The sequence below is a fragment of the Salvelinus namaycush genome, chromosome 36 (assembly GCF_016432855.1).
Source record: "Salvelinus namaycush isolate Seneca chromosome 36, SaNama_1.0, whole genome shotgun sequence".
In the NCBI taxonomy this organism is placed as follows: Eukaryota; Metazoa; Chordata; class Actinopteri; order Salmoniformes; family Salmonidae; genus Salvelinus; species Salvelinus namaycush.
In genome coordinates this window covers 26,781,856-26,852,887 of record NC_052342.1, presented here as the reverse complement: position 1 = coordinate 26,852,887, position 71,032 = coordinate 26,781,856, and the positions used below count along the sequence as shown (strand labels likewise).

At 46.1% G+C, this 71,032-nt stretch overlaps 3 protein-coding genes across 5 annotated transcripts in view; 1 reads left to right on the top strand and 2 right to left on the bottom strand.

Moving 5' to 3' along the window:
• Positions 1–9,272, bottom strand: part of anapc10 (anaphase promoting complex subunit 10) — a 10,099-nt gene extending 827 nt beyond the window's left edge. Inside the window, exons 1-5 of one of the 2 annotated variants that reach the window (XM_038975778.1) lie at positions 9,135–9,272; positions 2,804–2,919; positions 2,471–2,561; positions 918–1,038; positions 7–77 (exon numbers count right to left, since the gene is read on the bottom strand). In XM_038975778.1, coding sequence (XP_038831706.1) covers positions 7–77; positions 918–1,038; positions 2,471–2,561; positions 2,804–2,918 — 398 coding nt within the window. In that variant the 5' untranslated portion in view covers position 2,919; positions 9,135–9,272. Of the gene's footprint in view, positions 1–6; positions 78–917; positions 1,039–2,470; positions 2,562–2,803; positions 2,920–8,782; positions 8,954–9,134 lie in introns of those variants that run through there. The other variant, XM_038975779.1, reaches the window with a different exon arrangement.
• An 8,656-nt stretch (positions 9,273–17,928) lies between these two features.
• On the bottom strand, positions 17,929–49,524 carry otud4 (OTU deubiquitinase 4). The gene is made up of 21 exons (XM_038975937.1): positions 48,955–49,524; positions 48,406–48,489; positions 48,213–48,263; positions 48,055–48,101; positions 47,886–47,958; positions 47,705–47,786; positions 46,681–46,855; positions 43,220–43,271; positions 41,428–41,527; positions 39,212–39,276; positions 39,025–39,125; positions 38,824–38,933; positions 36,991–37,177; positions 30,140–30,290; positions 29,534–29,581; positions 27,961–28,903; positions 27,470–27,754; positions 24,382–24,422; positions 23,417–24,251; positions 22,506–22,606; positions 17,929–18,861 (listed from the first exon to the last, which is right to left on the bottom strand). Exons 1-21 carry the CDS (start codon positions 49,099–49,101, stop codon positions 18,244–18,246), a joined length of 4,296 nt encoding a protein of 1,431 aa, XP_038831865.1. The 5' UTR covers positions 49,102–49,524; the 3' UTR covers positions 17,929–18,243.
• Positions 49,525–51,911: 2,387 nt separating this feature from the next.
• Positions 51,912–69,031, top strand: LOC120030576 (mothers against decapentaplegic homolog 1-like). 2 transcript variants are annotated; one of them, XM_038975994.1, is made up of 8 exons: positions 51,912–52,230; positions 52,420–52,635; positions 58,085–58,366; positions 59,452–59,571; positions 60,181–60,402; positions 64,039–64,199; positions 65,693–65,788; positions 67,394–69,031. In XM_038975994.1, the coding sequence occupies exons 1-8, from the start codon at positions 52,047–52,049 to the stop codon at positions 67,535–67,537; spliced, it is 1,425 nt and encodes a 474-aa protein (XP_038831922.1). In that variant the 5' UTR covers positions 51,912–52,046; the 3' UTR covers positions 67,538–69,031. The 2 variants fall into 2 exon arrangements, with proteins under 2 accessions (XP_038831922.1, XP_038831923.1); XM_038975995.1 differs by lacking the exons at positions 64,039–64,199; positions 65,693–65,788; positions 67,394–69,031 and adding an exon at positions 63,845–63,999.
• Positions 69,032–71,032: the final 2,001 nt, after the last annotated feature.

The window sequence follows — 71,032 nt, the reverse complement described above, 5'->3', positions numbered from 1 at the left end:
ATCTACCTGATGGGGTTGTTGACTGTGTCCAGAAGGGGGATGTGGATCCAACCACTAGGCTCTACCATCTCTAACTGCTGCAGTGAGGGAAGGAGGAGGAGGAGGAGGAAGAGTGAGGAGGAGGAAGAGTGAGGAGGAGGAGGAGGAAGAGGAGGAGGAAGAGGAGGAAGAGGAAGAGGAGAAAGAGGAGTGAGGAGGAAGAGGAGAAAAAAAGAGTGAGGAGGAAGAGGAGAAAAAAGAGTGAGGAGGAAGAGGAGAAAGAGGAGTGAGGAGGAAGAGGAGAAAGAGGATGAAGAGGATGAAGAGAAGTGAGGAGGAAGAGGAGTGAGGAGGAAGAGGAGAAAGATCATCACAGAACAGTTATAACATCACAGAACAGTTATAACATCACAGAACAGTTATAACATCACATAACAGTTATAACATCACATAACAGTTATAACATGTACACAGTGATACATATAACATCATATAACAGTTATAACATCATATAACAGTTATAACATCACAGAAGTTATAACATGTACACAGTGATACATATAACAGTTCTAACATCATATAACAGTTCTAACATCACATAACAGTTATAACATGTACACAGTGATACATATAACAGTTATAACATCATATAACAGTTCTAACATCACAGAACAGTTATAACATGTACACAGTGATACATATAACAGTTATAACATTTACACAGTGATACATATAACAGTTATAACATCATATAACAGTTATAACATCATATAACAGTTATAACATCATATAACAGTTATAACATCATATAACAGTTATAACATCATATAAGGAGGTGATAACATCATATAACAGTTATAACATCATATAACAGTTATAACATCACAGAACAGTTATAACATCACAGAACAGTTATAACATCATATAACAGTTCTTACTCTGATCTCCTGCAGGTTGTGGAAGTTGTTTCCGACTCTGACAGAGATCTTACTGGGGGTGTAGCTCTCGTCTGACTTGTAGTCTGCATACATACACAACATCTTCACTGTAGTCTTTCTCCTGGGGAGAGAAGGAGGGAAGGAAGAGATGCATGATGGTCTTTCTCCTGGGGAGAGAAGGAGGAGGGGAGGAAGAGATGAATGATGGTCTTTCTCCTGAGGAGAGGAGGAGGAGGGGAGGAAGAGATGAATGATGGTCTTTCTCCTGAGGAGAGGAGGAGGAGGGGAGGAAGAGATTAATGATGGTCTTTCTCCTGAGGAGAGGAGGAGGAGGGAGGAAGAGATGAATGATGGTCTTTCTCCTGAGGAGAGGAGGGAAGGAAGAGATGAATGGTGGTCTTTCTCCTGAGGAGAGGAGGGAAGGAAGAGATGCATGATGGTCTTTCTCCTGAGGAGAGGAGGAGGGAAGACAGAGATGCATGATGGTCTTTCTCCTGAGGAGAGGAGGGAAGGAAGAGATGCATGATGGTCTTTCTCCTGAGGAGAGTAGGAGGGAAGGAAGAGATGAATGATGGTCTTTCTCCTGAGGAGAGGAGGGAAGGAAGAGATGAATGGTGGTCTTTCTCCTGAGGAGAGAAGGAAGAGATGCATGATGGTCTTTCTCCTGAGGAGAGGAGGAGGGAAGGAAGAGATGCATGATGGTCTTTCTCCTGAGGAGAGGAGGAGGGAAGACAGAGATGCATGATGGTCTTTCTCCTGAGGAGAGGAGGGAAGGAAGAGATGCATGATGGTCTTTCTCCTGAGGAGAGTAGGAGGGAAGGAAGAGATGAATGATGGTCTTTCTCCTGAGGAGAGGAGGGAAGGAAGAGATGAATGGTGGTCTTTCTCCTGAGGAGAGAAGGAAGAGATGCATGATGGTCTTTCTCCTGAGGAGAGGAGGAGGGAAGGAAGAGATGCATGATGGTCTTTCTCCTGAGGAGAGGAGGGAAGGAAGAGATGAATGATGGTCTTTCTCCTGAGGAGAGGAGGGAAGGAAGAGATGAATGGTGGTCTTTCTCCTGAGGAGAGAAGGAAGAGATGCATGATGGTCTTTCTCCTGAGGAGAGGAGGAGGGAAGGAAGAGATGAATGGTGGTCTTTCTCCTGAGGAGAGGAGGGAAGGAAGAGATGCATGATGGTCTTTCTCCTGAAGAGAGGAGGAGGGAAGACAGAGATGCATGATGGTCTTTCTCCTGAGGAGAGGAGGGAAGGAAGAGATGCATGATGGTCTTTCTCCTGAGGAGAGTAGGAGGGAAGGAAGAGATGAATGATGGTCTTTCTCCTGGGGAGAGGAGGAGGGGAGACAGAGATGAATGATGTAGTATGTTGGAGATGCCTTCATTGAGATCCTGATTGACTAATTCAGTCACAGGCAGACAGGCAGGGAGACAGGCAGGGAGACAGGCAGGGAGACAGGCAGGGAGACAGGCAGGGAGACAGGCAGGGAGACAGGCAGGGAGACAGGCAGGCAGGCAGACAGGCAGGCAGGCAGGCAGGCAGGGAGACAGACTGTACCTAAACTGGATGTTGACTAGGTGTGGCTGGGATCCATCAGACTGCCAGTATGTCTCCAAGTTATCATCTCTCAGCTGGTCCACACCAAAACCTAGAGAGGGAGGAGGAGAGAGGGAGGAGAGAGGGAGGGGGAGAGAGTCAGTGTATGAGTTCACCAGTCAGCTGACTAGAGCAGAGAAAGAACGCCAGGGTTGTGTTCATCAGACAACAAACAGACTGAAACCCGGGAGGGACAGTCCTGAATTGTCCAATAACTCGTTTTCATTACATGTGCAAAAACATTTATTTTTTTGCTACAGTGTGCACTAACGAATAGAACCCAACCGAACTCACCTGGTTTACAGGAAGACAGAGACCACACCGCCTGAGAGCCGATCTCCCGGACCGTCCCGGTCCTCTCCAGCTGCTTGGGGTCAGAACCCGGCGGGGTCTTACTGGGGGTTGCCATGCTACACAACACAGGAAGGAACAAAACCATTGAAAATAGAATGAATTACATCAGAGGTCACAGCCCCAAATCGCTGTTGTCTGATAGGGTGGATGGTGGTGGCGCTGACAGCTCCTGCTAGGACTGCTTTACGGTGGTAAATATTACCTTGTTTGATCCCAGTGTTGCTCCGATCACTTCCTAAAACTTATTAAAAATACTTATTATGTAGGTATTCTTATCTTGTATTAGTTATTATTAGCTGTATGGATCTAGAACTGTAAGTGTAGTTTAGTAGGATGGAGGCAGCCATAGATCTATGGATCTAGAACAGTAAGTGTAGTTTAGTAGGATAGAGGCATCCATAGCTGTGTGGATCTAGAACAGTAAGTGTAGTTTAGTAGGATGGAGGCATCCATAGCTGTATGGATCTAGAACAGTAAGTGTAGTTTAGTAGGATAGAGGCATCCATAGCTGTATGGATCTAGAACAGTAAGTGTAGTTTAGTAGGATGGAGGCAGCCATAGCTGTATGGATCTAGAACTGTAAGTGTAGTTTAGTAGGATGGAGGCAGCCATAGCTGTATGGATCTAGAACTGTAAGTGTAGTTTAGTAGGATGGAGGCAGCCATAGCTGTATGGATCTAGAACTGTAAGTGTAGTTTAGTAGGATGGAGGCATCCATAGCTGTGTGGATCTAGAACAGTAAGTGTAGTTTAGTAGGATGGAGGCATCCATAGCTGTGTGGATCTAGAACAGTAAGTGTAGTTTAGTAGGATGGAGGCATCCATAGCTGTATGGATCTAGAACAGTAAGTGTAGTTTAGTAGGATGGAGGCAGCCATAGCTGTGTGGATCTAGAACAGTAAGTGTAGTTTAGTAGGATGGAGGCAGCCATAGCTGCAGTAAGTATGTTTTTTTTATTGAAGTATTCTTTCTCGCTGATGAAAAGGGACCATATGTTTTGAAAGCTGTGTCGCAAGCGATGATTGACGTTCCTAAATGTTAAAATACAGCGTTTCGATTGTAGTTCACGAGGCAGTAGTGGGCGAACCGACGGGAGACGGCAGAATGTCCGACAACCGACGGGAGACGGCAGAATGTCCGACAACCGCCGGGAGACGGCAGAATGTCCGACAACCGCCGGGAGACGGCAGAATGTCCGACAACCGCCGGGAGACGGCAGAATGTCCGACAACCGACGGGAGACGGCAGAATGTCCGACAACCGACGGGAGACGGCAGAATGTCCGACAACCGACGGGAGACGGCAGAATGTCCGACAACCGACGGGAGACGGCAGAATGTCCGACAACCGACGGGAGACGGCAGAATGTCCGACAACCGACGGGAGACGGCAGAATGTCCGACAACCGACGGGAGACGGCAGAATGTCCGACAACCGCAGGGAGACGGCAGAATGTCCGACAACCGCAGGGAGACGGCAGAATGTCCGACAACCGCAGGGAGACGGCAGAATGTCCGACAACCGCAGGGAGACGACAGAATAGGCGCCTAGAGTTTAAGAGCTAGACAAAAACACAGGTCATCTACAGCAGAGGTGCATAAATTCAAAATGTACCACACTGCTCAACACAGGATCACCACACGGATCTAGATGATGTTGTAGCCTTTGATCACATTGGTCTCAGTCATGAGGTACGGGAGGTAAAATCATTGACGTAATGATTTGAGTTTGTAGAATATATTTCTAGTTGTAAACACAATTTGCAAAATGTGTAACTGATGAGTTGTGAACATGAAAGAATAATCTGTAGTTGTAAACACATACTCAAACTTGTAAACTTAAAAATGTGCGAGCAATCATAAACATTTGTACACCTGCAGCATGTCAATTTCGCACAATCAGACTTTTGGCAATGCTTTAGCATCCTACTGTGACAAAAAGGTTTTGTAAACTATTTTTAAGCTAGATTCTGTATGGAGCCATAGCTACCTAGCTAGATTCTGTATGGAGCCATTGGCTGCATTCTGTGAATCTGTAGCTACTACCCTTTGATTCACGTAAAACCTTATCTAAACCATTTACAATTGTCCGTCCCCCCTCTCCAGGCTGCAATCCTCTCCCAGTTAGACAGGGTCTGTTCAGGCCTGCCGCCAGCTCCACGATGCCCTGGGGGACGTGAAGGCCTGATCAGTTCAGACTGATGTGGTATACTCATTTATGCCATCGGAATAATCCCGGAACATATTCCAGTCTGTGCGAAACAATCCTGTAGTATAGTATCCACTTCATTGGACCACTTCCTTGTTGAATGAGTCACTTGCACTTCCTGTTTGAGTTTTTGCTTGTAAGTAGGAATCAGGAGGATAGAGTTATGGTCAGATTTGCTAAATGGAGGGCGAGGGAGAGCTTTGCATGAGTCTGTGTAAAGGTGGTCTAGAGTTGTCCCCCCCCCCCTGGTTGCACGTGGCATGCTGGTAGAAATGAGGTAAAATGGATTTCAGTTTTCCTGCTTCCAGAGCACCGCCATTAGGAGCACCGACACTAAGAGCGCCGACACTAAGAGCACCGCCATTAGGAGCACCGCCACTAGGAGCACCGCCACTAGAAGCGCCGACACTAAGAGCACCGACACTAAGAGCACCGACACTAAGAGCACCGACACTAAGAGCACCGACACTAAGAGCACCGACACTAAGAGCACCGACACTAAGAGCACCGACACTAAGAGCACCGCTACTAGGGGCACCGCTACTAGAAGCGCCGCTACTAGAAGCACCGACACTAAGAGCACCGACACTAAGAGCACCGCCACTAGGAGCACCGCCACTAGGAGCACCGCCACTAGGAGCTCCGCTACTAGAAGCGCCGCTACTAGAAGCACCGACACTAAGAGCACCGCCACTAGGAGCACCGACACTAAGAGCACCGCTACTAAGAGCACCGACACTAAGAGCACCGACACTAAGAGCACCGCCTCCAGGAGCACCGACACTAAGAGCACCGCCTCTAGGAGCACCGTTACTAGAAGCGCCGACACTAAGAGCACCGACACTAAGAGCACCACCTCCAGGAGCACCGACACTAAGAGCACCGCCTCCAGGAGCACCGACACTAAGAGCACTGCCTCTAGGAGCACCGTTACTAGAAGCGCCGACACTAAGAGCACCGCCACTAGAAGCGCCGCCACTAGGAGCGCCGACACTAAGAGCACCGACACTAAGAGCGCCGCCACTAGGAGCACCGACACTAAGAGCTCCGCTACTAAGAGCACCACCTCCAGGAGCACCGCCACTAGAAGCACCGACACTAAGAGCACCGACACTAAGAGCACCGCCTCTAGGAGCACCGCCTCTTATAACTATAATAATAACTAATAATAATTATAACCATAATAATAATTATAATAACTATAATTTAAATAATAATAATAATAGCTATGATACTACTAATAATAATAACTATGACAATAATAATAACTATGGTTATAGTTACAATAATATTAACTATGATAATAATATTAACTATGATAATAATAATAATAATAATATGATAATAACTATGATAATAATGATAATAATTATAATAACTATGATAACTATGATAATAACTATGATAATAATAACATTAATAACTATGATAATAATAATAACTATGATAATAATAACATTAATAACTATGATAATAATAATTATGATAATTATTATAATAATTATAATAACTATGATAATAATAATAATAATAATAATAACTATGATAATAATAGCTCTGGAACATAATCACAGTTGGACGTGTACATGAGAACCATGTATGTGCTGTGGACATATACAGTGATGCACAACTGCCTGAATCTACCTTTTCCACACTAATACACCCAAACGGTCACGAGCACAGACCCATGCGTTCAATCAGTGACGTCACCTGCTCTGAAAAGGCCACCAGTTTGTTCGAGTGAAAGGTAACACCGTTTCGTGGGTGACCGTTGTCACTGTGTTCAGAGGGTCCCTGGTTCGAGCCCAAGTTGGCGCGAGGAGAGGGACGGAAGCTGTTTACAGTACATACAGAAACCCATTCATAGAAAATCAGAGAGAATATTGATCATTTATCAAAGGTTCCCATGTAATGCAAAGCAGACTAAACAAACAAGGTATTTCTGAGCTGGCATTTACAACCGCAGCAGTGACCATATCTAGTTTACAACCTAAAGATGATGTAAAAGTTGAGATTTAGACTGGTGCCCAGATATCACAGATGCTACATAGAGAGGACATACACAGAGGACATACTTACAAAAACAAAAGTCAATATTAAATTGAGCACCCTGGAGAGGAGGGACACAATCCTGTCGGTCGTCTGGTCCACTGCAACCCAGCTCCCTGCACCCTCATGGACAAAGTGTCGTGGTAGAGCTTGAAGAACCTGTCAAGGTGTTGTATTGTGTTGGGAAGCAACTGCTCACTGTGGCCTCCAGCCGTGCCCATGGTGTGCTGCAGCGTCAGTCGTTCGACTGGCCCTGCACCTACCGTGCCAAAGTAGTTTCGAATGAGGTTTGTGTGTGTGTGTGTGTGTGACCCGCTCCGGGGACAGTGGCAGGTGGGGAGTTTGACTGGGGCGGTACACCTGTCAAACGGTAACGCAGGTGTCCTAAGGCGAGCTCAGGGAGGACAGAAATCTCCCGTGGAGCAGAAGGGCTAAGTGTGTTTAAGTGTGTAAAGTGTGTAAAGTGTAACAATGGTCATTCTGTGTTAGTGGCTGAAAATGTAGTTTCGCCGGGTCTTCCTCTTCTGACGCTTGTTCTTGCCGGGGTGCACCCTAGTCATTAATTTAGACAAAAATCATGCCGTTTTCTTACAAGTGTATATGGTTAAGCATGATTTTAATCTGCGAGAGAAGGGCGACCCCTGGTAGAAAGAGGCTGTACGGCACAACATGAGTTGCAAATGTGCGCTGTACCTTACGTTGTGGCACGTCACGATGTAACGTACAGCGATGTAACGTACAGCGATGTAACGTACAGCGATGTAACGTACAGCGTCGGGGGAGGGGTCAGTTTTTTTCATATTTTCTCCAATACTGTTAGTCCATTACCATGTCAACCAACACTGAATCAAAACGTAGTTCACACCCCGGATTTTGATGCCAACACAGTCACATTCGTTTTCATTGCAGCCTCGTTTGAATGTCGCGGTTACGCACATTTGTACTGAATGTGGTGAGTTGACTTATCTAGCTTAAAAAATAGTTTGCCAAATAACTTTACCAAATTGATTTCGGTAGCTAGCATCAAAACTACAAACTTAATAACAATGATTTTGACAAAAGCTTCCAAAAACATATTACAAAGAAGAAAAAAGCTTGTTGCCATTAAAGAAAGACATTTAAACGTACCCGCCGTGACAGCTGAGCTTCTTTGGTGGACATTGCGCAAATGGTAACCTGGTAACCCACGTCGTGATTGACAGGTGGTTGTGCCAGACTCCACGGCCCATGTGAGCTGTCACCAACCAACCAGTGTAGAGTATACTGGTATATGAAAATCTCATCTGATTGATTAGAAGAAGCTGGTCCCGTCCCACCTCCAAGGGCTCCTGCTCTCTTTCTCAGTGCTTGAACGTCTACAAATCTTTTTGTTACGGTAGGCCGCTAAAGCACTGCCAAAAGTCTGAGCATGCGAAATTGACATGAGCAGGTGAACAGATGCAATTATTGCTCACAAATATTAAAAGTTACAAGTTTGCGAATGCGATTACAACTACAAATTAGTATTTTTCATATTCACAACTCATCAGTTACATGTTTGGGAATGTGTTTACAAGTAGAAATATATTCAACAAACTCAAATCATTATGCGCTGCCTTGTTAACTCGTCATTGTCACGCCAAACAACATGTGACAATTACAGTTCCGAGATATCATTACCTACCTTATTCATTCAAACAAAATAGCCCTCATGGCTTGACATTGTAATGCAGTGACCCGGATTCGAACCGATGTACGTGCGGTCACAACGCGAAATACTAACCACTACATGATCACGGCGAGCTACCAAGGCTTGTGGCTACATGGGGAAAGCAGATGGCTTTTCATTCAAACCTGAAGTGACGTGCGCTAGTAGTACGCAAAATACAGTATCAATTACCATGGGAGTTGGCAACATGACAATAACAAGTATCACGTCAATAACCCTTTTCGCATCTCTGTCGAGTTAGCTAGCTAGCTATGTTAACAGTCATGCAAAACCATTTGTGCCAGAAACAAGAACTTTCTTATATTACCTTACTCCTAATGTCGTGGTTTTACTTTTCGTTTTTAACTAATCGTAGATGGCATTTGTTTAATGAAATATTAAATTACTGTTGCTTGTTTTGCTACTTCGAATCTCCCACTTCTCGCTCTAGGTTTGGTCGCATGTTGATGACGACACAGGAAGTGGAGACACTTCTGTCGCACAACAATGCCTTTCTCGCGCGATCTTTTCCTTCCGACTTCTCTCCTAGATAGAACGAAAGAGCATTTATGTACTCTCTTTTTCTGTCTCTCCCTAGCAATGAAGCTGTAAAGTTAGACCTAGACACTGATCTTGGGACAGTTATTCTCCCCTATGGTGAGGGTTAGGGCGTGGGGTTACACTTATCCTAGACTTAGGTTGCTGTAGAGAGGTTGCTGGGGCCAGTAACCGACAACCGAATGAAGTCAACAGCAGCAGTATTAGTTGTATAAATATCATACACCCCCCCCCCCCCCCAAGAATGCTAACCTCCCCTGTTATTGTAATGGTGAGAAGTTAGCATGTCTTGGGGGTATGATATAAAATGCTAACCTCCCCTGTTATTGTAATGGTGAGTGGTTAGCATGTCTTGGGGGTATGATATAAAATGCTAACCTCCCCTGTTATTGTAATGGTGAGAAGTTAGCATGTCTTGGGGGTATGATATAAAATGCTAACCTCCCCTGTTATTGTAATGGTGAGAAGTTAGCATGTCTTGGGGGTATGATATAAAATGCTAACCTCCCCTGTTATTGTAATGGTGAGAGGTTAGCATGTCTTGGGGGTATGATATAAAATGCTAACCTCCCCTGTTATTGTAATGGTGAGAAGTTAGCATGTCTTGGGGGTATGATATAAAATGCTAACCTCCCCTGTTATTGTAATGGTGAGAAGTTAGCATGTCTTGGGGGTATGATATAAAATGCTAACCTCCCCTGTTATTGTAATGGTGAGAGGTTAGCATGACATTTGTGCATCTAACTCATTATTTACAATTCATTCAGGATTATCCGTAATCATGGTAGCATTCACATTAATGTAGAAGTGTTTAGAAACATTATATTCTTATTTATAATAAAAGTGACTCCAAAATGACAATAGATTGTACAATTCATTTATATTGGGCACAAAATAATCTGACACACAACTGGAAAAAACAGCAAATGCCTCGAACAAGTTTGTAGAGTCACAAGCTTGACGTAGTCATTGCGTGCTGTGAATATGGGACCAAATACTAAACTTTTTACTACTTTAACACCCAAGTGAATTAGTCCCATCCACTATTTTTTATTTAACTAGGCAAGTCAGTTAAGAACAAATTCTTATTTACAATGATGGCCTACCGGGGAACAGTGGGTTGTTCAGAACGACAGATTTGTACCTTGTCAGCTCGGGGATTCGATCTAGCAACCTTTCGGTTACTAGTCCAACGCTCTAACCACTAGGCTACCTGCCACACTATGTACAAAAAACACTTTAATTTCTTATGGTTCACCCAATATGGTTGACAATACCCTCAAATTAAAGCTGACAGTCTGCACTTTAACCTCGTAGTCCTGGTATCATTTCAAATACAAAGTGCTGGAGTACAGAGCCAAAACAACCACAGCAAATGTCACTGTCACAATAATGTTGGAGCTCAAGTTCCTCGGCGTACACATCACTGACAAACTGAAATGGTCAACTCACACAGACAGGGTGGTGAAGAAGGTGCAACAGTGCCTCTTCAACCTCAGGAGGCTGAGGAAATTCGGCTTGTCACCTAAAAACCTACAACTTTTACAGATGCACAATCGAGAGCATCCTGTCAAGCTGTATCACCGCCTGGTACGGCAACTGCACTGCCCTCAACCGCAGGGCTCTCCAGAAGGTGGTGCGGTCTGCACAACGCATTACCGGGGGCAAACTACCTGCCCTCCATGACACCTACAGCACCCGATGTCACAGGAAGGCCAAAAAGATCATCAAGGACAACAACCACCTGAGCCACTGCCTGTTCACCCCGCTATCATCCAGAAGGCGAGGTCAGTGCAGGTGCCAAGGCCATCAGACTGTTAAACAGCCATCACTAGCACAGAGAGGCTGCTGCCTACATACAGACTTGAAATCATTGGCCACTAATAAATAGATCACTAGTTACTTTAATAATGTCACTTTAATAATGTTTACATATTTTGCATTAGTCATCTCATATGTATATACTGTATTCTATACTATTCTACTATATCTTAGTCTATGCATTACTCATCTCATATTTATATACTGTATTCTATACTATTCTACTGTATCTTAGTCTATGCATTACTCATCTCATATGTATATACTGTATTCTGTACTATTCTACTGTATCTTAGTCTATGTCGCTCTGATATTGCTCATCCATATATTTATATATTCTTAATTCCATTCCTTTACTTTAGATGTGTGTGTATTGGGTATATGTTGTGTAATTATAGATATTACTTGTTAGATATTACAGCACTGTCGGAGCTAGAAGCACAAGCATTTCGCTACACCCACATTACCATCTGCTAAACACATGTACAGTGCCTTGCAAAGTATTCACCCCCTTGGCGTTTTTCTTATTTTGATGCATTACAACCTGTAATTTAAATGGATTTTTATTGGGATTACATGTAATGGACAAGGACATAATAGTCCAAATTGGTGAAGTGAAATGAAAAAAATATATATGAAAAAAAAATACAAACGGAAAAGTGGTGCGTGCATATGTATTCACCCCCTTTGCTATGAAGCACCTAAATAAGATCTGGTGCAACCAATTACCTTCAGATAATTCATTAAATAAAGTCCACCTGTGTGCAATCTAAGTGTCACATGATCTGTCACATGATCTCCTTATATATACACCTGTTCTGAAAAGCCCCAGAGTCTGTAACACCATTAAGCAAGGGGCACAATGAAGACCAAGGTCTCCAAACAGGTCAGGGACAAAGTTGTGGAGAAGTACAGATCAGAATTGGGTTATAAAAAAATATCCGAAACTTTGAACATCTCACGGAGCACCATTAAATCCATTATTACAAAATGGAAAGAATATGGCACCACAACAAACCTGCCAAGAGAGGGCCGCCTACCAAAACTCACAGACCAGGCAAGGAGGGCATTAATCAGAGAGGCAACAAAGAGACCAAAGATAACCCTGAAGGAGCTGCAAAGTTCCACAGCGGAGATGGGAGTATCTGTCCATAGGACCACTTTAAGCCGTACACTCCACAGAGCTGGGCTTTACGGAAGAGTGTCCAGAAAAAAATAAGCAAACACGTTTGGTGTTCGCCAAAAGGCATGTAGTAGACTCCCCAAACATATGGAAGAAGGTACTCTAGTCAGATGAGACTAAAATTTTGCTTTTTGGCTATCAAGGAAAATGCTATGTCTGGTGCAAACCCAACACCTCTCATCACCCCGAGAACACCATCCCCACAGTGAAGCATGGTGGTGGCAGCATCATGCTGTGGGGATGTTTTCCATTGGCAGGGACTGGGAAAATGGTCAGAATTTAAGGAATGATGGATGGCGCTAAATACAAGGAAATTGTTTAGGGAAACCTGTTTCAGTCTTCCAGAGATTTGAGACTGGGACGGAGGTTCACCTTCCAGCAGGACAATGACCCTAAGCATACTGCTAAAGCAACACTTGAGTGGTTTAAGGGGAAACATTTAAATGTCTTGGAATGGCCTAGTCAAAGCCCAGACCTCAATCCAATTGAGAATCTGTGGTATGACTTAAAGATTGCTGTACACCAGCGGAACCCATCCAACTTCAAGGAGCTGGAGCAGTTTTGCCTTGAAGAATGGGTAAAAATCCCAGTGGCTAGATGTGCCAAGCTTAGAGACATACCCCAAGACACTTGCAGCTCTAATTGCTCTACAAAGTATTGACTCTTTGGGGGGGGGTGAATAGTTATGCACACTCAAGTTTTGCATCTTCAAAGTGGTAGGCATGTTGTGTAAATCAAATGATACAAACCCCCCAAAAATCTATTTTAATTCCAGGTTGTAAGGCAACAAAATAGGAAAAATGCCAAGGGGGATGAATACTTTCACAAGCCACCGTATGTGACCATTAATATTTTATTTGAATATAGTGTATGTATGTATAGTGCATATGTGTATACAGTGCATTGAGACTCTATAACAATAGACAACAATAGACAACAATAACAAAGTGAAAACAGGTTTGTCATTTTTTTTTGCTAATTTATAAAAAATATAACTTATTTACATAAGTATTCAGACCCTTTGCGATGAGACTCGAAATTGAGCTCAGGTACATCCTGTTTCCATTGATCATCCTTGAGATGTTTCTTCAACTTAATTGGAGTCCACCTGTGGTAAATTCAATTGATTGGACATGATTTGGAAAGGCACACACCTGTCTATATAAGGTTCCACAGTTGACAGAGCATGTCAGAGCAAAAACCAAGCCGAGGTCGAAGGAATTGTCCGTAAAGCTCTGAGACCGGATTGTGTCGAGTCACAGATCTGGGGAAGGGTACCAAAACATTTCTGCAGCATTGAAGGTCCCCAATAACACAGTCGTCTCCATTATTCTTAAATGGAAGAAGTACAAATCCACCAAGACACTTCCTGGATCTGGCCGCCGGGCCAAACTGAGCAATCGGGGGAGAAGGGCCTTGTTCAGGTTAGGGGATCAAGAACCTGATGGTCACTCTGAAAGAGCTCCATAGTTCCTCTGTGGTCTGAATACTTTCCAAATAAACACACAGTGTATAAAAATACACTACCGTTCAAAAGTTTGGGGTCACAGAAATGTCCTTATTTTTGAAAGAAAAGCACATTTCTTGTACTTTAAAATAACAATCAAATTGATCAGAAATACATTGGACATTGTTAATGTTGTAAATTACTATTGTAGCTGGGAATATCTACAGTTGAAGTCGGGAGTTTACATACACCTTGGCCAAATACATTTAAACTCAGTTCTTCACTATTCCTGACATTTAATCCTAGTAGTCTAGAAGAAAAATATACGCACACCTATTTAGGCGAGGTGCTGGCCAGCGGAGTAGAAAACTTGAAAACAAAGGAGAGCCGCACACTCTAAGAGCTCAGATGCAAAAATGTAATGTCCAACGTTTCGACAGACAAGCTGTCTTCATCTGGGTGTAATCACAAACACTGCAGGATGACTCGTTTATATAGTGTCAAAAGACACACAGGTGTCTGTAATCATGGCCAAGAGTGGCCTAATATCATTGGTTAATTCTCAAATATTAAAATGGCATACAAAGAACGTCATACAAAAAACAAATGGATAGCATACGATTATAGATTCATTTTATACTACACAAGCTTACAAACAATTACAATGGCAAAGTCACAATAATTACAAGAATGGCTTCAGATCAAAGTCTACGTTGAGACCGAAGGGAGCAAGGGTCTTTAAGTTAAAGATCCAGGCAGCCTCTCGTTTTAACAATAAATTATCAAGGTCACCCCCTCTCCTAGGGAGGGTGACATGTTCAATGCCAATATAACGCAGAGACGAAATCGAGTGGCCTGCCTCCAAAAAGTGGGCCGCAACTGGGTAAGTCAAGTTTTGGCACCTAATGGTGCTACGATGCTCTGAGATACGTACTTTTAATTCACGCTTTGTTTTACCCACATCATTTTTACCACAAGGACAAGTTATAAGATAAATAACTGCCTTAGTGGAGCACGTAATAACACCTTTGATTGGGATCGATTTCCCTGTTTGTGGGTGTTTGAAGGATCTGCATTTATAAGTGCCATTGCATTGAGCACAGCCATTACACTTGTAATTTCCATCCAGTAGGGGCGCAAATAGACGTTGTTCAGGAATATCTTGGGGTGGTAAATCAGAGTGTACCAATTGGTCTCTGAGATTTCTGCCCTGCGAGAATACGACCAAGGGAAGGTCCGAAAACACATTACCGAGACTATCATCGGATTTTAGAATGTGCCAATGTTTGTGAACGATTCTAACGGTAGTTAGAATGCAAGAATGCGTCTTTTTGCGAGACTGCCCTTGAAAATGGCAATGGCAATATTAATCTGATCATTTTTGTACCCCCTCTCCTTTAATCCTAGTAAACATTCCCTGTCTTAGGTCAGTTAGGATCATCAACTTTATTTTCAGAATGTGAAATGTCAGGATAATAGTACAGAATTATTTATTTCAGCTTTTATTTATTTCATCACATTCCCAGTGGGTCAGAAGTTTAAATACACTCAATTAGTATTTGGTAGCATTGCCTTTAAATTGTTTAACTTGGGTCAAACGTTTCAGATAGCCTTCCACAATCTTCCCACAAATTGGGTGAATTCTGGTCCATTCCTCCTGACAGAGCTGGTGTAATTGAGTCAGGTTTGTAGACCTCCATGCTCGCACACGCTTTTTCAGTTCTGCCCACAAATGTTCTATAGGATTGAGGTCAGGGCTTTGTGATGGCCACTCCAATATCTTGACTTTGTTGTCCTTAAGCCATTTTGCCACAACTTTGGAAGTATGCTTGGGGTCATTGTCCATTTGGAAGACCCATTTGCGACCAAGCTTTAACTTCCTGACTGATGTCTTGAGATGTTGCTTCAATAGATCCACATAATTTTCCGGCCTCATGATGCCATCTATTTTGTGAAGTGCACCAGTCCCTCCTGCAGCAAAGAACCCCCACAACATGATGCTGCCACCCCCGTGCTTCACGGTTGGGATGGTGTTCTTCGGCTTGCAAGCCTCCCCCTTTTTCCTCCAAACATAACGATGGTCATTATGGCCAAACAGTTATATTTTTGTTTCATCAGACCAGAGGACATTTCTCCAAAAAGTACAATCTTTGTCCACATGTGCAGTTGCAAACCATAGTCTGGCTTTTTTATGGCAGTTTTGGAGCAGTGGCTTCTTCCTTGCTGAGCGGCCTTTCAGGTTATGTCGATATAGGACTCTTTTTACTGTGGATATAGATACTTTTGTACCTGTTTCCTCCAGCATCTTCACAAGGTCCTTTGCTGTTGTTCTGGGATTGATTTGTAATTTTCGCACCAAAGTACGTTCATCTCTAGGAGACAGAATGCGTCTCCTTCCTGAGCGGTATGACGGCTGCTTGGTCCCATGGTGTTTATACTTGCGTACTATTGTCTGTACAGATGAACGTGGTACCTTCAGGCGTTTGGAAATTGCTCCCAAGGATGAACCAGACTTGTGGTCTACAATTTTTTTTCTGAGGTCTTGGCTGATTTCTTTAGATTTTCCCATGATGTCAAGCAAAGAGGCACTGAGTTTGAAGGTAGGCCTTGAAATACATCCACAAGTACACCTCCAATTGACTCAAATTATGTCAATTAGCCTATCAGAATCGTCTAAAGCCATGACAATTTTCTTGAATTTTCCAAGCTGTTTAAAGGCACAGTCAACTTAGTGTATGTAAAAGTCACCCACGAAGCGTCGTTACCCATCGCTCCACAGAAGGCCGCGGCCCTTGCAGAGCAAGGTGCAACACTACTTCTAGGTTTCAGAGCAAGTGACGTAACTGATTGAAATGCTACTAGCGCGTACCCGCTAACTAGCTAGCCATTTCACATCCGTTACATAAACTTCTGACCCACTGGAATTGTGATACAGTGAATTTTAAGTGAAATAATCTGTCTGTAAACAAAAATTCCTTGTGTCATGCACAAAGTAGATAACAGACTTGCCAAAACTATAGTTTGTTCCTATACACCATTATAAAAATATTTGAATGAAAACTACAGTTTGTTAACAAGAAATTTGTGGAGTGGTTGAAAAACAAGTTAATGACTCCAACCTAAGTGTATGTAAACTTTCAACTTCAACTGTATATAGGCTTAGAGAGGCCCAGTATCAGCAACCATCACTCCTGTGTTCCAATGGCACGTTGTGTTAGCTAATCCAAGTTTATCATTTTAAAAGGCTAATTGATCATTAGAAAACCCTTTTGCAATCATGTTAGAACAGCTGAAAACTGTGCTGCTTAAAGAAGCAATTACAACTGGCCTTCTTTAGACTAGTTGAGTATCTGGAGCATCAGCATTTGTGGGTTCGATTACAGGCTCAAAATGGACAGAAACAAAGAACTTTCTTCTGAAACTCGTCAGTCTTTTCCTTCTGAGAGATGAAGGCTATTCCATGCGAGAAATTTCCAAGAAACTGAAGATCTCGTACAACGTTGTGTACTACTCCCTTTACAGAACAGCGCAAACTGGCTCTAACCAGAATAGAAAGAGTGGGAGGCCCCGGTGCACAACTGAGCAAGAGGACAAGTACATTAGTGTCTAGTTTGAGAAACAGACGCCGCACAAGTCCTCAACTGCTAGCTTCATTAAATAGTACCCGCAAAACACCAGTCTCAACGTCAACAGTGAAGAGGCAACTTCCGGGATGCTGGCCTTCTAGGCAGAGTTTCTCTGTCCAGTGCCTTTCAAAATGATAAACTTGGATTAGCTAACACAACGTGCCTTTGGAACACAGGAGTGATAGTTGCTGATAATGGGCCTCTGTACGCCTATGTAGATTTTCTTTTAAAAAATGAGCCGTTTCCAGCTACAGTAGTCATTTACAACATTAAATGTCTACACTGTATTTCTGATCAAATTTTTTTTTTTATATATATTTTTTAAGTACATTTAAGTGACCCCAAACTTTTGAATGGTAGTATATACATAATCCCTATATATATATATATATATTTATTTAAATATATATAGGAAGCCATTTGGAACGCAGGTTACTGGATCGCATCAGAAATACATTTTTCTGAAACAGGAAAAGAAAGGCAATGACTAAATACAGCAAAGTTTTATTAAACAGAAAATGCAAACACTGAATACCTATCTGTACAGGTTTAACATCTTTCAAATGACACCCTATTCCCTATATAGTGCACTACTTTTGACCAGGGCCCTATAGAGCGTGATCAATAGTGCACTAAATATGGGACACAGCCCGAGTCCAGAAGGCAACATTAACATGGAGACACTTTTTAAAGACGAGTCCAACGACAGCTATAGAGTCCCACAAACAAGACGATTAAAATACCAGAAAACAAAACAAAAATGATAAACAATCCCAATAAAGCCATATCAGCCAATCAAATCTCACAAATCTGTATAAGGGGGGTTCCTCAGCCCACTAGAGTAGCCTGCCTCTCTGCCATTGGATGGCTGTTGATTGTAGTGGTAGACCCTCCCCCGACCCCTCACATTTTGTCCTTTAGAGGTGGCATTACCCTGGTAGTCTCCTCTTCCTTCCTGCCTCCTGTCCCCTCGGTCTCGCTCCCGGAAACCGTCCCTGTTATCTCTCCTCCCCACTCCTCGGTAACCTCCTACCCCCCGTCTCTCCCCCCTCCAACGGTTCTCTCTGTACCCTCTAGCTCCTCCCTCCTCGTGTCCTCCCCTCCCTCCTCCACCTCTGAAAGAGCGACTGTAGAACTTCTTTCCGTTTCTGAGGGTGGGGTCATTAGGGTCTAGCCCCTCCCCTCCCTCCCAGTCCAATGATGTTTCGCCGCTTGGAGCCAGGGGCAGTGTCATTAAATACGAAGTCTCGCCCCAGCTCCCCGCCGTCGTCTCATTGGTCATTTTCATGTTAAACTCCGCCCCCCTCTGGGTCATGGGGGCGTCGCCCGCACCCTGCATCGCCATGCCGACGGATACATCCTTGAAAATGGCCTCGCCACTTAATGTTGTTGTCAGGTGACCCTCGGGGACCCATGTGACCTGAGAAAGGGAGAGTGGGTAGAGAGATTAGTAACAATACAGAATCAGAAACAGACGAAATCAACATCAAAATCCCATGACTAAAACGTAAGTCGATCAAAATACACGTTTGGGTAAAGGGTCACTGACATCCAACCTTGAGGGGTTGTAAGATCGGTGGAATCATTTCAAAAGTTCAAAATGGACGTTTACCCAAAAGTGTATTTTGAACACAGCAGAGTGTCAGGTGATTAGAGAGACTACCATATTCATGGAGAACAAGATCCTGCACCCTCAACATAGTTCGGGAACAGCCGACTTGTACCGCCATTCAATGAAAAAGGAAGTGGATGCATATTGTACTCGGAGCGGATTGCCACCTCCCTAAAATGGCCGCCAGACATTTGGTCACTGCTCTTCCAAAGTGTTCTGGTGGGAAAGGCTCAGAAAGTGTACTGTCCCTTTCCCTCTCGACCAGAGTTCAGATTATGACACTGTTAAAAGATCTTATCCTTCAGGCTTACGACACTGTTAAAAGACGTTATCCTTCAGGCTTACGACACTTAAAAGAGGTTATCCTTCAGGCTTACGACACTGTTAAAAGAGGTTATCCTTCAGGCTTACGACACTGTTAAAAGACGTTATCCTTCAGGCTTACGACACTGTTAAAAGAGGTTATCCTTCAGGCTTACGACACTGTTAAAAGAGGTTATCCTTCAGGCTTACGACACTGTTAAAAGAGGTTATCCTTCAGGCTTACGACACTGTTAAAAGAGGTTATCCTTCAGGCTTACGACACTGTTAGAAGAGGTTATCCTTCAGGCTTACGACACTGTTAAAAGAGGTTATCCTTCAGGCTTACGACACTGTTAAAAGAGGTTATCCTTCAGGCTTACGACACTGTTAAAAGAGGTTATCCTTCAGGCTTACGACACTGTTAAAAGAGGTTATCCTTCAGGCTTACGACACTGTTAAAAGATGTTATCCTTCAGGCTTACGACACTGTTAAAAGATGTTATCCTTCAGGCTTACGACACTGTTAAAAGATCTTATCCTTCAGGCTTACGACACTGTTAAAAGAGGTTATCCTTCAGGCTTACGACACTGTTAAGAGGTTATCCTTCAGGCTTACGACACTGTTAAAATATGTTATCCTTCAGGCTTACGACACTGTTAAAAGATCTTATCCTTCAGGCTTACGACACTGTTAAAAGAGGTTATCCTTCAGGCTTACGACACTGTTAAAAGATGTTATCCTTCAGGCTTACGAGTTGGTCCCAGAGGCACACAGACAAACGGTTGCGTAAATTACGAAAGACCGATCACAATGCCATGTTGAGTTGGAAAGGGAACAAAGCATGTCTTTTGGGTCGGTGGTGTGGTTCTCAAAGAGGTCAAGGACCTTGACTTAAAAAAAGACACATACTTCTCAAGCAGTTCAAGAATTGCTTTCACGAAAGGTTTGCTTCCGAGATTTATGAGCACAAGGATCTGACTCTTGAGAAAGCTGCCGTTCTTACAGATGAGTTTGTCTTTCAAAACAAAGCCCCCACCCAGTAAGCTGACGACGGTAGTATGGCAGGTCAACTGTTGGTGTCAACAAGACGTATCTGACCGTATCTTCCTTCAATTCTTCTGGTCTGACATAGGGATGTCGCGTTGCGTCTGCCAGCGGATGGAGAAACCGAACCAAGCACCTTAGCAACCTCTTCCTGCTTTTTGACGATCCTTTCAGCAAGGATCCCGTGGATCGTGTTGGTCCTTCGCCCAAAGCGAATAGTGGTAATCAGTTTCTCTTGTGCGCTGCCACTCATTTCCCCCCATTCCACTAAGAAAAAATCACGCGAGGAAAGTTACTACGGATATTGAATGTTTAAATTATTTTAACAGTGGACCATATAGCCCATCTATGGTGTAACATAGTGGACCATATAGCCCATCTATGGTGTATTATTGTAACACAGTGGACCATATAGCCCATCTATGGTGTATTATTGTAACACAGTGGACCATATAGCCCATCTATGGTCTATTATTGTAACATAGTGGACCATATAGCCCATCTATGGTCTATTATTGTAACATAGTGGACCATATAGCCCATCTATAGTGTATTATTGTAACATAGTGGACCATATAGCCCATCTATGGTCTATTATTGTAACATAGTGGACCATACAGCCCATCTATGGTCTATTATTGTAACATAGTGGACCATATAGCCCATCTATAGTGTATTATTGTAACATAGTGGACCATATTGCCCATCTATGGTCTATTATTGTAACATAGTGGACCATATAGCCCATCTATGGTCTATTATTGTAACATAGTGGAGCATATAGCCCATCTATGGTCTATTATTGTAACATAGTGGAGCATATAGCCCATCTATAGTGTATTATTGTAACATAGTGGAGCATATAGCCCATCTATAGTGTATTATTGTAACATAGTGGAGCATATAGCCCATCTATAGTGTATTATTGTAACATAGTGGACCATATAGCCCATCTATAGTGTATTATTGTAACATAGTGGACCATATAGCCCATCTATAGTGTATTATTATAACAAAGTGGACCATATAGCTCATCTATGGTGTATTATTATAACATAGTGGACCATACAGCCCATCTATAGTGTATTATTATAACATAGTGGACCATACAGCCCATCTATAGTGTATTATTGTAACATAGTGGACCATATAGCCTATCTATGGTGTAACATAGTGGACCATATAGTGTATTATTGTAACATAGTGGACCATATAGCCCATCTATGGTGTAACACAGTGGACCATATAGCCCATCTATGGTGTAACACAGTGGACCATATAGCCCATCTATAGTGTAACATAGTGGACCATATAGCCCATCTATAGTGTAACACAGTGGACCATATAGCCCATCTATAGTGTAACACAGTGGACCATATAGCCCATCTATAGTGTAACACAGTGGACCATATAGCCCATCTATAGTGTAACACAGTGGACCATATAGCCCATCTATAGTGTAACACAGTGGACCATATAGCCCATCTATAGTGTAACACAGTGGACCATATAGCCCATCTATAGTGTAACATAGTGGACCATATAGCCCATCTATAGTGTAACACAGTGGACCATATAGCCCATCTACGCAGCAGGTGTGGAGGACTAACGCAGCAGGTGTGGAGGACTAACGCAGCAGGTGTGGAGGACTAACGCAGCAGGTGTGGAGGACTAACGCAGCAGGTGTGGAGGACTAACGCAGCAGGTGTGGAGGACTAACGCAGCAGGTGTGGAGGACTAACGCAGCAGGTGTGGAGGACTAACGCAGCAGGTGTGGAGGACTAACGCAGCAGGTGTGGAGGACTAACGCAGCAGGTGTGGAGGACTAACGCAGCAGGTGTGGAGGACTAACGCAGCAGGTGTGGAGGACTAACGCAGCAGGTTAGGAGAACTAACGCAGCAGGTTAGGAGAACTAACGCAGCAGGTTAGGAGAACTAACGCAGCAGGTTAGGAGAACTAACGCAGCAGGTTAGGAGAATTAGGTTAAAGTAAGGGTAAGGGTTAACTAAAATGCTAACATTCTCTCCGACCATGCACCTTTTTTTACAATACTTTGACATACGATGTAGCCCACGACCCCATTACTGCTCCATCAAGACTTACCTGCTCAGTAGGAGGAAGAGGAGCGTTCACTAGCAGAGTGCCAGCCATCTTCATGTCTCCCTGTCCTCCGTCTGTGAAGCCTGCATGAACAGTCTGTAAAGCTGAGACAATAAACCGAACATTAGAGACCGACCAAACTGTCCACTTATCCTGGACATTTTGCTGATATCGTTGATTACCATAAATAACATAAAAAAAAGGTCCCTACTAGAGAAATGGGAGGCTTGAAATTAGCTCTAAATCCTCTGTTAGTAAAGTGAGAGATCGTGTTCACCCTCTAAATCCTCTGTTAGTAAAGTGAGAGATCGTGTTCACCCTCTAAATCCTCTGTTAGTAAAGTGAGAGATCGTGTTCACCCTCTAAATCCTCTGTTAGTAAAGTGAGAGATCGTGTTCACCCTCTAAATCCTCTGTTAGTAAAGTGAGAGATCGTGTTCACCCTCTAAATCCTCTGTTAGTAAAGTGAGAGATCGTGTTCACCCTCTAAATCCTCTGTTAGTAAAGTGAGAGATCGTGTTCACCCTCTAAATCCTCTGTTAGTAAAGTGAGAGATCGTGTTCACCCTCTAAATCCTCTGTTAGTAAAGTGAGAGATCGTGTTCACCCTCTAAATCCTCTGTTAGTAAAGTGAGAGATCGTGTTCACCCTCTAAATCCTCTGTTAGTAAAGTGAGAGATCGTGTTCACCCTCTAAATCCTCTGTTTGTAAAGTGAGAGAACGTGTTCACCCTCTAAATCCTCTGTTTGTAAAGTGAGAGATCGTGTTCACCCTCTAAATCCTCTGTTTGTAAAGTGAGAGAACGTGTTCACCCTCTACATCTTTGTGTAAACAAGTAAAAAAGAGTGATAAGTTGGAACCCCCCCAAAAATAAAAAAAATCGATCACATAAAAATGTAGAGAGGTCAGCACTCACCTCTCTCTGTGTTGAAAGCAGTAGTACTAGACAAGGTAGTAGCAGCAGCAGCAGCAGCAGTAGTAATATTGACAACAGAGGTAGTATTAGCATTATGGTTCTCCAGGGGGCTGTGGCTGGACCTCATACCCAGTGAAGAGGCACCGCTGGCGGGGCAAGGATCCAGCTGTCCCTGGGTCTGGTTCCCACTGGGCAGCCTCGGAGGAGGGTACCCCAGAGACGCTGATTGGTACTGGGGTACAGAGGGAGGGGAGGTGGCTGGAGCTGGAGTGTAGGGCTGAGCTTGAGAAGTGTGGGTAGAGGATTGGGGTGTAGGAGGGTACTGGTTGGGAGGTGCAGATTGGGGTGCGGGAGGGTACTGGTTGGTAGGTGCAGGTTGGGGTGCTTGTGGAGAGTATTGTGTCAGGGGTGTGGGTACAGAGCATACCCCAGCGTAGGCGTTCGGTCGCGGGGTAACGTTACCACACCAGGGTAAAGAGCCACCCATACGGGGCTGGAACGGCACGGGCTGGGTTGAGGCAGGGTGAAGGTGGCGGTTGGAAGGGTACCCCAGGGCGGAGCGATCATCCTGCCCGTATCTGAATTCCATATGCTGGGGAGGTTCTGCAGCTGATTGGGGGGTTGATCTCTGGAGGTTGTCATGCAGATGGAGGCCCCCCAAACCTGAGGGGGGGGTGTACTGAGGGTGGGCGTGTCCGTACCCCTCCTGGGGTGGGTGGGAGGGGTACCAGTGGGAAGAGGGGAGGGAGACTAAGGGTAGTTTGGGCTGCATGCTGTAGGCCTGGTGAAGAGGGAGGATGTAAGAGTGGGGGGGCCACATGGGGTTGGTGAACGCCTGGAGGGGAAAGAGGGGTAGGGAGGGAGGAGGGAGGGAGGGAAAATAGTGCGTTGGTCAGTAGCGTATTTATAGACACTTGTTAAGAGCTACCAAGATACGCTGTTAGGCAATGTAGTTAGGTCATTACCTTCACACCAAGGTTGAAGAAAAACCTCAGGATGTTGACATCTGTAGAGAGTATTTAGACAACAACAAAAAGACGGTTTTGTCAGATATTATTTATCCTAATCAGGCAGGTTTTTTACATGGACAATACATTGAAGATAATATAAGACAAGTACGGGAAAAACAATAGAACACTGAAGAATCTGGGAAATCAGGCCTGGTTTTCATAGCTGTCTTTGAAAAGGCTTTTGATAAAGTACGACTAGAATTTACATATAAATGCCTGGAATATTTACATTTTGGAGAATCTCTTATATAAATAGGTTAAAGTTAAGTATAGTAACCCTAGGTGTAAAACAGTAAATAATGGCTACTTCTCAGAAAGTATTAAACTGTCAAGAGGAGTTAAACAAGGTTGTCCACTATCAGCATATATATTTATTATGGCCATCGAAATGTTAGCTGTTAAAAATCATATCCAATATTAATATCAAAGGTCTAGAAATCCAGGGCTTAAACACAAAGGCATCATTGTACGCTTATGACTCATGTTTACTTTTAAATCCACAATTAGAATCCCTCCACGGCCTCATAGAGGATCTAGATACTTTTAGAATTAGAATCCCTCCACGGCCTCATAGGATCTAGATACTTTTAGAATTAGAACCCCTCCACGGCCTCATAGAGGATCTAGATACTTTTAGAATTAGAACCCCTCCACGGCCTCAGAGGATCTAGATACTTTTAGAATTAGAACCCCTCCACGGCCTCAGAGGATCTAGATACTTTTAGAATTAGAACCCCTCCACGGCCTCAGAGGATCTAGATACTTTTAGAATTAGAATCCCTCCACGGCCTCAGAGAGGATCTAGATACTTTTGCTATCCTCTCTGGATTAAAACCAAATTATGTACTATATTACTTATTGGATTACTAAAACAATATCACTTTTACATTACCGTGTAGTTTACTAATAAAATGGTCTGACGGTGATGCGGACATACTCGGTATACATATCCCGAAATAAAGAAATTCTCAGATACATCTGAATAAAAAGTTGGCAAAAAATAGATAAGATCTTGCTACCATGGAAAGGAAAATACAACAAATATTGTGGTTAAACTCAAATATACTAATTGATTTAAATATATATATATATATTTTTTTTTTAAACAAGTATAATCTTTATAAATTATATCATATAAAGGACTGGTGGTGTTGTCACACATGCCGCTAACAAAAACATATGGAAATGTCTACTCTACCCAAAATTACAAACTAAAAACTAATTGTAGAATTACCGCAAAAACGCAAGAGGCAAGTGGAAGGGGGAGAAAGTAAGGAACTTGTCTGTCTGCCCTGAATTAAATACCAAAATCGGCTAAAGAAAATTGTGATAAATAATCAAGTATACCAGTTTCATTTTAGGACCCCAAAAATTGACAGCTGTGCCATGTAGATTGCAAAATAGTTGGGAAGAGATTTTTGACGTACCGATTCCATGTCACATCGTTTATGAACTGATACGCAAAACGACACCAGATTCAAAACTGAGTTTCTCAATTTAAATTATACAAAATTCTTGCAACCAATAGAATGTTCTATATATGGGTGATGCAACCATCTCAGCTCTGCAGATTTTACTGCGAAGAGGCAGAATCGTTAGATAATTTGTTTTGGTACTGTCCATATGAAGCCTGTTTTTGGTCACAGGTCCAGAAATGGCTGAAGAATTGCAACATTTACCTGGAGCTAACTCTGAAATTGCACTACTGTGTGATTTGAAAAGTCATAATCAATCAATAATACTCTGAGCAAAACAATTTTATCGTTAATTTACAGAATATATGACAACAGAAAGGTTCTGAGCTTTTGTGAAACAGCAAAATATGATAAATATAAATCAAAACTGGATGGTGTTCAGCGATAGATGGGAGGGTTGCGTGGAGCTGAAGGATGGGACTAAAAACAAACTAAATATAACTATTGTAAAAATGGATTGAGTCTGTAAAATGTATATAGTATGTATCAGAGGTAGGACCAAGTCATTGTTTTACAAGTCAAGTCTCAAGTCTTAGCACTCAAGTCCCAAGTCATGTCTTAGCACTCAAGTCAAGTCCCAAGTCAAGTCCCAAGTCAAGACAGGCAAGTCTCAAGTCCTAAACTCACTAAATGTAAAACCATTTCATATTTTTAACAAGAGTAATAGTTAGTATATTACATTTCCGCAAATCATGAATGCTTTAAAAAATATATTTATTTCATTCCAAATAAACTTTATTTCCATGGAAATACATGGGTAGCCATAAGAAAGAGTGATCGACTATAGTGATCGACAGGCCCTCCAATAGTGATCGACTATCGTGGATCGCTATGGGGCGCAATCGGGCGATGTAGGCTTGTACACAATCGCCCAACCTTGTTTTAAGAAACATCAGGCAGGATTTAGGCTACCAGCTGCCTAGCCAGTTGTAGCTCAATCTTGGGTGCAATGATCACGTTCCCGCACTGACTGACTGTGTGGAGGCTCATTGATTTAACGTTACGAGTTGCAATCCATTTTTGTTGATACAGCGTTGTTTTTATAACCGAAAATAATAATTTTGTGTATCATCTTTCCAAGGGCTCCATCTGAATTCACCTGCCGATGTTCCTCTGCACTGCCACGCACAACTTTTTCTCAGCTGGCACAATTTGATTGGCTGCTGTCCGATTCAAACTGTAATCCGTTAAACGAAGAGTTGATGCGCTACACACCTTTTTAAATAGCATAATTTTATATATTTGGGCTTGAGGAGGGTATCAAGTCAGGTCGGTGAGGTTATCAAGTCAAAAGGCTCAAGTCAAAGTCGTGTTGCAAGTCACCATATTTGTGACTCGAGTCCAAGTCATGTGACTCGAGTCCAAGTCATGTGACTCGAGTCCAAGTCATGTGACTCGAGTCCAAGTCATGTGACTCGAGTCCAAGTCATGTGACTCGAGTCCACACCTCTGGTATGTATAAGCTGGAAGTAGAAGCTTAAGTGTTGTTGTCCATTAGTTTACTACAAATAGGGGTAGGGTGGGTAGGGTTAGGGGGACAATAATATAATCTATATTTCACTACTCACCCCGTGGCAGGTCCTCTCCAGTGTGGATATAAGAGTAAGGGGGTGTCTGGACGATCTCTTCCTTGTCAGACAAAGGGAACCCTGGGAACAGGGGGTCTTGGTAGAGATGAGCCAGCTGGTGGAACGACAGGGGGGGCTGGGTGACAGGCGGGGGCTGGAGGGGGGCTGGGGAGAGCCCGGGGGGAAGGGAAGGGTGGGAGGAAGGATGAGGAGAGTGGTTGGGGGGATGAGGTGGGTGGTCGGTGGGTAGGAAGGAAGTGGGGGGTACACCCGTGTGGGATAAAGCTGTTGAAGAGGAAAGACAATTCTGATTTGTACTCTTTCTTTAACAAATCCTGCCAAGTGGCAGCGTTGAGATGAATTGAGAGGTAAACTACACGGAGAGGGACAGGTGAGACGAGTAAATCACTTCTTTATTAGGTAACATAGAAAACAAAAAAAAAGGTGAGTGGATCAATTTAACATCGTAGAAACACTGTAGGGGATGTTACCTGGGGGGTAGGCTGAGGAGACCTCACAGGACGGAGGATCCAGGGGGACAGAAGGCTGGGAGAGGTGGGGCTGAGAAAGAGAACATTGGGGTAGATAGGGTTGACCAGATTGAGGAAGAGAGGAGGGGTGGGTGAGATTGAGAGAGGGGGGGTTGAGAGGAACAGTCTGTATTGTCTGGGGGGATTGGTCCACCATGTTGGGCACAGAGGTCACCATGTTGGGCACAGAGGTCACCATGTTGGGCACAGAGGTCACCAGAGGGGGGGCAGTTAAAACCCCAGACACAGGTGGGGCGAGGTGAGTGGTGGGGACGAGGTGAGGGGTGGGGACGAGGTGAGGGGTGGGGACAACAGGAACAGCAGAAGTTGTTTTAGACCAGGGGTTGACATGGAAAGGGGTGGAAGGAATGAGGGAGGAGGGAGGGGGGGCAGAGACAGGTGTGGGGGGTGAGGAGGCAGGGGGATGGGAGGAGGAGGAGATGGAGGACTGCAGAGGAACAGAGACCGGAGTAGAGAGAGGAACAGAAGGAGAGATGGAAGGAGCCACATTAGGAGTAGTGGTGGTAGGAGGAAGGTTAGGAGTAGTAGTGGTGGTAGGAGGAAGGTTAGGAGTAGTAGTGGTGGTAGGAGGAAGGTTAGGAGTAGTAGTGGTGGTAGGAGGAAGGTTAGGAGTAGTAGTGGTGGTAGGAGGAAGGTTAGGAGTAGTAGTGGTGGTAGGAGGAAGGTTAGGAGTAGTAGTGGTGGTAGGAGGAAGGTTAGGAGTAGTAGTGGTGGTAGGAGGAAGGTTAGGAGTAGTAGTGGTGGTAGGAGGAAGGTTAGGAGTAGTAGTGGTGGTAGGAGGAAGGTTAGGAGTAGGAGGAAGGTTAGGAGTAGTGGTGGTAGGAGGAAGGTTAGGAGTAGGAGGTGATGGGGTCTTCCTCTCCTCGTCTAGTGTTGATCTCCTCTACAAAACACAACAGGTAAAGATTAGCGTCAAACGCACCCACAGGCCCTCCAGACAGACAAACGCACCCCCAGGCCCTCCAGACAGACAAACGCACCCCCAGGCCCTCCAGACAGACAAACGCACCCCCAGGCCCTCCAGACAGACAGACGCACCCCCAGGCCCTCCAGACAGACAGACGCACCCACAGGCCCTCCAGACAGACAGACGCACCCACAGGCCCTCCAGACAGACAAACGCACCCACAGGCCCTCCAGACAGACAAACGCACCCACAGGCCCTCCAGACAGACAAACGCACCCACAGGCCCTCCAGACAGACAAACGCACCCACAGGCCCTCCAGACAGACAAACGCACCCACAGGCCCTCCAGACAGACAAACGCACCCACAGGCCCTCCAGACAGACAAACGCACCCACAGGCCCTCCAGACAGACAAACGCACCCACAGGCCCTCCAGACAGACAAATGCACCCACAGGCCCTCCAGACAGACAAACGCACCCACAGGCCCTCCAGACAGACAGACGCACCCACAGGCCCTCCAGACAGACAGACGCACCCACAGGCCCTCCAGACAGACAAACGCACCCACAGGCCCTCCAGACAGAGTGTTTAGTATGTAACTCACCATGCCTCTGCCTGTCCTCTTCTTCCCCTCACTGGCATTAGACACCACCTGAGAGCGAGACAGCAGAGACAGCGGGGACAGAGACAGCAGAGACAGCGGGGACAGAGACAGCAGAGACAGCGGGGACAGAGACAGCAGAGACAGCGGGGACAGAGACAGAGACAGCAGAGACAGAGGGGACAGAGACAGCGGGGACAGAGACAGCGGGGACAGAGACAGCGGGGACAGAGACAGCGGGGACAGAGACAGCGGGGACAGAGGGAGAAGTTTATCATGGGTTAAGTATAGTCTTAACAAATAAACATGTTGACACACGCCTCCTCCCCACCCCCCCCAGACACACGCCTCCTCCCCACCCCCCCCAGACACACGCCTCCTCCCCACCCCCCCCAGACACACGCCTCCTCCCCACCCCCCCCAGACACACGCCTCCTCCCCACCCCCCCCAGACACACGCCTCCTCCCCACCCCCCCCAGACACACGCCTCCTCCCCACCCCCCCCAGACACACGCCTCCTCCCCACCCCCCCCCAGACACACGCCTCCTCCCCACCCCCCCCCAGACACACGCCTCCTCCCCACCCCCCCAGACACACGCCTCCTCACCCCCAGTGCAGGGAAGCTTCTCTCATCCCGTAGCTCTATCTCCAGCAGGGCCATGTTCCTCTGTTCCTCCTCTCTGGCTTGACGCTGTGCCTCTGATAGACCAAATGCTGCTACTGCTGCTGCCTCTGACACAGAGCTGGAAGACGGTCTCCTGATACACAGTTAATAACCAGCCACACAGTTAATAACCAGCCACACAGTTAAAAAGGGCACTTCATTACTTAACATATTCATACACAAATTATCTCCAGCACCATGTGTGTCTACATATACCAAACTAACAATGTTACATTTTCTGTAGTCCAAAAAAATTAGAAGAAAAAGTTCTGAGAAGGTGATTTGCGGCCCTCCCTATATACCCGCCGGACAGGACTTGCGGCCCTCCCCATACACCGCCGGGCGGGACTTGCGGCCCTCCCCATACACCCGCCGGACAGGACTTGCTGCCCTCCCCATACACCACCGGACGTAATGAAAGTGTCTGCCTGTCTGTCCCCGTTTTGCTGGGGCCTGCTACTGTGTCGAGCGAGACGCTCTCTCTCTCTCTCTCCTCTACGCAGGGAAAAAAATGCTCCAGGAGAAAAAAGGTGTTCTCATCTTATAACATTTTAAAATCCAATTGCTGGCGCAACACCGCTATCATATTGTCACAGTTGAATAGAGGAGGTTCTCAGCTTTCTGCAGATATATATATATATATATATAAATACACACATATTCAAAAACATCCTGTGGCGTTCTGCATCAAATAGCCCCCCGCGATATGCAACGTTTCAGGGAAGTCAGGAACCAATATACACAGTCAGTTAGGAAAGCTAAGGCTAGCTTTTTCAAACAGAAGTTTGCTTCCTGTAAGCACTAATTCCAAAAAGTTTTGGGACACTGTACAGTCAATGGAGAATAAGAGCATCTCCTCCCAGCTGCCCACTGCTCTGAGGCTAGGAAACACTGTCACCACCAACCTGTATGCTCTCGTTGGCTGGCCCTCACTACATATCCGTCGCCAAACCCACTGCCTCCAGGTCATCTATAAGTCTTTGCTAGGTAAAGCCCCACCGTAGCTCACTGGTCACCATAGCAACACCCACCCGTAGCACGCGCTCCAACAGGTATATCTCACTGGTCACCATAGCAACACCCACCCATAGCACGCGCTCCAGCAGGTATATTTCACTGGTCACCATAGCAACACCCACCCGTAGCACGCGCTCCAACAGGTATATCTCACTGGTCACCCCCAAAGCCAACACCTCCTTTGGCCGCCTTTCCTTCCAGTTCTCTGCTGCCAATGACTGGAACGAATTGCAAAAATCTCTGAAGCTGGAGTCTTATATCTCCCTCTCTAACTTTAAGCATCAGCTGTCAGAGCAGCTTACCGATCACTGTACCTGTACACAGCCCATCTATAAATAGCCCACCCAACTACCTCATCCCCATATTATTACTTACCCTTCTGCTCTTTTGCACCCCAGTATCTCTACTTGCACATCATCATCTGCACATCTATCACTCCAGTGTTAATTGCTAAATTGTAATTATTTTCACCTCTAGGGCATATTCATTGCCTTACCTCCCTACTCTTCTACATTTGCACACACTGTGCATAGATTTTTCTATTTTTCTTTTCTATTGTATTATTGACTGTACGTTTGTTTATGTGTAACTCTGTTGTTGTTGGTCGCACTGCTTTTCTTTATCTTGGTCAGGTCGCAGTTGTAAAATGAGGACTTGTTCTCAAACTGGCCTACCTGGTTAAATAAAAATAAAAATGTTCAACTGTGACCTCAACAGCAACTATTTTACAGGACTTGGAGATACAGAGCACGCAAAATGATTATGCGCATTTGGCCATTGCATCGGCTACAACTGGAAGGCTGATTTACTATTGGATGAATACATGGCTACTAGCAGCGGGTATTACATGTAGAGTTAGGATGAATACATGACTACTAGCAGCGGGTATTACATGTAGAGTTAGGATGAATACATGGCTACTAGCAGCGGGTATTACATGTAGAGTTAGGATGAATACATGGCTACTAGCAGCGGGTATTACATGTAGAGTTAGGATGAATACATGGCTACTAGCAGCGGGTATTACATGTAGAGTTAGGATGAATACATGGCTACTAGCAGCGGGTATTACATGTAGAGTTAGGATGAATACATGGCTACTAGCAGCGGGTATTACATGTAGAGTTAGGATGAATACATGGCTACTAGCAGCGGGTATTACATGTAGAGTTAGGATGAATACATGGCTACTAGCAGCGGGTATTACATGTAGAGTTAGGATGAATACATGACTACTAGCAGCGGGTATTACATGTAGAGTTAGGATGAATACATGGCTACTAGCAGCGGGTATTACATGTAGAGTTAGGATGAATACATGGCTACTAGCAGCGGGTATTACATGTAGAGTTAGGATGAATACATGGCTACTAGCAGCGGGTATTACATGTAGAGTTAGGATGAATACATGGCTACTAGCAGCGGGTATTACATGTAGAGTTAGGATGAATACATGACTACTAGCAGCGGGTATTACATGTAGAGTTAGGATGAATACATGGCTACTAGCAGCGGGTATTACATGTAGAGTTAGGATGAATACATGGCTACTAGCAGCGGGTATTACATGTAGAGTTAGGATGAATACATGGCTACTAGCAGCGGGTATTACATGTAGAGTTAGGATGAATACATGGCTACTAGCAGCGGGTATTACATGTAGAGTTAGGATGAATACATGGCTACTAGCAGCGGGTATTACATGTAGAGTTAGGATGAATACATGGCTACTAGCAGCGGGTATTACATGTAGAGTTAGGATGAATACATGGCTACTAGCAGCGGGTATTACATGTAGAGTTAGCGAGTCAATGTGTGTGGAGTTTCCACTTATTCAGGTGATGAATTAGCCCCAAATAAACTAGCCTATGATATAGACGCAGGCAAATTAATCTCTTTAATTTATTTTTAATTTATAAAACATCTGGAGCCCTTTTTGCATGACAATCACTGGATTAGGTTGCACATTTAAATAGTTTGAATCACAGCGTTTTTTGTTGAATACCATCTCGGTAGTCGACGAGACTTTCTAATAAAGCTGTGAATACCATCCCGGTAGTCGACTAGACTTTCTAATAAAGCTGTGAATACCATCTCGGTAGTCGACTAGACTTTCTAATAAAGCTGTGAATACCATCTCGGTAGTCGACTAGACTTTCTAATAAAGCTGTGAATACCATCTCGGTAGTCGACTAGACTTTCTAATAAAGCTGTGAATACCATCTCGGTAGTCGACTAGACTTTCTAATAAAGCTGTGAATACCATCTCGGTAGTCGACTAGACTTTCTAATAAAGCTGTGAATACCATCCCGGTAGTCGACTAGACTTTCTAATAAAAGCTGTGAATACCATCCCGGTAGTCGACTAGACTTTCTAATAAAGCTGTGAATACCATCTCGGTAGTCGACTAGACTTTCTAATAAAAGCTGTGAATACCATCTCGGTAGTCGACTAGACCTTCTAATAAAAGCTGTGAATACCATCTCGGTAGTCGACTAGACTTTCTAATAAAGCTGTGAATACCATCTCGGTAGTCGACTAGACTTTCTAATAAAGCTGTGAATACCATCTCGGTAGTCGACTAGACTTTCTAATAAAGCTGTGAATACCATCTCTGTAGTCGACTAGACTTTCTAATAAAAGCTGTGAATACCATCTCGGTAGTCGACTAGACTTTCTAATAAAAGCTGTGAATACCATCTCGGTAGTCGACTAGACTTTCTAATAAAAGCTGTGAATACCATCTCGGTAGTCGACTAGACTTTCTAATAAAAGCTGTGAATACCATCTCGGTAGTCGACTAGACTTTCTAATAAAAGCTGTGAATACCATCTCGGTAGTCGACTAGACTTTTTAATGAAAGCTGTGAATACCATCTCGGTAGTCGACTAGACTTTCTAATAAAAGCTGTGAATAGAATCTCGGTAGTCGACTAGACTTTCTAATAAAAGCTGTGAATACCATCTCGGTAGTCGACTAGACTTTCTAATAAAGCTGTGAATACCATCTCGGTAGTCGACTAGACTTTCTAATAAAGCTGTGAATGACTTCAGAAAATGATACTCATTAAATGAAGCCGCAAAAAAGATTTGCGACCAGAATCATGGGCTGGGTGCCACCAACTGAAAAATGTTAGTCTGTGGCCCTGCTTTAACTGTCCTCCTCTCCCACTCATTTTACATTTGAGTCATTTAGCCGATGCTCTTATCCAAAAGCGACTTACAGGAGCAATTAGGGTTAAATACCTACGACAGATATTTCACCTAGTCAACGCCATGCCACCCTCTCCTGTACCTATAGCTGCTGTTAGCAGGGTTGGGCTGGAGGCCCATCAGTCCTGGTATTGGTACTGGCCCTGCTCCTGGTACAACCCAAGGTAGTCCAGGTATTGGTACTGACAGGGTTTGTACAGGACTGGTGTTCTGGCTGGTGCTGCCTCCTCCACTCCACGCTGGCACTCTGAACAAAACCATAGCGTGACCATGTGTAAGAAGAAACTCCACACATTCTTTAAAAAAGAACTGCATCCAACTACGTTTCCAATTCAGTGTGTGACCCCGGAGGAAGATCCCCGGTGGATGGAAACGTCAATACAGGAATATTCTCAATGTGGACGGGGGCTTTCTGTTCTTTCCTATTCACCATAAGAGCTCTCCTTAACGACGTCCATGTGTTAGTAACAGTGCATTCGGAAAGTATTCAGACCCCTTTGACTTTTTCACACATGGATTAGATAAAACATTTTCCTCATTAATCTACACACAATACCCCATAATGACATCACAATACCCCATAATGACATCACAATACCCCATAATGACATCACAATACCCCATAATGACAAAGTGAAAACAGGTTTATTCATTTTTGCAAATGTTTATTTTTTTTAAACAGAAATAGCTTATTTTACATAAGTATTCAGACCCTTTTGCTATAAGACTCGAAATTGAGCTCAGGTGCATCCTGTTTCCATTGATCATCCATGAGATGTTTCTACAACTTGATTAGAGTTCACCTGTGGGTAAATTCAATTGATTGGACCTGATTTGGAAAGGCACACACCTGTCCATATGTGACCGACCACCTGGATTCGGTCTTAAGCATAAAAATTTGAAAATGTGTTTTTTTACATTGGAATATTGGCAGACTGGAACCATTTAACTCTTTTGTTTGTAGCTACATCTGGTTTGGCCAGCGTTGTATCGAGTCACTCCGGTTCACACGGACCGTGGCATGTGCAGAAAGTAACCCATCACTTTTTCCCAACTGATCGGTCGATAGCGGCTGCTAAATTCAGGACATCAAATGTTGCTGAGAAAAGTAGCAAAATCTTTGTAGTTCTCGATGGCTAACGTTAATATCTTTCAAAAACCGGTGCGGTAGAAAGGGCCGTCAACACATACTGAACAGCTCACGTTATAGACAGAAGCTTGCTACATGGCAGACCAATACAAACTCATCTCTCGGCATGTCCAGCCCATACGTTATTTAAGCCAATCATGGGAAGGTTCCGTGCTTAATCCATGGCTAAAGCAAATAGGCTCGTAATTTAACAATTTTATAGAAATACAAGTTTGTTATTAAGGCACGTGAAAGGTCACATGTCCCAGAAGGCATTTCTGCCCCAAAACGCATTTTTGATAAAACATTTAATGAAGTGAAGTAGTGACGCACGACATACACCTAGTTTCCTGAAACGATTCACATCGGTCCCACAGTTGACCGAGCACGTCAGAGCAAAAACCAAGCCATGAGGTCGAAGGAAGTTTCCGTAGAGCTCCGAGACAGGATTGTGTCGAGGCACAGATTTGGGGAAGGGTACCAAAACATTTCTGCAGCATTGAAGGTCACTGACAGAGCTCCAGAGAACCTTCCAGAAGGACAACCATCTCTGCAGCACTCCACCAATCAGGCCTTTATGGTAGAGTGGCTTGATGGAAGCCACTCCTCAGTAAAAGGCACATGACAGTCCGCTTGGAGTTTGCCAAAAGGCACCTAAAGACTCTCAAACCATGGGAAACAAGATTCTCTGGTCTGATGAAACCAAGATTGAACTCTTTGGCCTGAATGCCAAGCGTCACGTCTGGAGGAAACCTGGCACCATCCCTACGGTGAAGCATGGTGGTGGCAGCATCATGCTGTGGGATGTTTTTCAGCGGCAGGGACTGGGAGACTAGTCAGGATCGAGGCAAAGATGAACGGAGCAAAGTACAGAGAGATCCTTGATGAAAACCTGCTCCAGAGCGCTCAGGACCTCAGACTGAGGTGAAGGTTCACCTTCCAACAGGAGTGGCTTCGGGACAAGTCTCTGAATGTCCTTGAGACTTGAACCCGATCTAACATCTCTGGAGAGACCTGAAAATAGCTGTGCAGCGACGCTCCCCATCCAACCTGACAGAGATTGAGAGGATCTGCAGAGAAGAATGGGAGAAACTCCCCAAATACAGGTGTGCCAAGCTTGTAGCTTCATACCCAAGAAGACTTGAGGCTGTAATCGCTGCCAAAGGTGCTTCAACAAAGTACTGAGTAAAGGGTCTGAATACTTATGTAAATGTCATACTTCAGGGTTTTGCAAAACATTTCTTAAAACCTGTTTTTGCTTTGTCATTATAGGGAAATTGTTTGTAGATTGATTAGGGGAAAAAACAAATAAATCCATTTTAACGAAATGTGGAAAAGGGGAAGAGGTCTGAATACTTTTCACTGAAACGTTCTACTGTGGTTTGTTTTCCATCTAAGATCTGTTTAAAAATGTAGTATTGGGGTCCAAACAGACCTGGTGTTGAGGTGGAGGGTGCTCCGGACCCCTCCCTCCTCTACAGTGGCCTGCGGGGGCCAAGAGTGCTGCTTCTGGACACCACGCCCACCACTTTGGGAGGGTCCTTTAGCCTGGGAGACAGACTGCGTTGCCGACGGCGTCGAAGGCTTCCCTGACTTCCTTCCTCTTCCCCTGCCCTCCCAATCTGGAGAGAGAGAGAGAGGGAAGGATTGGGAGTGTTCAACAACAGAACACAGCTCATTCTAAAACAAATATATTCCAGAACACGATCAAAGACTGATTGCTCTCGAATCCAGAGCAGGAAAAGGTTATTCAAGAATACTGTTGGGAAGATGCAAGAGGTTTTCATAGAGTTAGTGGCTTTAACTTTAGGGATAGGGGGCAGCATTTTCACTTTGGATGAATAGCGTGCCCAGAGTGAACTGCCTCCTACTCTGTCCCAGATGCTAATATATGCATATTAGTATTAATATTGGATAGAAAACACTCTGAAGTTTCTAAAACTGTTTGAATGATGTCTGTGAGTATAACATAACTCATATGGCAGGCAAAAACCTGAGAAAAAAATCCAAACAGGAAGTGGGAATTCTGAGGCTGGTCGATTTTCAACTCATCGCCTATTGAAATCCCAGTGGGATATGGATCTGTTTGCACTTCCTACGCCTTCCACTAGATGTCAACAGTCTGTAGAACGTTGAATGAAGCTTCTACTGTGATATTGACCCGGATGGGAGCTGTTTGAGTCAGTGGTCTGGCATAGAGCCAGGTCACGAGCATTTCACATCATATCGACTTGCGTTCCATTACTTCTATAGACACAAAGGAATTCTCCGGTTGGAACGTTATTGAATATTTATGATAACATCCTAAAGATTGATTCTATACTTAGTTTGACAAGTTTATTCGACCTGTAATATAACTTTTTGAAGTTTTCGTCCGAAGTTCGCCTGGACCTGAACGAGCGTTGGGATATGTGTACTAAACGTGCTAACAAAAGTAGCTACTTGGACATAAATAATGGACATTATCTTACAAAACTACAATTTATTGTGGAACTAGGATTCCTGGGAGTGCATTCTGATGAAGATAATCAAAGGGAATATTTATGATGTAATTTCATATTTCTGTTGACTCCAACATGGCGGAGAAATGTTGTTTCTATCTGAGCACCCTCTCAGATTATTGCATGGTTTGCTTTTTCCGCAAAGTTTTTTTGAAATCTGACACAGCAGTTGCATTAAGAACAAGTGTATCTTTAATTCTATGTAAAACATGTATCTTTTATCAAAGTGTATGATGAGTATTTCTGTTATTAGATGTGGCTCTCTGCAATTTCTCCGGATATTGGAGGCATTTCTGAACATGGCGCCAATGTAAACTGAGATTTTTGGATATAAATCTGCACATTATCGTACAAAACATACATGTATTGTGTAACATGATGTCCTATGAGTGTCATCTGATGAAGATCATCAAAGGTTATTGATTAATTTTCTCTCTGCTCTTTGTGACTCCTATCTTTGGCTGGGAAAATGGCTGTGTGTTTTCGCTGTAAAGCATTTTTTTTTTTTATTATTATTATTATTATTATTATTTATTATTTTTTTTTAAATCAGACATGATGGGTAGATTAACAAGATGTTTATCTTTCATTTGCTGTATTGGACTTGTTAATGTGTGAAAGTTACATATTTCAAAAAAAATAAAAAATCCCGCGCTGCCTTTTCAGCGGAATGTTGTTGAGGGGTTCTGCTAGCGGAACGTGTGTCCTAGAAAGGTTATTAAGGCCCTTACCAGAGATTAGGGGGCTATGGGTTGTAGGGTCCTTACCAGAGTTTGGAGTAGAGCCGTTGTTCAGTCTCTTTCCGTCTCGGGCCACCGTGCTCCAGGACAACGTCTCATCTGTGGGAGGGCGCAGGTTCCAGAGGGACACAGTGTGTCTGGACAAACACACAAATTAATATTATATAATAAATAAATAAAGAGCAAATCAGAGAACAAAGATAATATAAAAGGAGAAAGATGACCTACCTCTTGCCCAGTTCCTCTATGAAGACAGTGACAGGCCCGTTGTCAGGCGACACTTCCTGGATGTAGGCGCCATAGTAACGTCCACCGTTGTCAAGGCGAACCTAGAGGGGGCGGGACAGAACTACACTATCAGAGAGCATCCACACAAAAAACAGTCAGTGGAGAGAAGACCTCACACACACCGTACCTTGCACTTGTCTCCCACTGTATACTGCATCCCAGCGGCGATGCAGAAATCCAGCTTCTGCTGAGCTGAAACAGGAAGTAAACAAGTTATAACAGGTTAACAAAATCACCATGACACCACCACAGATACCAAGGTTATTATAGTAAATGACAACTGAAACTAAAATTTTTAAAAAACAATTGATAAACTATTTAATCCCCAAAAAAGAAAAACTGAAACTTTTGTATTTGACAGCATAAAAATAAAAAAAATAAAAGCTGGAGTGACAAATCACACTTCAACATCTGGCAGTCCGACAGAAAAAATCTGGGTTTGGCGGATGCCAGGAGAACCCTACCTGCCCCAATGCATATTGCCAACTGTAAAGTTTGGTGGAGGAGGAATAATGGTCTGGGGCTGTTTTTCATGGTTCGGGCCCCTTAGTTCCAGTGAAGGGAAATCTTTACGCTACAGCATACAATGATATTCTAGAAGATTCTGTGCTTCCAACTTTGTGGCAACAGTTTGGGGAATTCCCTTTCCTGTTTCAGCATAACAATGACACGGTGCACAAAACAAAGTCCATACAGAAATGGTTTGTGTAGATCGGTGTGGAAGAACTTGACTGGTCTGCACAGAGCCCTGACCTCAACCCCATCAAACACATTTGGGATGAATTGGAACGCCGACTGCGAGCCAGGCCCTAACTGCCAAACATCAGTGCCTGACCTCACTAATGCTCTTGTGGCTGAATGGAAGCAAGTCCCAACATCTAGTGGAAAGCCTTCCCAGAATAGTGGAGGCTGTTATAGCAGCAAAGGAGGGGGACCAACTCCATATTAATGCCATGATTTTGAAATGAGATGTTGAACGAGCAGGTGTCCAAATACTGTTGGTCATCGGGGGAGGCAGGTAACCTAGTGGTTAGAGCAGCTAGCCTAGTGGTTAGAGCAGCTAGCCTAGTGGTTAGAGCAGCTAGCCTAGTGGTTAGAGCAGCTAGCCTAGTGGTTAGAGCAGCTAGCCTAGTGGTTAGAGCAGGTAGCCTAGTGGTTAGAGCAGGTAGCCTAGTGGTTAGAGCAGGTAGCCTAGTGGTTAGAGCAGGTAGCCTAGTGGTTAGAGTGTAGGGACGGCAGGTAGCCTAGTGGTTAGAGTGTAGGGACGGCAGGTAGCCTAGTGGTTAGAGTGTAGGGACGGCAGGTAACCTAGTGGTTAGAGTGTAGGGACGGCAGGTAACCTAGTGGTTAGAGTGTAGGGACGGCAGGTAACCTAGTGGTTAGAGTGTAGGGACGGCAGGTAACCTAGTGGTTAGAGTGTAGGGACGGCAGGTAACCTAGTGGTTAGAGTGTAGGGACGGCAGGTAACCTAGTGGTTAGAGTGTAGGGACGGCAGGTAACCTAGTGGTTAGAGTGTAGGGACGGCAGGTAACCTAGTGGTTAGAGTGTAGGGACGGCAGGTAACCTAGTGGTTAGAGTGTAGGGACGGCAGGTAACCTAGTGGTTAGAGTGTAGGGACGGCAGGTAACCTAGTGGTTAGAGTGTAGGGACGGCAGGTAACCTAGTGGTTAGAGTGTAGGGACGGCAGGTATCCTAGTGGTTAGAGCATTGGACTAGTAACCGAAAGGTTGCAAGTTCGAATCCCTGAGCTGACAAGCTAAAAATCTGCCCCTGAACAAGGCAGTTAACCCACTGTTCCCCGGTAGGCCGTCATTGGAAATAAGAATTTGTTCTTAACTGACTTGTCTAGTTAAATAAAGGTCAAATAAAATTTCAAAAAAATGTGTATATTATTAACCTTGATAGGTATCCTTCAGTTGCACAACGATGCATCACCGGAAATGTGTCTCCCGCATTTAACCCCTAAATCAGAGCGATGCGGCTGCCCTTAACATCACCAGCGCCCGGGGAACAGTTGTTGGGGGGGGTTTAACGGCCTTGCCCAAGGACAGAAAGGCAGATTTCCCCCCCCCCCCCACCCACCCACCTTGCCTGTTCAGGGGATCCTGAATCAGTGACCTTTCGGTCTCTGGCCCAACACTCTTAACCGCTAGGCTAGCTGCCGTACACAGGTTAACAGCACGTGACCTACAGATGACCTACTGCTGTATCAGCGGTCAGACTAGCCGTATGGACAAAGTGCTTTCTATATCCCTTAGTGTCCATGTCTTCTAAAAGACAGAAATACTTATTTGGATGTAATTGATGGGAATTGGATTCAAATGAATTATCTTAAAAATGTACCTCTCTTGGACTTGACCCAGACATCGTACTCAGTGTTTCTGTAGAGGAGAGGGTTGAGAGAACGTCTGACCCTGTTGGAGAAGGGTGGACCTCCTCGACCCTGAAACACACAGCAAATAACCAACCAATAAACAACCAAGGGATGTGACAAATGGACAATTCTGCTTAACGTTTAAACGGCCATAAAATTATTAAAAAATATATATATATAATTAAAACGATAAGAAAAAAATGATTAAATTCCACGTCAATTCACAATGCAGAATAATGGTCCAATTAGGCATGCATGACCGCAGTTTATTAGGTTCACCCATCTAGTACCGGGTCGTACCCCCCTTCGCCTCCAGAACAGACTGGATACTAACGCAGGCATATGCCACCAGCCTGTACCGTTGACACCAGACTCGTCTGAAGGTAGACCAGTTTTAAAAATGAATAGACGTATACAGTTTATTAGGTACACCCATCTAGTACTGGGTTGGACCCCCCCATTGCCTCCAGAAAAGCCTGAATTCTTCAGGGCTTGGAAACCTTGCTCAATTGGTATCAAGGGACTTAACGTGTACCAGGGAAACATCATTACACCTCCGCCACCAGCCTGTAACGTTGACACCAGGCAAGACTCGTCTGAAGGTAGACCAGTTTTAAAAAATGAACGTATACAGTTTATATTAGGTACACAGAACAGACTGAATACTAACGCAGTCATATACCTTTGAAAGCGGCATGTTTGTCTGTAAGGGTTCGCAACGGCTTTTTAGATTCAGACAAATAACAATAATAATAATAACTTCCCTGGTTGATGCACCATTTTACTGTCAAGGAATACCGCTTCTGAGGCGGGACTAACTGCCATCACTAGGCGACCAGAACTGTCAATCAAATAATAGAGCTGCCTGGAGAAAATAAAGTACTTAAAAAAAGTTTGTTAATTACCAAATACATTTAATAAAAAACTAAATCTTGAATCCACTCCTAAGATTCTCGCAGCTAAAATAAAGCAGGGGCCGATCATCAATGGATATATGTACCAATCAAAGGTTTGGACACGTCAACTCATTCAAGGGTTTTTCTTTATTTTTACTATTTTCTACATTGTAGAATAATAGTGAAGACATCAAAACTATGAAATAACACATATGGAATCATGTAGTAACCAAACAAGTGTTAAACAAATCTAAATATATTTTATGAGATTCTTCAAAGTAGCCACCCTTCGCCTTGACAGCTTCGCACTGCTTCTAGACACACCGCTCGCTTAACCCAGAAGCCAGCCGCACCAATGCGTCGGGAAAAACTGTCCAACTGACGACCGAAATCAGCTTGCAGGCACGCCATAAGGAGTCGCAAGAGTGCTTTGGGACAAGGAAATCCCAGGCCAGGCCAAACCATCCCCTGACCCCGGACGACGCTGGGCCAACTGTGCACCGCCTCATGGGGCTTCCGGTCACGGCCAGCTGTGACACAGCCTGGGATCAAACCCGGGGCTGTAGTGACGCCTCAACGCGATGTAGTGCCTTATGCTGGCTAGGATATTCTAAAGGACAGACCGAAGACTGAACACACACTGGCATCATCAGCGAAGAGAAAGAGCAGCCAGCCGCATTGTGATTAGAATTTTGTGGGGGGACGGTTAGGGATTTACCGAAACGTTCAGGATCCCAATTTAACATTAACTACAAATCAATAACCAATAAACAGAGAGATCAATAACAGAGAGAAAAGAGAAAGAAGCCTACTCTACTGTGTGTGTGTGTGTGTGTGTGTGTGTGTGTGTGTGCCCTATAGTTACCTTAACGGTGAGTCCCCTGTGGGCTGCAGGTCCAGCTGGTCCATCGTGGCTCCTGTGGATCACAACGACAAAAAACTTATTCAGACCAGGGTTTCCGTGGCGACGGACATTTAACCGATAGCATTTTAAAAATTTACTGAACATTTTAGAAATTTACCGGACCAATATGTATTAAAGTGCTTAAGCTGATTAGATAATATAGTAAATCTTTAAGATTTAGAATATGGTAATTCACAGTAACAGAACATGCAAATTGACGATGCAACGATGTGCAGTCCTTAGAAAATCCTGATAAAATAACTGTCCACATCTATACTGAACAAAAATGTGAACGCAACATGTAAAGTGTTGGTAAAACGTTTCATGAGCTGAAATATCAGATCTCAGAAATGTTCCATGTGAACAAAAAGCTTATTTTTCCCCTCAAATTTCATGCACAATGGGCCTCCCGGGTGGCGCAGTGGTCTAGGGCACTGCATCGCAGCGCTAGCTGTGCCACCAGAGACTCTGGGTTCGCTCCCAGGCTCTGTCGCAGCCGGCCGCGACCGGGAGGTCCGTGGGGCGACGCACAATTGGCCTAGCGTCGTCCGGGTTAGGGAGGGTTTGGCCGGTAGGGATATCCTTGTCAACGACTCCTGTGGCGGGCCGGGCGCAGTGCGCGCTAACCGAGGGGGCCAGGCGTACGGTGTTTCCTCCGACACATTGGTGCGGCTGGCTTCCGGGTTGGAGGCGCGCAGTGTTAAGAAGCAGTGTGGCTTGGTTGGGTTGTGTTTCGGAGGACGCATGGCTTTCGACCTTCGTCTCTCCCGAGCCCGTACGGGAGTTGTAGCGATGAGAGAAGATAGTAATTACTAGCAATTGGATACCACGAAAATTGGGGAGAAAAGGGGATAAAACATTTTTTTTTTTTTTATAAAAATACAAAAAACATCCCTGTTGGTGAGAATTTCTCCATTGCCAAGATAATCCATCCACCTGACCGGTGTGTTATATCAAGAAGCTGATTTAACCGCATGATGATTACGCAGGTGCACCTTGTGCCGGGGAAAATAAAAGGTCACACTAAAATGTGAATTTCTGTCACAACACAATGCTACAGATGTCTCAAGTTGAGGGAGTGGGCAGTTGGCATGGTGACAGCAGGAATGTCCACCAGAGCTGTTGCCAGAGAATGTAATGTTAATTCCTCTACCATAAGCCAACCAATTTATAAAGACTGTTGACATCCAGTGGAAGCGGTAGGGACTGCAAGAAAGTCCCTTAGAAATCTGGTTTCCCAATGAAAACTCATTGAAAAGAGAGTGACTTTAAAAAATAAAAAAAATCTGAATGGTTTGTCCTCGGGGTTTCGCCTGCTAAATAACTCACAGATATGATTCAAACAGTTTTAGAAACGTCAGAGTGTTTTCTATCCAAATCTACTAATGATATGCATATCTTATCTTCTGGGGATGAGTAGCTGGCAGTTTAATTTGGGCATGCTTTTCATCCAAAATTCCAAATGCTGCCCCCTACCCAAGAGAAGTTAAACTGCATATATTTTAGTGAGCAATTAACAGACCTTTCTTTGGTAGATATACAGTATGTATATGTCCAGACATGAATCAGCAGTTGGAATCTGAGAGAGATAATCAGTCAGTGTGTGTGGCTAGAATTACTTCTCTGTCTTTTAAGTCATTGCAATATATCTGATATTTGTCTCATTGCCCCCCCTGCTGCTGTCTTGGTTGGACCAGGTCTCTCTCGAAAAATACATTTTTATCTCAATGAAATTTAGCAAAAGGCACATGGACAACGAAAGAAAGCTGATATAATTCCCTCCACGGATATGGTCTGTTTTTCGCTAGGCTACTTTGAAAGCAAGGTGAAGACATGCCTTAATTAATATGTAGTAAAATGTTCCAGGTCCATGTAACCAGTTTTCTGAGAAATACACACTGAGCCTCCAGCTCATTGCAGAGTGGTGTGTGAGGCGCTGAGGAAGCCTGCCTTCTGTCGACAATGCACTTGCTGTTTGATACACAGTAGCAGCAGCTCTCCCTCCGACAAGCGCCTCAGAGAGGAAAATCTATCTGTATGCTGTACGCCTATGATAAGATACGTAAAATATACTGTAAAGGCGCCGGTTTAATTCCACTAACATATGCAAATTAACCTTTAGACCAATAAGCTATGACCAGTCAAATGTATTTCCATCAACTGGTATTTCCATCAGTGTAGAGGCTTATAAAGCCTTATGTCAGTCAGTGTAGAGGCTTATAAAGCCTTATGTCAGTCAGTGTAGAGGCTAATAAAGCCTTATGTCAGTCAGTGTAGAGGCTAATAAAGCCTTATGTCAGTCAGTGTAGAGGCTAATAAAGCCTTATGTCAGTCAGTGTAGAGGCCATAAAGCCTTATGTCAGTCAGTGTAGAGGCCATAAAGCCTTATGTCAGTCAGTGTAGAGGCTAATAAAGCCTTATGTCAGTCAGTGTAGAGGCTAATAAAGCCTTATGTCAGTCAGTGTAGAGGCTAATAAAGCCTTATGTCAGTCAGTGTAGAGGCTATAAAGCATTATGTCCATCAGTGTAGAGGCTATAAAGCATTATGTCCATCAGTGTAGAGGCTATAAAGCATTATGTCCATCAGTGTAGAGGCTATAAAGCATTATGTCCATCAGTGTAGAGGCTATAAAGCATTATGTCCATCAGTGTAGAGGCTATAAAGCATTATGTCCATCAGTGTAGAGGCTATAAAGCATTATGTCCATCAGTGTAGAGGCTATAAAGCATTATGTCAGTCAGTGTAGAGGCTATAAAGCATTATGTCCATCAGTGTAGAGGCTATAAAGCATTATGTGAGGCTATAAAGCATTATGTCCACCAGTGTAGAGGCTATAAAGCATTATGTCCATCAGTGTAGAGGCTATAAAGCATTATGTCCATCAGTGTAGAGGCTATAAAGCATTATGTCCATCAGTGTAGAGGCTAATAACCAAAATGACAATTTTATTTCTCTGCTTTTCAATTATTTTATTATTGTATATTTAATATATACTTTTTTAAATATATATATATATATAATTATTTTCTAAAATATATTTATCGTTGCCAAAAGTCAGCTATTAGTGGCTGATGGAAACGGAGATTTCCATCTAATGGTTAAAAAGGGATTGTTCATCCACATTGGTTTCCTTACCTGGTGAGCCGTATATGGACACGGTATGACAGCAACCCATGCTTTGTTTACCTGGTCACCGTTTCAAATGCAAACATTATAGCATTTGTGGCACAATTTCAATGCAAGTCAATGGTAACCATATTAGCATTTTCATGTTTCATGTCCAAATCATCCAAGCCTCTAAAAATGATCTAAAAATGGATTGTGTCAATGAAGTTAAATCTAAATCATTTGGACATGAAACTGCTCATATAGTTACTGTTGACTTGCATTGGGTTAGGTTCTGTAAAAGAGCTGTTCCTACCAGAGAGCGTCCTCTCCCTCCAGGTCCGACTCGTCGCTGCTACGACACTGCTCATTGTCCGGGTCGTCTTCTAGAAGGTCGTTACCACGGTTACCAGTACCGCCCTTCAGACAGGGAGCCACCACGGAACGGTCCGTGCCACACACACGCTCATAGAGGAGCTCGTACAGGACGGCTGCAGAGAGAGAGAGCAGGACACACACACAGGGACAGACAGCGACAGACAGCGACACAGGGACAGACAGCGACACAGGGACAGACAGCAACACAGGGACAGACAGCGACACAGGGACAGACAGCGACACAGGGACAGACAGCGACAGACAGCGAAACAGGGACAGAGACATCAGTATAAACAACCTGTTGATTGCCTTGTTATTCTGTTGATAGATAAACCTTTGCCCCAACATATATTTCATGGCATGTACTCCAGAATTTCCATTGATAGGAAGGTCGAACTACATGTATAGCATGGTAGCCTGGTTACAGATCTGTGGTCATTGACCATGGTCGTGGGCAATACAGCACAACCAGCTAATAGCACAGACCTGGTGAAATGACTCATCTGAACTCACACTGGCAGACAGAGGGCAGTGTTCTTCACAAGAGGCGGTACAAACTGGGGGGGGTCCATTAACCTCGCCCAGGCTCCCCCGTGTAGGCATGTTTCGCACAGGCGGAACATTTTAAAAATCGCATTTGATTTGGAATCAGGCTACCTCCCAGGTGTGACCCATGTGCCCCGCTCTGTAGAGGATTCTTTGTTTTCACATGCAAAAGTGATTGCTTTTGATAAAAAAAACACTTCAGCTGCCTTCCTAATGAAAACTAGTTTGAAAATTCCAACATATCTGAACGATGCACCATGCTGCCTGGTTGACAACATGACTGAGCAGCACAGATTCCTGTTCTATTTGAGAAGGGCGCTGCTACCTTCCCACTTTCGCCCAATGACATGTCGGGCCATACCCAGGGCCAGATTAATCTAACCTCTTCACTGTGTGTGTGTGTGTTCTTAACTCACACTGGCAGAGGGCAGCATTCTTCACATGAGCTACGGGGTAGACACTGTCGTAATGGTTCCCGTTCAGGAAGCACAGACGCACCTAACGAGCACAAACACAAAAGTTTGCCTCGGGTTAAAAGTAGTGAGTGCAACAGGAATCAGGATGACACGGTGCTGTAACACGGTGTGTTTGTTTTACCTTGTCATTAAAGCCGTTGTCAGTGATTTGAACAGGACGTTGACCAGGTGTCTGGAAGATGATGAAATCTCTCCTGGAACAACAATGCATTTAGAGAACGTAGACCAAGCTGTAACGTCAGTAAATAACTACTAACATATAAACAAACACACATGATGAAAATTCTTACTTGTACATCAGAGCCAGTGCACATATCTCCACCTCTCCCACCCAGTGCTGCAAAAAATAATTATAGGAGTCAGCTGCACCCTAAGAAATGCCTAAAGTACAGGAATTAATATTGGTTGGAGTTACAATGATGTGTTTTGACACGGATAACCACTTTACCTGAGGGTCCTCAAGTTTGATTAAGTACTCCTCGAAGTCTCCTTCTATGAACTGGAGGAGAGCAATCAAGAGAGAGGGATGAGAGAGAGAGGGGGATGAGAGAGAGGGAATGTCACTTCTAGCCAATATAATATAACGCAGTTGGTGCAAGTCGTTAGTTGTTTTGAGGCCTTCCTATTAACTAGCTACCTACCGCTTCATAGTTCTCCTTGTTCTTCTTTAGATACTGCACACAGGTGGCACGGACTTTGGTATGCAGGCTTTGACAGTGTAACACCTGAAAACCACACGAAAACCCAGTCAAAAATAGTGCACTAAACTAGCTAGAAAGCTACAGGCTTGACAAACTAGCTAGCGGGCTAACATAACTACCAAGACTGGACCAACACACTGATTGACTAGCTGATTTGGTTAGCTACCTTAGCTAACAGCCAAAATTCCCCTGGACCAAGTTTCCCTGAAAGTAAAAAATAAAGTTGCCATTGTTTTTATTAGTTGGGATTCAAGTTAAGAATGTTTGCAATATATAAATTATATTTGTATCGACTTCAACGTGAGGATGAGTAGGTGAAAAACACCATGGATTGAAAACACGTGCATGGAAAGAGTGTGTGAGTGAAACACCGTTGATCAGTTTCATCTTGGAAATAGCTACGAAGCTAAACAAGCTAGCATGAAAGCTAAAATTAGCCGTCTTGACTTTTCTGATTTGTCATGTGAGTAACGTTAGCGTTCACTTTACCTGTTCAGCTACAGCCCGAAACAGACACGACCCATCTTTGGCAATTTTTTTCCGGTGAAACCCGATGGATTTGAGGTATTCGTCCATACATTTTTCCACACCTCTTTCGTCGTTACTTTGCTGCATGTTTGGTTGACATCCGTCCATAGTTGGCTTAGCTTGGTTGTGTTCGTTTTTGTCGATGCTGTTGAGTCTTGAAAGTCTCGCTAGAGGCACTCGCGTCAATTAGTTAGCTTTCTGGCTAGCTAACAATATAAACGTTACCCATTCAGACTGAGCAATGATACCAGGAAACAATCTATGGCAAATGACTGCTGTTTTGTTTCTGGGGGGGAAAAAGGAAGCGTCAAGCTTTCGTTTTCACCAAAACATTCCTTATACCCCTATCTCATTTTTTTCTAGACTGTCAATTAAAGACTAAAGATAGCGTGTGTTATGTTAGCTTGATTAGCTCGCTATCTAGTACAATTAAATAGATGACATAGCTAACATGCATTCGCACAATAACTAAAGAAATAGCTTATATCTTAATCCACGATTGTTTGACAGCCTCCTCGCTGTCCCACTCTCACTGAAGTTTGGTAACTCGACTGGCCGTTGGGAGTTGTAGGCAACACGCCCCTCCTGTGCGCAGGGCAGAGTGCCAAGAGAACTACATTACCCAACTTGCCCCACACAGATTCTCTTCTCTTTTCCAAACAAACTGTAACAAAAGTAACAAATGATAGCGAAAAGGTCTACAAACAGAATATAAACATTTGATTTGTAAGGTTGTTTGTGATTGGTGGTGAATTATCTCTCAACATTTTTCAACACTAACAACTACTTACTTACAACTAACTACAAGATATAATATACTGTCTCTCCATTTAACACATTCTCAATAGGAGTTGTACCAGAGGAGATCGGTGGAAACTATCCTTTGGTTATATTTCTATATTTTCCTACATGTGTATTATAATATTAGGCCTATATGTTGTTATTTATAAATTATACAAATATATATATTTTTAAATGTCAGAGAGAATGGAAAACCTTATACGATAACCCTATAATATAACCTTATATATAATGTACATCTCTTGCCTTGGCTTATCATTTGTTTTTGCCCCGCCTCCTACGCAGTGCTCCCAGGGAGGGCGTTTTGCCAGTGGTTCTGCCCTACGGTGACGCTAGAGTCCGGCAAGCGGGAGGTGAGGAGTCCGGTGCTGTTTTGGAGCGCTTTAAAACAAAATAACGTCTGTTAAAGCACGGTAATGTAAATGCTTCCTATAATTTAAATACATATAAACAACAGTCCTATGTTTTTCCGAAGAAATTGTTTGTTTAAATCGCTTGTTCGAAGCTCAAACTAGAGTAAGAGTTATTTTACGATTCCAGAGTCGTCCAACTTTTCTCTCTATTGTCGTCCTCATCCAGACAAGACTATCACCATACCGTGTAGGCCTATCTGATCATAAACCGTTTTTTTTTTTTAAAGTTACAGGTATATTTTATCCGTTTAGAATCGGTTAAACGATGAACGTTATTATGTTTAAGACTCCGTTTTCTCTCCCTGTAGAAATAACAGTCGTATGTAGTTAGAAACAGATTTTTATTTGTTATGATTTCTCCTTGTAGCAACGATTACATCGACCACCACTGGAATGGCAGACAGGCCGTCTCTGTCTGTAGCCCAGGTCGGTTGAAAGTGCTCTCAGACCGGGCAAGCTACAGGCCTGTCTCCTGGTCGGTCATAAACAATGTAGCTTCGCTCTCCACAAGGCGGGATAGGAGAGTGTCCCTAAGGGGGGGAGGTAAAGCCAGGATTGTGGTTGCAACATAACACTCTCCCCTGGCCCTCCACATCTCCATCTCCCAATTAAACCGCTCCATGGCCGTCCGTGCCTGGAGACATTGATTTTTTCAGCTATCTATCCTGCAGATAGAAGCAGGGAAATGTGTTGTATCTTATGCGGTAGTGGATGGAGCATCAGGCAGGCCAGACAGTGAAATGAGGAGGATAGTTTACAGCTAGCCGATTCTTTCAGATCTAGGGCGGGTTAGTTTGAAAGTTAAGCTGCTGTGCTGTCTGTCCAATTCTGACTGAACTGTCTGTCTCTCTCTCTCAGGTGTGCTGTCTGTCTCTCTCTCTCTCTCGGGTGTGCTGCCTGTCTCTCTCTCAGGTGTGCTGCCTGTCTCTCTCTCTCGGGTGCGCTGCCTGTCTCTCTCTCTCGGGTGTGCTGCCTGTCTCTCTCTCTCGGGTGCGCTGCCTGTCTCTCTCTCTCGGGTGTGCTGCCTGTCTCTCTCGGGTGCGCTGCCTGTCTCTCTCTCTCGGGTGTGCTGCCTGTCTCTCTCTCTCGGGTGCGCTGCCTGTCTCTCTCTCAGGTGTGCTGCCTGTCCTCTCCGTCGTACTGTCTGTCTCTCATTCTCAGGTGTGCTGTCTGTCTCTCTCTTTCTCTCTCTCAGGTGTGCTGTCAGGAGCCTGATCTGGTCCTACGACTGCCCAACACAACTGGCCAACCTAGATCCCTCCATGCGTTAACCCTCTACAGACCAGAGGCTAGCTAGGGCACAACAACACGGAGTGTGATCCACTCCACACTACTTAGTGTGCATCTGTATGTGTGTTTGAGAGGGAGATACTGAGTACCTGTGTGTGAGAGCACCGTACCCGTGTGTGAGCACCGTACCCGTGTGTGTGAGCACCGTACCCGTGTGTGTGTGAGAGCACCGTACCCGTGTGTGTGTGAGAGCACCGTACCCGTGTGTGTGTGAGAGCACCGTACCCGTGTGTGTGTGAGAGCACCGTACCCGTGTGTGTGTGAGAGCACCGTACCCGTGTGTGTGTGAGAGCACCGTACCCGTGTGTGTGTGAGAGCACCGTACCCGTGTGTGTGTGAGAGCACCGTACCCGTGTGTGTGTGAGAGCACCGTACCCGTGTGTGTGTGAGAGCACCGTACCCGTGTGTGTGTGAGAGCACCGTACCCGTGTGTGTGTGAGAGCACCGTACCCGTGTGTGTGAGAGCACCGTACCCGTGTATTAGCGTGTACACCTATATTTGAGGATATTCTCCACAAAGGCCCCGCCCTTCCCTACGTCGTCATCAAGATGAACGTGACGTCACTCTTCTCCTTCACCAGCCCAGCGGTGAAGAGGCTGTTGGGATGGAAACAGGGGGATGAGGAGGAGAAGTGGGCAGAGAAGGCTGTGGACGCCCTGGTGAAGAAACTGAAGAAGAGGAAGGGCGCGATGGAGGAGCTGGAGAAGGCCCTCAGCTGCCCCGGACAGCCTAGTGAGTGGTCTAGTGGGAGGAATGTGTAAGAGAGTGTTGTGTGTGTGTGTGTGTGTGTGTGTGTGTGTGTGTGTGTGTGTGTGTGTGTGTGTGTGTGTGTGTGTGTGTGTGTGTGTGTGTGTGTGTGTGTGTGTGTGTGTGTGTGTGTGTGTGTGTGTGTGTGTTAAACCCTCTCCCCTCTCCCACCAGGCAAGTGTGTGACCATCCCTCGGTCGTTGGACGGTCGTCTCCAGGTATCCCATCGTAAAGGTCTTCCCCACGTCATCTACTGCAGAGTGTGGAGGTGGCCCGACCTACAGTCTCATCACGAACTCAAGGCCTTGGAGTGCTGCCAATTCCCCTTCACAGCCAAACATAAAGATGTCTGTATCAACCCCTACCACTACAAGAGAGTGGACAGCCCTAGTGAGTATAAACTGACCCCTACCACTACAAGAGAGTGGACAGCCCTAGTGAGTATAAACTGACCCCTACCACTACAAGAGAGTGGACAGCCCTAGTGAGTATAAACTGACCCCTACCACTACAAGAGAGTGGACAGCCCTAGTGAGTATAAACTGACCCCTACCACTACAAGAGAGTGGACAGCCCTAGTGAGTATAAACTGACCCCTACCACTACAAGAGAGTGGACAGCCCTAGTGAGTATAAACTGACCCCTACCACTACAAGAGAGTGGACAGCCCTAGTAAGTATAAACTGACCCCTACCACTACAAGAGAGTGGACAGCCCTAGTGAGTATAAACTGACCCCTACCACTACAAGAGAGTGGACAGCCCTAGTGAGTATAAACTGACCCCTACCACTACAAGAGAGTGGACAGCCCTAGTGAGTATAAACTGACCCCTACCACTACAAGAGAGTGGACAGCCCTAGTGAGTATAAACTGACCCCTACCACTACAAGAGAGTGGACAGCCCTAGTGAGTATAAACTGACCCCTACCACTACAAGAGAGTGGACAGTCCTAGTGAGTATAAACTGACCCCTACCACTACAAGAGAGTGGACAGCCCTAGTGAGTATAAACTGACCCCTACCACTACAAGAGAGTGGACAGCCCTAGTGAGTATAAACTGACCCCTACCACTACAAGAGAGTGGACAGCCCTAGTGAGTATAAACTGACCCCTACCACTACAAGAGTGGACAGCCCTAGTGAGTATAAACTGACCCCTACCACTACAAGAGAGTGGACAGCCCTAGTGAGTATAAACTGACCCCTACCACTACAAGAGAGTGGACAGCCCTAGTGAGTATAAACTGACCCCTACCACTACAAGAGAGTGGACAGCCCTAGTGAGTATAAACTGACCCCTACCACTACAAGAGAGTGGACAGCCCTAGTGAGTATAAACTGACCCCTACCACTACAAGAGAGTGGACAGCCCTAGTGAGTATAAACTGACCCCTACCACTACAAGAGAGTGGACAGCCCTAGTAAGTATAAACTGACCCCTACCACTACAAGAGAGTGGACAGCCCTAGTGAGTATAAACTGACCCCTACCACTACAAGAGAGTGGACAGCCCTAGTGAGTATAAACTGACCCCTACCACTACAAGAGAGTGGACAGCCCTAGTAAGTATAAACTGACCCCTACCACTACAAGAGAGTGGACAGCCCTAGTGAGTATAAACTGACCCCTACCACTACAAGAGAGTGGACAGCCCTAGTGAGTATAAACTGACCCCTACCACTACAAGAGAGTGGACAGCCCTAGTGAGTATAAACTGACCCCTACCACTACAAGAGAGTGGACAGCCCTAGTGAGTATAAGCTGACCCCTTAGTGAGGTTACATTGACCCCTTAGTGAGGTTGCGCCGACCCCTTAGTGAGTATAAACTGACCCCTTAGTGAGGTTACGCTGACCCCTTAGTGAGGTTACGCTGACCCCTTAGTGAGGTTACATTGACCCCTTAGTGAGGTTACGCCGACCCCTTAGTGAGTATAAACTGACCCCTTAGTGAGGTTACGCCGACCCCTTAGTGAGGTTACGCCGACCCCTTAGTGAGGTTACGCCGACCCCTTAGTGAGGTTACGCCGACCCCTTAGTGAGGTTACGCCGACCCCTTAATGAGGTTACGCCGACCCCTTAGTGAGGTTACGCCGACCCCTTAGTGAGGTTACGCCGACCCCTTAGTGAGGTTACGCCGACGCCTTAGTGAGGTTACGCCGACCCCTTAGTGAGGTTACGCCGACCCCTTAGTGAGGTTACGCCGACCCCTTAGTGAGGTTACGCCGACCCCTTAGTGAGGTTACGCCGACCCCTTAGTGAGGTTACGCCGACCCCTTAGTGAGGTTACATTGACCCCTTAGTGAGATTACGCCGACCCCTTAGTGAGGTTACATTGACCCCTTAGTGAGGTTACGCCGACCCCTTAGTGAGGTTACATTGACCCCTTAGTGAGGTTACGCCGACCCCTTAGTGAGGTTACGCTGACCCCTTAGTGAGGTTACATTGACCCCTTAGTGAAGTTACGCCGACCCCTTAGTGAGGTTACGCCGACCCCTTAGTGAGGTTACGCCGACCCCTTAGTGAGGTTACGCCGACCCCTTAGTGAGGTTACGCCGGCCCCTTAGTGAGGTTACGCCGGCCCCTTAGTGAGGTTACGCCGACCCCTTAGTGAGGTTACGCCGACCCCTTAGTGAGGTTACGCCGACCCCTTAGTGAGGTTACGCCGACCCCTTAGTGAGGTTACGCCGACCCCTTAGTGAGGTTACGCCGACCCCTTAGTGAGGTTAGATTGACCCCTTAGTGAGGTTACGCCGACCCCTTAGTGAGGTTACGCCGACCCCTTAGTGAGGTTACGCCGGCCCCTTAGTGAGGTTACGCCGACCCCTTAGTGAGGTTAGATTGACCCCTTAGTGAGGTTACGCCGACCCCTTAGTGAGGTTACGCCGACCCCTTAGTGAGGTTACGCCGACCCCTTAGTGAGGTTACGCCGACCCCTTAGTGAGGTTACGCCGACCCCTTAGTGAGGTTACGCCGACCCCTTAGTGAGGTTACGCCGGCCCCTTAGTGACGTTACGCCGACCCCTTAGTGAGGTTACGCCGACCCCTTAGTGAGGTTACGCCGACCCCTTAGTGAGGTTACGCCGACCCCTTAGTGAGGTTACGCCGACCCCTTAGTGAGGTTACGCCGGCCCCTTAGTGAGGTTACGCCGGCCCCTTAGTGAGGTTACGCCGACCCCTTAGTGAGGTTACGCCGACCCCTTAGTGAGGTTACGCCGACCCCTTAGTGAGGTTACGCCGACCCCTTAGTGAGGTTACGCCGACCCCTTAGTGAGGTTACGCCGACCCCTTAGTGAGGTTACATTGACCCCTTAGTGAAGTTACGCCGACCCCTTAGTGAGGTTACGCCGGCCCCTTAGTGAGGTTACGCAGGAGGGGGCGTGTAGGTGTAAGGCAGGAGGGGGCGTGTAGGTGTAAGGCGGGAGGGGGCGTGTAGGTGTAAGGCGGGAGGGGGCGTGTAGGTGTAAGGCGGGAGGGGGCGTGTAGGTGTAAGGCGGGAGGGGGCGTGTAGGTGTAAGGCGGGAGGGGGCGTGTAGGTGTAAGGCGGGAGGGGGCGTGTAGGTGTAAGGCGGGAGGGGGCGTGTAGGTGTAAGGCGGGAGGGGGCGTGTAGGTGTAAGGCGGGAGGGGGCGTGTAGGTGTAAGGCGGGAGGGGGCGTGTAGGTGTAAGGCGGGAGGGGGCGTGTAGGTGTAAGGCGGGAGGGGGCGTGTAGGTGTAAGGCGGGAGGGGGCGTGTAGGTGTAAGGCGGGAGGGGGCGTGTAGGTGTACTGCGGGAGGGGGCGTGGTGGTGTACTGCGGGAGGGGGCGTGGTGGTGTACTGCGGGAGGGGGCGTGGTGGTGTACTGCGGGAGGGGGCGTGGTGGTGTACTGCGGGAGGGGGCGTGGTGGTGTACTGCGGGAGGGGGCGTGGTGGTGTAAGGCGGGAGGGGGCGTGGTGGTGTAAGGCGGGAGGGGGCGTGGTGGTGTAAGGCGGGAGGGGGCGTGGTGGTGTAAGGCAGGAGGGGTTAAATGGCCAATATACACTAAATTGACAAAAGTATGTGGACCTTGCTTTGTGCACGGGGGCATTGTCATGCTGAAACAGGAAAGGACCTTCCTCAAACTACTGTTGCCACAAAGTTGGAAGCCTCACTACCGAGCGGATGCCAGGAGAACGCTACCTGCCCCAATGAAAAGTGCCAACTACAAAGTTTCCTTCTCCACCAAACTTGGCACTATGCATTGGGGTAGGTAACGGTCTCCTGGCATCCGCCAAACCTAGATTAGTCCATCGGACTGCCAGATGGTGAAGCGTGATTCATCAATCCAGAGGACACGTTTCCACTGCTCCGCCAATGGCGGCCAGCTTTACACCACTCCAGCCAACGCTTGGCATTACGCATGGTGATCTTAGGCTTGTGTGCGGCTGCTCGGCCACGGAAACCCATTTCATGAAGCTCCCGACGAACAGTTATTGTGCTGACGTTGCTTCCAGAGGCAGTTTGGGAACTCGGTAGTGAGTGTTGGAACTGAGGACAGACGATTTTTACGCGCTTCAGCACTCAGCGGTCCCGTTCTGTGAGCTTGTGTGGCCTACCACTTCACAGCTGAGCTGTTGTTGCTCCTAGACGTTTCCACTTCACAATAACAGCACTTACAGGGGACCGGTGCAACTCTAGCAAGGCAGAAATTTGACGAACTGACTTGTTGGAAAGGTGGCATCCTATGACGGTGCCACGTTGAAAGTTACTGAACTCTTCAGTACGGGCCATTCAACAGGAAATGTTTGTCTATGGAGATTGCATGGCTGTGTTCTCGATTTTTATACACATGTCAGCAACTGGTGTGGCTGAAAGAGCCGAAGACACTAATTTGAAGCGGTGTCCACATACTTTTGTGTATATATAGAGTACCACGGGTAAGGGCTGTTCTTACCCACGATGCAACTCAGAGTGCCTGGATACAGCTCTTAGCTGTGGTATATTGACCATATACCTCCCGGGTGGCGCAGTGGGCCTCCCGGGTGGCGCAGTGGGCCTCCTGGGTGGCGCAGTGGTCTAGGGCACTGCATCGCAGTGCTAGCTGCGCCACCAGAGTCTCTGGGTTCACGCCCAGGTTCTGTCGCAGCCGGCCGCAACCGGGAGGTCCGTGGGGCGACGCACAATTGGCATAGCGTCGTCCGGGTTAGGGAGGGTTTGGCCGGTAGGGATATCCTTGTCTCAGTATGTAAAATGTAATAAAATGTATGCACTCTACTGTAAGTCGCTCTGGATAAGAGCGTCTGCTAAATGACTAAAATGTAAATGTAATATACCACAAATCACCTTATTGTTGTTATAAACTGGTTACCAACGTAATTAGAGCAGTAAAAATAAATGTTTTGTCATACCCCGTGGTATACGGTCTGATATACCACAGCTTTCAGCCAATCAGCATTCAGGGTTCGAACAACCCAGTTTATAATAACAAGTATACTATCTGAAATTGACCTCTACAAGGTTTTAGCTGTATGGAAATAGCGCCAACTTGCCTTATTGACAGGGGACTGACACCTTCCACCTCCCCCTCTCTCTCTCTACCCCTCTCTCTCTCTACCCCTCTCTCTCTCTACCCCTCTCTCTCTCTCTACCCCTCTCTCTCTCTCTACCCCTCTCTCTCTCTCTCTACCCCTCTCTCTCTCTCTCTACCCCTCTCTCTCTACCCCTCTCTACCTCTCTCTCTCTCTCTACCTCTCTCTCTCTCTCTACCCCTCTCTCTCTCTCTACCCCTCTCTCTCTCTCTACCCCTCTCTCTCTCTCTACCCCTCTCTCTCTCTCTACCCACCTCTCTCTCTCTACCCACCTCTCTCTCCCCCCTCCTCAGTGCTGCCCCCTGTCCTGGTCCCTAGGAACAACGACCTCACAGCGAGGCCGGGGATGCAGCCCCGTTACCATGGTGCCATCGACCAGAATGAGCCTCTCATGCCCCACAACGCCACTTTCCCAGAATCCTTCCCTCCGGGCGGGGGCGGCAACGGAGGGTTGGCGTTCCCTTGTTCCCCTGGCAACAGCTTCCCCAGTTCGCCCGGCAGTGGGTCCAGCAGTATCTCCGCGTTCCCCCACTCTCCACTTAGCTCCGACCCAGACAGCCCCTTCCACGTCCCGGGTAAGACTGGTCCCGAGCTGGCTCACCTCTGGAGCGCTCTCTCTCCTCTCTCCTCCCTCTCTCTCCTCCCTCTCTCTCCTCTTTCCTCTCTCCCCTCCCTCTCTCTCCTCCCCCTCTCTCCTCTTTCCTCCCTCTCGCTCCTCTTTCCTCCCTCTCTCTCCTCTTTCCTCCCTCTCGCTCCTCTTTCCTCCCTCTCGCTCCTCTTTCCTCCCTCTCGCTCCTCTTTCCTCCCTGTCTCTCCTCTTTCCTCCCTGTCTCTCTCCTCTTTCCTCCCCCTCTCTCCTCTCCTCCCTCTCGCTCCTCTCCTCCCTCTCGCTCCTCTTTCCTCCCTCTCTCTCCTCTTTCTTCCCTCTCTCTCCTCTTTCTTCCCTCTCTCCTCTTTCTTCCCCCTCTCTCCTCTTTCTTCCCCCTCTCTCCTCTTTCTTCCCCCTCTCTCCTCTTTCCTCCCTCTCTTTCCTCCCTCTCTCTCCTCTTTCCTCTCTCTCCTCTTTCCTCCCTCTCTCTCCTCTCTCCTCTTTCCTCCCTGTTGCTCTCCTCTTTCCTCCCTGTTGCTCTCCTCTTTCCTCCCTGTCGCTCTCCTCTTTCCTCCCTGTCGCTCTCCTCTTTCCTCCCTGTCGCTCTCCTCTTTCCTCCCTGTCGCTCTCCTCTTTCCTCCCTGTCGCTCTCCTCTTTCCTCCCTGTCGCTCTCCTCTTTCCTCCCTGTCTCTCTCTCTTTCCTCCCTGTCTCTCTCTCTCTCTCCTCTTTCCTACCTCTCTCTCTCTCTCTCTCTCTCTCTCTCTTTCCTCTTTCCTACCTCTCTCTTTCCTCTTTCCTACCTCTCTCTTTCTCTCTCTTTCCTCTTTCCTACCTCTTTCTCTCTCTCTCTCCTCTTTCCTACCTCTCTCTCTCTCTCTCTCCGCTTTCCTAACTCTCTCTCTCTCTTTCCTCTTTCCTACCTCTCCTTTCTTTCTTTCTTTCTTTCCTCTCTCTCTCTCCTCTCCTCTCTGCAGCTTACCTGGAGCGTCTGACTCTATATGAGCTGTGTTCAATTAGGTTTCTATGCCATGGGTTGTTGTTGGCTAATAAAAGGTGTGTTGTAACACAGCTGACACCCCGCCCCCAGCCTACATGCCTTCAGATGATTGTCAGACTCAGGACTGTTCCCAGCCAATGGAAACCAACCTCCTCGCCATGCCAACCGGCCTGGATACCAACAACAGGCCAGGTAACCACAGAAACGCAGTATGCCCGTAGACGTTTAATATCCTCTCTTCCTGCCTCTCTCCTCTTCTCTCTCTCTCTCTCTCTCTCTCTCTCTCTCTCTCTCTCTCTCTCTCTCTCTCTCTCTCTCCTTCTCTCTCCTTCTCTCTCTCTAGATGTCCAGCCAGTAGCCTACGAGGAACCTATAGTGTACTATGATCTGAATAACCTCCTCTCTCTCTCCCTCCCTCTTTCTCTCTGTCTCTCCCTCCCTCTCCCTCTCTCTCTCTCTCTCTGTCTCTCTCTCTGTCTCTCTCTCCCACTCTCTCTCTCTCTGTCTCTCTCTCCCTCTCTCTCTCCCTCTCTCTCTCCCTCTCTCTCTCTCTCTCTCTCCCTCTCTCTCTCCCTCTCTCTCTCCCTCTCTCTCTCTGTCTCTGTCTCTGTCTTTGTCTCTCTGTCTGTCTCTGTCTCTGTCTCTCTCTGTCTCTCTCTGTCTCTCTCTGTCTCTCTCTCTGTCTCTCTCTCTGTCTCTCTCTCTGTCTCTCTCTCTGTCTCTGTCTCTCTTTATGTCTCTGTCTCTCTGTCTCTCTCCCTCTCTCTCTGTCTCTCTGTCTCTCTCTGTCTCTCTCTCTAGATGTCCAGCCGGTAGCCTACGAGGAACCGAAACACTGGTGTTCTATAGTGTACTATGAGCTGAATAACCGCGTGGGCGAGGCGTACCTGGCGTCAGACTCCAGTGTTCTGGTCGACGGCTTCACCGACCCGTCCAATAACCGCAACCGCTTCTGCCTCGGCCTGCTGTCTAACGTGAACCGCAACTCCACCATAGAGAACACGCGCAGGCACATCGGCAAAGGTGAGACTCGAGGGTTTAAAGGTTTAGAAAATATTGGTGAGACTGTGGTTGCTATGGCAACAGGGAAGACTTTCCACTAGAATGTTGGAACGTTGCTGCGGTGGGGGGGGGGGGGGGCTTTGCTTCTGTTCAGCCACGAGAGCATTAGTGAGGTCGGGCACTGATGTTGGGGGCGGTTAGACCTAGCTCGCAGTCGACGGTCCCAATTCCATCCTAAAGGTGTTCGACGGGGGGTTTTGAGGTCAGAGCTCTATTTTGTTATTTTCCTCCAGAAATTCCCAAATAGTTTTGACAACCTTGTTGTTGTGAGCTTTTAAATGATATCAAGCTCAACCGTTTGTCTTTCCCAGTGATGAAGACATCTCTCGTGATGGAAAGAGCGTATAGAGAGAACCTCATCCAGTGGTATAATAGGTTGGGGTAAAGGGTCAACTTTCACCACCCTTTATCTCTTGAGATATTGTACAATGATAGATAGTAGACTAAGCTGTAGCTGCGTGTGTGTGTGTGTGTGTGTGTGTGTGTGTGTGTGTGTGTGTGTGTGTGTGTGTGTGTGTGTGTGTGTGTGTGTGTGTGTGTGTGTGTGTGTGTGTGTGTGTGTTGGGGTGTCAGTGTGTGTGTGTGTGTGTGTTGGGGTGTCAGTGTGTGTGTGTGTGTGTGTGTGTTGGGGTGTCAGTGTGTGTGTTGGGGTGTCAGTGTGTGTGTGTTGGGGTGTCGAGTTACACCAGGAACGCACAATCCCTCCATCAGTGCTCAGACTGTCCGCAATAGGCTGAGAGAGGCTGGACTGAGGGCTTGTAGGCCTGTTGTAAGGCAGGTCCTCACCAGACATCACCGGCAACAACGTCACCTATGGGCACAAACCCACCGTCGCTGGACCAGACAGGTCTGGCCAAAAGTGCTCTTCACTGACGAGTCGCGGTTTTGTCTCACCAGGGGTGATGGTCGGATTCGCATTTATAGTCGAAGGAATGAGTGTTACACTGAGGCCTGTACTCTGGAGCGGGATCGATTTGGAGGTGGAGGGTCCGTCATGGTCTGGGGCGGTGTGTCACAGCATCATCGGACTGCGCTTGTTGTCATTGCAGGCAATCTCAACGCTGTGCGTTACAGGGAAGACATCCTCCTCCCTCATGTAGTACCCTTCCTGCAGGCTCATCCTGACATGACCCTCCAGCATGACAATGCTGCTCATTCTGTGCATGATTTCCTGCAAGACAGGAATGTCAGTGTTCTGCCATGGCCAGCGAAGAGCCCGGATCTCAATCCCATTGAGCACGTCTGGGACCTGTTGGATCGGAGGGTGAGGGCTAGGGCCATTCCCCCCAGAAATGTCTGGGAACTTGCAGGTGCCTTGGTTGAAGAGTGGGGTAACATCTCACAGCAAGAACTGGCAAATCTGGTGCAGTCCACGAGGAGGAGATGCACATCAGTACTTAATGCAGCTGGTGGCCACACCAGATACTGACTTTTACTTTTGACCCCCCCCCCCCTTTGTTCAGGGACACATTATTCCATTTCTGTTAGTCACATGTCTGTGGAACTTGTTCAGTTTATGTCTCAGTTGTTGAATCTTGTTATGTTCATACAAATATTTACACATAAATGCAGTTGACAGTGAGAGGACGTTTCTTTTTTTGCTGAGTTTATTATATTACAGTTATTCAGGTCCCGTTGATAGGATAGTCTCTCTAACAGAGCTCATCTAGTTTGTTCTCCAGTGATTGATAGGATAGTCTCTCAAACAGAGCTCATCTAGTTTGTTCTCCAGTGACTGATAGGGTAGTCTCTCTAACAGAGCTCATCTAGTTTGTTCTCCAGTGATTGATAGGGTAGTCTCTCAAACAGAGCTCATCTAGGTTGTTCTCCAGTGACTGATCATCTAGTTTGTTCTCCAGTGATTGATAGGGTAGTCTCTCTAACAGAGCTCATCTAGGTTGTTCTCCAGTGACTGATAGGATAGTCTCTCTAACAGGGCTCATCTAGGTTGTTCTCCAGTGACTGATAGGATAGTCTCTCTAACAGAGCTCATCTAGGTTGTTCTCCAGTGATTGATAGGGTAGTCTCTCTAACAGAGCTCATCTAGTTTGTTCTCCAGTGATTGATAGGGTAGTCTCTCAAACAGAGCTCATCTAGTTTGTTCTCCAGTGACTGATAGGATAGTCTCTCTAACAGAGCTCATCTAGTTTGTTCTCCAGTGACTGATAGGATAGTCTCTCTAACAGAGCTCATCTAGTTTGTTCTCCAGTGATTGATAGGGTAGTCTCTCAAACAGAGCTCATCTAGTTTGTTCTCCAGTGACTGATAGGATAGTCTCTCTAACAGAGCTCATCTAGTTTGTTCTCCAGTGATTGATAGGGTAGTCTCTCTAACAGAGCTCATCTAGTTTGTTCTCCAGTGACTGATAGGGTAGTCTCTCTAACAGAGCTCATCTAGTTTGTTCTCCAGTGATTGATAGGGTAGTCTCTCTAACAGAGCTCATCTAGTTTGTTCTCCAGTGATTGATAGGGTAGTCTCTCTAACAGAGCTCATCTAGTTTGTTCTCCAGTGACTGATAGGGTAGTCTCTCTAACAGAGCTCATCTAGTTTGTTCTCCAGTGATTGATAGGGTAGTCTCTCTAACAGAGCTCATCTAGTTTGTTCTCCAGTGATTGATAGGGTAGTCTCTCTAACAGAGCTCATCTAGTTTGTTCTCCAGTGATTGATAGGGTAGTCTCTCTAACAGAGCTCATCTAGTTTGTTCTCCAGTGATTGATAGGGTAGTCTCTCAAACAGAGCTCATCTAGTTTGTTCTCCAGTGATTGATAGGGTAGTCTCTCTAACAGAGCTCATCTAGGTTGTTCTCCAGTGACTGATAGGGTAGTCTCTCTAACAGAGCTCATCTAGTTTGTTCTCCAGTGATTGATAGGGTAGTCTCTCTAACAGAGCTCATCTAGTTTGTTCTCCAGTGATTGATAGGGTAGTCTCTCAAACAGAGCTCATCTAGTTTGTTCGCCAAATAGAAAATGGCAGTCTATTGTAGTCTCGTCAGGGTGCCAGCTCGCATCTTTCACAGCCACTTCCTCTTTGGAGTCCCGGGGATCAGGGCCTGGTCCGGAGTAACGCCCAGAGCTGCCAACTCATTGAAGTAGACATTTTTCGTCAAAATCGAAGTTAGTGATTGCTGTTCTGATGTCCAGAGGTTGTTTTCGGTCATAGGAGACATTTATGCATAAAAAAAACACTCAAATTAGTGGAATTGAAGAGGAGCCTGTATGACTTCTCTCCACTGCAGCGCCATCTCTCTCCCCCTCTTCCCCCCTCCTCTCTCCAGGTGTCCATCTCTCTCTCCCCCTCTTCCCCCCTCCTCTCTCCAGGTGTCCATCTCTCTCTCCTAATCTTCCCCCCTCCTCTCTCCAGGTGTCCATCTCTCTCTCCTAATCTTCCTCCCTCCTCTCTCCAGGTGTCCATCTCTACTATGTAGGTGGTGAGGTCTATGCAGAGTGTCTGAGTGACACCAGTATCTTTGTTCAGAGTCCTAACTCCCTCCTCCTCCCCAGGTGTCCATCTCTACTATGTAGGAGGTGAGGTGTATGCAGAGTGTCTGAGTGACACCAGTATCTTTGTTCAGAGTCCTAACTCCCTCCTCCTCCCCAGGTGTCCATCTCTACTATGTAGGTGGTGAGGTCTATGCAGAGTGTCTGAGTGACACCAGTATCTTCGTTCAGAGCCGTAACTGTAACTACCATCATGGTTTCCACCCCACCACGGTGTGTAAGATCCCTAGTGGCTGCAGTCTGAAGATCTTTAACAACCAGGTAGGTAGACCGGTCACACGCACGCACACAACTACCGGAGGTTGCACACTCTTGGCATTCTCTCAACCAGCTTCATGAGGTAGTCACCTGGAATGCATTTCAATTAACAGGTGTGCCTTGTTAAGTTAATTTGAGGAATTTCTTTCCTTAAGGCATTTGAGCCAATAAGTTGTGTTGTGACAAGGTACGGGTGGTATACAGAAGATAGTCCTATTTGGTAAAAGACCAAGTCCATATTATGGCAAGAACAGCTCAAATAAGCAACGAGAAACGACAGTCCATCATTACTTTTAGACATGAAGGTCAGTCAATGTGGAAAATGTCAAGAACTTTGAACGTTTCTTCAAGTACAGTCGCAAAAAACCATCAAGCGCTATGATGAAACTGGCTCTCATGAGGACCGCCACAGGAAAGGAAGACCCAGAGTTACCTCTGCTGCAGAGGATAAGTTCATTTGAAAACTGCACCTCAGATTGCAGCCCAACTAAATGCTTCACAGAGTTCAAGTAACAGACACATCTCAACATCAACTGTTCAGAGGAGACTGTGTGAATCAGGCCTTCTTGGTCGAATTGCTGCAAAGAAACCACTACTAAAGGACACCAATAAGAAGAAGAGACTTGCTTGGGCCAAGAAACAAGAGCAATGGACATTAGACCAGTGGAAATCTATCCTTTGGTCTGATGAGTCCAAATTTGAGATTTTTGGCTCCAACCGCCATGTCTTTGTGAGATGCAGAGTAGGTGAACGGATGATCTCCGCATGTGTGGTTTCCACCGTGAAGCATGGAGGAGGAGGTGTTATGGTGTGGGGCTGGTGACATTGTCAGTGATTTATTTAGAATTCAAGGCACATTTAACCAGCATGGCTACCACAGCATTCTGCAGCGATTCGCCATCCCATCTGGTTTGAGCTTAGCTTATCATTTGTTTTTCAGCAGGACAATGACCCAACACACCTCTAGGCTGTGTAAGGGATATTTGATCAAGAAGGAGAGTGATGGAATGCTGCATCAGATGAACTGGCCTCCACAATCACCCGACCTCAACCCAATTGAGATGGTTTGGGATGCGTTGGACCACAGAGTGAACAAAAAGCAGCCAACAAGGGCTCAGCATATGTGGGAACTCCTTCAAGACTGTTGGAAAAGCATTCCAGGTGAAGCTGGTTGAGAGAATGCCAAGAGTCTGCAAAGCTGTCATCAAGGCAAAGGGTGGCTACTTTGAAGAATCTATCATATATTTTGATTTGTTTAACACTTTTTTGGTTACTACATGATTCCATATGTGTTATTTCATAGTTTTGATGTGTTCACTATTATTCTACAATGTAGAAATTTGTTTAAAAAATGAAGAAAAACCCTTGAATGAGTAGGTGTGTCCTAACTTTTGACTGGTACTGTATATATACTTTATATAGAATAAGGCAGAAGACACGTTTCTGTTGCACAGCCTTGTACAATTGGAAAGTAAATTTATATTCTTCTTCACCAGGAATTTGCCCAGCTACTGGCCCAGTCAGTGAACCATGGCTTTGAGGCTGTTTACGAGCTCACCAAGATGTGTACCATACGCATGAGCTTCGTCAAGGTAAACATGGGGTCAGGGGAGAGGTTAAGGGTTACAGGTGGCCCATGGGTACCGTACGCATGAGGTTCATCAAGGTAAACATGGGGTCAGGGGAGAGGTTAAGGGTTACAGGTGGCCAATGGGTACCGTACGCATGAGGTTCATCAAGGTAAACATGGGGTCAGGGGAGAGGTTAAGGGTTACAGGTGGCCCATGGGTACCGTACGCATGAGGTTCATCAAGGTAAACATGGGGTCAGGGGAGGGGTTAAGGGTTACAGGTGGCCCATGGGTACCGTACGCATGAGGTTCATCAAGGTAAACATGGGGTCAGGGGAGGGGTTAAGGGTTACAGGTGGCCCATGGGTACCGTACGCATGAGGTTCATCAAGGTAAACATGGGGTCAGGGGAGAGGTTAAGGGTTACAGGTGGCCCATGGGTACCGTACGCATGAGGTTCGTCAAGGTAAACATGGGGTCAGGGGAGGGGTTAAGGGTTACAGGTGGCCAATGGGTACCATACGCATGAGCTTCGTCAAGGTAAACATGGGGTCAGGGGAGGGGTTAAGGGTTACAGGTGGCCCATGGGTACCGTACGCATGAGGTTCGTCAAGGTAAACATGGGGTCAGGGGAGAGGTTAAGGGTTACAGGTGGCCAATGGGTACCGTACGCATGAGCTTCGTCAAGGTAAACATGGGGTCAGGGGAGAGGTTAAGGGTTACAGGTGGCCCATGGGTACCATACGCATGAGGTTCGTCAAGGTAAACATGGGGTCAGGGGTTGTGGTGTGATTCTTACTTGGTATGGGCATTTGAAATGATTTAACTTCAAATAATATCATAATTTTTCAAAAAACATAAATATAGACTTCAGGAAAGGCAGTGTTTCAGTACAGATGGGTGGGGGAGGGGCGCAAGAGGAGCAAGGGCCAGTGTGTCCGACACGGAGGAAGACAAGCCAAACTGAGCAGGGTCCAGTTATCTGTCATCTGGTACTGGTACTTCCTGTATATAGCTCCACGTTGATCTGGTACTTCCTGTATATAGCTCCACATTGATCTGGTACTGGTACTTCCTGTATATAGCTCCACATTGATCTGGTACTGGTACTTCCTGTATATAGCTCCACATTGATCTGGTACTGGTACTTCCTGTATATAGCTCCACATTGATTTGGTACTGGTACTTCCTGTATATAGCACCACATTGATTTGGTACTGGTACTTCCTGTATATAGCTCTACATTGATCTGGTTCTGTTACTTCCTGTATATAGCGCCACATTGATCTGGTACTGCTACTTCCTGTATATAGCTCCACATTGATCTGGTACTTCCTGTATATAGCTCCATTCTTGTGTATTTTATATTATTTAACTCTGCATCGTTGGGAAGGGCTCATAAGTAAGCATTTCACGGTGAAGTCTACACCCGTTGTATCCGGCACATGTGACAAATAAAACTAGAGTTGAAGGGTCAGGGGAGGGGTTAAGAGTTAACAGGTGGTCTACGATCTCATCCCATTCTCTAGTCTTGCTGTCTCTGAATGCTCAATCCTGCAAGTTTTTGTCAGTAGGGTTTGTGTTGTGCAGTGTACCATCTAATCGTGTGTTCGTCTTCCTCTCCCAGGGTTGGGGTGCAGAGTACCATCGCCAGGACGTGACCAGCACCCCCTGCTGGATAGAGGTGCACCTGCATGGCCCTCTACAGTGGCTGGACAAAGTCCTCACACAGATGGGCTCTCCCCATAACCCCATATCCTCCGTGTCCTAAGCCTCTCGACGTTGTAAGACATGTCCAAGGGAGAGGGAGAGGCTGGAGATCTATTGTTACGATGCCTCTGGAGGTTGTCTGGGCTGCGGAGTGTAGCGAGCAGACAGAGGGAGAGAGAGACTCCAAGGGCATCTCCGCTACAGCCAAGACTAGCTAGCTTGTAGCAACCACAATGTTATTCATCATTCCATATTACCATACCTGTCTTGACTGGAGTAGCCTAGAGAAGCTAGTCAGCTATGGATAGCTAGGCTAATTGAGGCCACATGCTGTTTCTCCCCAACCCCATTCAGATGAGAAAACATCAGCCTACCTGGTGGTTACTCCAACCCCATTCAGATGAGAAAACATCAGCCTATCTGTTGGTTACTCCAACCCCATTTTGCTAACTTTTGAGTTCCCATATGTTATTCCATCTTGCATTAGTGACCTCACTCCACTTGTGTCACATTGAGCCTCTTTGATTGGCCAACATAACAACACGCTACACAGTAAAGGCTACCGGTCTTTTTACGGGACCACGTCATAAAAACTTTCTAGACCAAGTTTGTTTTATTACATGAATAATCTGACATTTAATGGTATATCCTTGTATGTAACAATGTCACATGGATAATTTAATTTACCATTACCAAGCTGGACAATCAGGACTGAGGGATTATCTGGCCTCAATCAGGACCGAGACATCTGTGATCGGCTAGCTCTGCCTGGCCTCAATCGGGACCGAGACATCTGTGATCGGCTAGCTCTGCCTGGCCTCAATCGGGACCGAGACATCTGTGATCGGCTAGCTCTGCCTGGCCTCAATCGGGACCGAGACATCATCTGTGATCGGCTAGCTCTGCCTGGCCTCAATCGGGACCGAGACATCATCTGTGATCGGCTAGCTCTGCCTGGCCTCAATCGGGACTGAGACATCATCTGTGATCGGCTAGCTCTGCCTGGCCTCAATCAGGACCGAGACATCTGTGATCGGCTAGCTCTGCCTGGCCTCAATCGGGACCGAGACATCATCTGTGATCGGCTAGCTCTGCCTGGCCTCAATCGGGACCGAGACATCATCTGTGATCGGCTAGCTCTGCCTGGCCTCAATCGGGACCGAGACATCATCTGTGATTGGCTAGCACTGCCTGGCCAGCCAGGACAATCGTGGAATCTTTTCTCAATTGGATTTTCTCAACTCCTATGTCCTCTCCCCTCCTTTGTAAAAGGTCAAAGGGGTAATCAAGAGGCGTCGAGGAGAGGGAACATGGGACGAAAATGCGCTTGTATGAAATGAGACTCCTAGTCCACTCGCATGTCATCAGGCAAATGACTTGGATCCCAATTAAAAATATGTAAAGTGATCAGAACAAATGATGTTAGTTATGCAGTACATGTTCTAGATAAAATTAGAAGTAGTATATTGTTTTTAAACAGATGCATGTTTTTCTCCTGTGACAAAACAAAAGCTGATTCAAATGGAGGGGGGAGAGGGGGGGGGGGGGGGGTGTTGATTTCAAAACTATTCTGTGAAGGACTTATGGAAGGACACACATGACTATCCTCGATGAAAGGTGGCTATCGAGGAGGGGAGGGACAGTGTTCCGTTCGCCTGCTGAAGAATTGACATCTCCTTGACTACCTATTGGTTTCTGGGTCGCGGAGGAGAGAGGGTGGAGGATGGACTTTTGCCCAAATGAGAAAAGGCCCTTAACAGCGCTTTGCCTTACCCACCTTTATATTCAGGCTGTGTCCCAAATGGATCACTGTTCCCTTTTATAGTGCACTACTTTAACCCCATGGACCCTACCCCCATGGACCCTAACCCTATGGACCCTACCCCCATGGACCCTAACCCCATGGACCCTAACCCCATGGACCCTAACCCTATGGACCCTAACCCCATGGACCCTACCCCCATGGACCCTACCCCCATGGACCCTAACCCCATGGACCCTAACCCCATGGACCCTAACCCCATGGACCCTACCCCCATGGACCCTACCCCCATGGACCCTACCCCCATGGACCCTACCCCCATGGACCCTACCCCCATGGACCCTAACCCTATGGACCCTACCCCCATGGACCCTACCCCCATGGACCCTAACCCCATGGACCTATGGACCCTAACCCCATGGACCTATGGACCCTAACCCCATGGACCCTAACCCCATGGACCCTAACCCTATGGACCCTAACCCCATGGACCCTAACCCCATGGACCCTAACCCTATGGACCCTAACCCTATGGACCCATGGACCCTACCCCCATGGACCCTAACCCTATGGACCCTAACCCTATGGACCCATGGACCCTAACCCCATGGACCCTACCCCCATGGACCCTAACCCTATGGACCCTAACCCTATGGACCCATGGACCCTACCCCCATGGACCCTAACCCTATGGACCCTAACCCTATGGACCCATGGACCCTACCCCCATGGACCCTAACCCTATGGACCCATGGACCCTAACCCTATGGACCCTAACCCCATGGACCTATGGAACCTAACCCTATGGACCCTAACCCCATGGACCCTACCCCCATGGACCCTACCCCCATGGACCCTAACCCCATGGACCCTAACCCCATGGACCCTAACCCTATGGACCCTAACCCCATGAACCCTACCCCTATGGACCCTAACCCTATGGACCCTAACCCCATGGACCCTAACCCCATGGACCCATGGACCCTACCCCCATGGACCCTACCCCCATGGACCCTACCCCCATGGACCTATGGACCCTAACCCCATGGACCCTAACCCCATGGACCCTAACCCCATGGACCCTAACCCCATGGACCCATGGACCCTAACCCCATGGACCCTAACCCTATGGACCCTACCCCCATGGACCCTAACCCTATGGACCCATGGACCCTACCCCCATGGACCCTAACCCTATGGACCCTAACCCCATGGACCCTACCCCCATGGACCCTACCCCCATGGACCCTAACCCTATGGACCCTACCCCCATGGACCCTACCCCCATGGACCCTACCCCCATGGACCCTAACCCTATGGACCCTAACCCTATGGACCCTACCCCCATGGACCCTACCCCCATGGACCCTACCCCCATGGACCCTACCCCCATGGACCCTAACCCCATGGACCCTAACCCCATGGACCTATGGACCCTAACCCCATGGACCCTAACCCCATGGACCTATGGACCCTAACCCCATGGACCCTAACCCCATGGACCCTAACCCCATGGACCCTAACCCCATGGACCCTAACCCCATGGACCCTAACCCCATGGACCCTACCCCCATGGACCTATGGACCCTAACCCCATGGACCCTAACCCCATGGACCCTAACCCCATGGACCCTAACCCCATGGACCTATGGACCCTAACCCCATGGACCCTAACCCCATGGACCCTAACCCCATGGACCCTACCCCCATGGACCCTAACCCATGGACCTATGGACCCTAACCCTATGGACCCTAACCCCATGGACCCTAACCCTATGGACCCTAACCCCATGG

What these genes read in the sequence shown, in the direction of transcription:
- otud4 (XM_038975937.1), bottom strand. Translation starts at nt 49,101, where the DNA reads ATGGACGGATGTCAACCAAACATGCAGCAAAGTAACGACGAAAGAGGT. An exon ending in GAATGCTGCCCTCTGCCAGT is followed by an intron (nt 46,856 to 47,704) that starts GTGAGTTAAGAA and finishes CTCTCTCTGCAG; the next exon opens with CCGTCCTGTACGAGCTCCTC. An exon ending in ACAGGGGACTCACCGTTAAG is followed by an intron (nt 41,528 to 43,219) that starts GTAACTATAGGG and finishes TGTGTGTTTCAG; the next exon opens with GGTCGAGGAGGTCCACCCTT.
- LOC120030576 (XM_038975994.1), top strand. Translation starts at nt 52,047, where the DNA reads ATGAACGTGACGTCACTCTTCTCCTTCACCAGCCCAGCGGTGAAGAGG. An exon ending in CAAGAGAGTGGACAGCCCTA is followed by an intron (nt 52,636 to 58,084) that starts GTGAGTATAAAC and finishes CCCCCTCCTCAG; the next exon opens with TGCTGCCCCCTGTCCTGGTC. An exon ending in TACGCATGAGCTTCGTCAAG is followed by an intron (nt 65,789 to 67,393) that starts GTAAACATGGGG and finishes TTCCTCTCCCAG; the next exon opens with GGTTGGGGTGCAGAGTACCA.